Source organism: Cibotium barometz, chromosome 37 (genome assembly GCF_041138505.1).
Source record: "Cibotium barometz isolate CiBa-2024 chromosome 37, ASM4113850v1, whole genome shotgun sequence".
In the NCBI taxonomy this organism is placed as follows: Eukaryota; Viridiplantae; Streptophyta; class Polypodiopsida; order Cyatheales; family Cibotiaceae; genus Cibotium; species Cibotium barometz.
Genome location: NC_141082.1, coordinates 43,949,950 through 44,010,897, shown reverse-complemented (window position 1 = coordinate 44,010,897; position 60,948 = coordinate 43,949,950). Strand labels below are relative to the sequence as shown.

General features: G+C 43.1%; 1 protein-coding gene across 2 annotated transcripts; it reads right to left on the bottom strand.

Annotated features, from left to right (window-relative positions):
- Nucleotides 1–19,187: 19,187 nt before the first annotated feature.
- On the bottom strand, nt 19,188–31,736 carry LOC147617300 (zinc finger CCCH domain-containing protein 6-like). Of its 2 annotated transcripts, none has more exons than XM_086776947.1 (5): nt 31,208–31,736; nt 21,291–21,509; nt 20,986–21,110; nt 20,775–20,887; nt 19,188–20,626 (listed from the first exon to the last, which is right to left on the bottom strand). In XM_086776947.1, exons 1-5 carry the CDS (start codon nt 31,292–31,294, stop codon nt 19,467–19,469), a joined length of 1,704 nt encoding a protein of 567 aa, XP_086633073.1. In that variant the 5' UTR covers nt 31,295–31,736; the 3' UTR covers nt 19,188–19,466. The 2 variants fall into 2 exon arrangements, with proteins under 2 accessions (XP_086633073.1, XP_086633072.1); XM_086776946.1 differs by having other exon boundaries at nt 19,188–20,629; nt 31,208–31,703.
- Between the last annotated feature and the right edge of the window lie 29,212 nt (nt 31,737–60,948).

Sequence of the window (60,948 nt, the reverse complement as noted above, 5' to 3'; positions counted from 1 at the left end):
CAAGAGAGCATGTGAGCTCAACAAAAAGGGTTTTATTTTCCTGTGGAGTTATATAAATATACATACATAAAGGGTTTTCAACTTAAAATCTATAAATAAATATATTTAAATTAAAAGAAATTCCATAAGGGACAACAAACACCGACGAAGGGTTCGAGCAACAGCACGATGAGGGAAAGGTAGGTTAGGCAGCGGAGAAGAGAAGCGGTTAGGGGAGGGACTGCTGCATGTTCCAGACTCGGAACCTTAGTCGAATGCTGTCACTAGTAATCAGTGGTAACTCTATGGAACTTAGAGAGACAAGATGATAATTCGGGACATATACAAGTAAATGTCAATCGTTCAATCTATTTCAACTTAGGATCACAACTTAGTATCAACTCATTGTTGACTAAAATCGTTCTATATCGTTGGCCAAAAGGTGACCAACTATGATTGACAAAAGACCATTGATCACACTGCTGAAAAATGTAGAATCACAAAGCAAAATTTTAGCTGGAAACTACTCTGTTGTAAAAGATGCAGTTCTTTTACTTAGGGATGACCAAACATTCCTTGTATGAACTACTTTGAGTTTGAAGAACCCATGTCACTCACAACCTCAGAAGGTCAATGAGACTCTATGGTGAAGGACTCCTGTTTCTGGAGTGGAACACTTTAGGGTTTTGACACATGTCAATTTGGCATGCTGGACAGCTACTCCAAGGCTGGTCAACTTCTTCCACGGCTATTTTAAGGCTGATCGCTTGCTTCCACAATTGCTACAAACAAAAGCGATTCTTCTCCTTCTCTCTCTTGAAGCAGGTGTCAGCTTCTGGCTCATCTCCAGGGCTGGTCGATTGCTGTACAGCAGATTTCAGGCCTGAACTCTAATGCTCCAAAGGCTCTGGGTTCAAGGCAAACAACAAGGCATCCATCTCATCTCTTGGGGTGACCGGTACAGCATGTTTGGGGTGACCGGTACAGCATGTTTGTGGGCTGAAAACAGTGTTGTTCAGTCCAATTCAGCAAGGTTCTTTGCGACAAATTCAAAGGCAAACAGTATCTAAACCTGCGTGAAGCCTGTGGCTCTAAGGGTGGAACCTTCGGGTAGCCAAAGCTAGGGTTTTCATGGCTGGTTATTCGAGAAAGCACTACTGCTAGTCAGGTAAGTGCCAGCCAACAAGAGAAAATTATGACGCAAGTTAACGACTTGCTTGAGAAAGGGCTAGTACACCCTAGCTCCTCTCCCTATTGGTCGCCAATTTTATTGGTACAGGAGGATGGTTCGTATCACATGTGTGTGGATTATCGTGCCTTGAATAAAATCACGATTAAGAACAGGTTTCCTATTCCATGCATAGATGATATTTTGGATAAACTGGGAGGAACTGCTTGTTTTAGCCGCATTGATCTTAAAAGTGGCTATCATCATATCAAAGTGGCACCTCAAGATGTCCATAAGACAGCTTTTCGAACTGCTTTTGGGCTTTATGAGTTTTTGGTGGTGCCTTTTGGCCTTACTAATGCTCCCGCCACTTTTAATCAAATGATGGATTGCATATTCAAGAAACATTGGAAATTTACCGGCACATTCTTTGATGATATCATTGTCTTCTCTATGGTTTATTGTCTTGTGGATGACTACCATGAGGTTATAAATTGCACTTTCTTATAAGGTGAATTTGGGTATGTTCCTGGATATGTTCCTGGATTCATCCAGGTATATATATATATATATATATATATATATATATATATATATATATATATATATATATATATATATAACACCGTGATACGCCCTGATGGATTCCTCTCGGCGGACCTCTTGTTACTACTGGTCAACCTTCTTAGTGCTTTTTCTTTCCAGTAACCTCTCATGGATTCTTTGGTTTCTTCCCTTCACTCAAAGCATCCATGACATCGGAAAAAGGTGGTACCATGGGATGGGTACACCCCAATGTCAATGTCATCAATCATATATACGATGATTGATCGCTTCGCGCATGGGATATACCATATAGCTGATGTTACCCATGAGTGGGCAATGGGCTGGCGTGGTTAAGTGGGCCTTCGGCCCATGGTTGGTTTTTCCCCTTACTTCTAATCAACTATATAGGTGCTGTGATCCCGTATGAAAGCTAGGCACACTGCATCATGTTCGTGCATGTGGCCACTATTCCATACAATCTAAGGTGTTGCCTGTTCGTAGCTTAGCATAAACTAAACAAGAGCGAATTTCAACAGAATTCTGCAGAGCCAAACAGATAGTGCCATCCTGTCCCTTTGCATGCATAACAATACGGCATGGTGGAAAGGGTAGCTCTCATCCTCTCTCTTTCCAATCATATATATACATATATATACATATATACATATATATATACATATATACATATATATATACATATATACATATATATATACATATATACATATATATATATATACATATATACACACACATATATATATATATATATATATTCAAATCATCTAGGATTAATTAATATGCTGAAAACTCTCTCGATCAATAATTAATGTTGGCACCTAGTGAAAAAATTAGGCAACCTACACAAAGTGTTTAAGACCTGGTAAGAAGCAACAGGACAAGTGCGTCATTCATGCTGCTCGAAATTGTAACACCAAAGAATATCTTTCAAACACCCATTGCACAGCTCGAAATTGTAACACCAAAAAATATCTTTCAAACACCCATTGCACAGAGCCTGAAGTTGTATAATACTAAATACATGAATGATATCTAGCTATTGATTTCACTATATCACAACAGCGTCCATGGGTCCTAAACCAATGATAGATTTCCATTTCTCCAAAGACTTCTCAACCCTCAAAATTTCAATGCAACGAGGACCTGCTTTCATGATAGATTGCAACCATATAGCACATAAGTCCCTCCAGCTTTCTGTGATATTCTCATTTTCTATCTCTTCTCCTACATCAAACATCTTCTAAATTTCTTCTACTATTCTTGTATGGTGGGCCGTGGCTTAGTAAGATATGCAACTGTTTCTTTCAACCATGCTCTTTGGGAATCCATCCACCTTTCACATGGATAGGTTATCAAGATTATCGGCAAATGATATGCCAAGAATTCCAAAAACATCTTTCCAAAAATTGAATTCTTTGTATTGAATTCCAAAAATTGAATTCTTTGTATTGCAAGCCAATGTATTGCCTTGTTTGAACCTCCGCAATGTAGAAAATACAAAAGATATCCGGAAAAGATTCTTGGCATATCATTTGTCGACAATCTTGACAACTTATCCATGTGAAAGGTAGACAGAATCCCAAAGAGCATGGTTGAAAGAAACAGTTGCATATCTTGCTAAGCCACCACAGAGGAATAGTAGAAGAAATTTAGAAACAATGTTTGATGCAAGAGAAGAGGTAGAAAATGAGAATATCTCAACAAGCTGTTGGGACTTATGTGCTATATGGCTGCAATCTATTGAAATTTTGAGCACTAAGAAGTCTTTGGAGAAATGAAAATCTATCATTGGATTAGGACCCATGGACACTGGTGTGATGTAGTGAAATCAACAGCTACATATCATTCATGTATTTAGTAATATACAACTTGAGGCTCTTAGCAAATGGTTGTTTGAAAGATATTCTTTGGTGTTACAATTTTGAGCAACATGAATGAAGCACTTGTCATGTTGGTTCTTACCACGTCTTAAACACTCTGTGTAGACTACCTAATTTTTTCACTCTGTACCAACTTCAACTGTTGATTGAGAGAGTTTTGAGCTTATCAATTAATCCGAGATGATTTCAATTAGTGCTTAAGAAAACAGAGCTACATATATATGATGATTTTGATGATGTGTTCTTCCTGTTAAGGTGTGAGAATGTCTCTTAGATCACCTAAATTGCTGCAAGTCATGTATCCTTGTGGTATAGAAGGAGCCTTAGAGCATGGCTGTCATATGTGGTCACTTCAAGACTTGGAAGTAACAATCTCACTTCCTTGGATGAGGCCATGTGCATACATGCATAGATCATAGATGCATCAACAAGGGACTTCTTATTGAAAACATTGTATACACATGCATAAAGCATGTGCAACATATCCATTTCAACACGTGGGCAGGTGTTTAATGACAACCAAGCTTAAAAGCATATGCATGTCTAGGATATGGCATGATGACTCTCCATGTGGTCTCCTCCTCTCACACCATATATGCTTTACATCACCATCTTCCAAAACCCTCTCTCCCCCCCCCCCCCCCCACCCCCCCCCCCCCCAAAAAGGAAGAAGAAAGAACCCACCACACCTCTCTTCCATGATCTCATGCCCCCACCTTACCCCCCCCCCCCCCCCCCCCACACAGCCATATCACCTTCAACCACATTCATTCTCATCATGACATTAACATTTATTTGGGAAGATCTTGTGTCACATCTAAGCCTTGGACTTCTCTCTCTATCTCCACCATCATTGCAGACTGACCTTTATATGGGACTCCACCACATGCTTCTAAAGAAGGTTGTCAACGTATACCCGGACCGAAATTAGGTATTTCAGCCTAGTAAAATAGAGAGCGGGTTGATGAGCATTGCCTTTTAACATGTCCCCTCTCTCTCTTATGCTATATTGGAGTCCTTCACCATAGAGCTTCTGAGGTGATGAGTGACATGGGTTCTTCAAACTCAAAGCGAGGCTTAGTTCATATAAGGAAGGTTTGGTCAGGCCTAAATAAAAGAATTGCATCTTTTCCAGCAAAAAAGTTTTCAGCTAAAATTTGCTATGTGATTCTACATTTTTGAGGCTTACCCCGGTCTCATTGCGGTTCCTTGCTCTTCCTCCATCTTATTGGAAGCTTTTAGCTTCCATAGGTACATCTTTTGGCTAGGTTTTAGAGGTACCGTCCCTTTCGGGCTCTCCCGCCTCAACTTCCACTGTTATCACCGCCGCTTTTGATGGTGTACCCCGGGTTTTTGGGCTTGTTCCTGATGCATTGATTACTGACGATCATATCATGCTTCAAAGGCCTGGCAGCTCTCATTTCCGTCAATGGATGGAGATTGCAGGCAAACCTGACAGTGTCGGATTTGTCGTCGACAAGGCAACATTGCTAGAGATTGTCCCAAATCAAGAGGCTACAGTAGGAGGCGGCGTGGTCTTACCCAACGCGGATGCCTCTTGTAGCTGCCCAAACTCCAATTGCCCCTATGCCACAGCAGACCACACAACGTTGGGTTGTAGTTAGAGATGGCAGGCACCCTTGGACCCCCGTACCTGCTCCCTTACCCCCACCCTTCGAGGAGCACCCCAACCCTTTTGCAGCTCTTGCTTCATAGGATGTGGATCCTTCTTTGGAGGATGAGGCTCTACAAGCACAAGATTTGGATCCCTCAACAGGAGGATGTAGCATTACAAATACACAGGGTGATTACACCTTTGAGAATGACGTTGCATAGTCGCATTATCATGGTACCTCTCCAGTTTTGAGGACTTTTCCCCAGAGTGGGAACGAGAGGTAAGGTTTTCATTGTCAAATTTTTTCTCCCTTAGCTTTGCGAGCCGTACCTCCATCTCTAAAGAGGGACCTCGTCGACCACGAGATCTGGTCGTTCCTACTCAGAGTTGTCCTTGTGAGGATTATCTCATGGAACATTCAACGTCTTGGGGGTTTTTTTATGCGTCGACGGAAACAGATCGTCAAGACTCAGCTTCACAGTGCAGTTATAGGTGGACCTATGTATGTATTGCTCTTACAAGAGCATAAATTGGATGCTAGCCAATGTGGGAGATCATGCAAGCTTCTCTAAAGACACACCTTTTGGTCGCCAGCCATTCTTATCACAGGTGGTGTTTGTATTTCTGTTTCAGTTGTGGTTTTGCCTTGCATCATTGGACATGGTGTCATTTTACCTACAAGAGCATAGTGGATCCTTCTTATGCAGGGTGTTATACGCATTGATATTCTTAACCTCTATGCTCCTAACCATAGAGATGAGAGGACTCCTTTTTAAAATCTCTCACTACATTGATGCCTTAGGCTGACCATTGGATTATTGGTGGGGATTTGAACATGGTTGAGATGCCAATGGATAAAATAGGTGGGCATGAGGGCTTGGTGCATCCTCTTGAGAGAGCGTCTTCGAAGAGGTTTATACTTTCCATTCATGGCAGAGATTGTTGGCATGAGGATGAAATTCCGAGGAGACCATCCACTCTTCTTTATTCATGGTCTAACAGGAGAAGGGATGAAGGATGTATTTATGCGCGGTTAGACCAGTTTTATGTGGATAATTGGGTGCTTGACAGAGGGGGCCATACTTTTATTGCAACAAGCACTTCAAAATCAGATCATTGTCCAATGGTTTTATGCATAAGAGATTCACGTCGATGTGGATCAACGCCTCATGTACGCATCCCTAATCATTTGTTCTCAGATGCAGAGCTATCACGTCAAATGCTTGATATTTGCAGATCCCATGATTTCTCACGGGTCGCAAAAAGTTTGGCCTCTGCTCTCCGTGATGTTAGCAACTTTTATCACGTGTGCGCCCTTTCTAAGAGGTAGGAGGCCTTAGAAAGGGCTATTAGACGTAGACTAGCTGCCTTACAGAGAGAGCATGAGAATGTATTGTTAGGGTAGAGCTTCACCATTCTCTTGAGCAACATGGTGAGTACTGCTACCACGCCAAAAATCCTTTTGGACCCACATGTGTGGCATATGCAACAAACACTTCTTTGCTACTCACGGCCCATCTCATGCCAAAGATAGTGTCAGGCAGCTGCAAGATTCACATGGCACTCTTCATTCAGATTTCTTATGGTTAGACAAATTGCCATTGATTTCTATCGCCAGCTTCTTAGCACTGAGCCTCATTCTGATTTGAGAAATAGTGCACAGAGGAAGGTTTGAAATGCATTGCCACATTTGATTACCGAGGAGATGTATAAGAGTGGGGATAACACCATGATTGGACAATGGAGACCTATCACCTTACTTGGGACTGCATATAAGTTGACCCCAACCCACTATGTGGGATAATAGACTGCCACATGGCAACATGAGAAGCGAAGGGAAAGAATCAGAGATTAGGACAGAGATCACATTGGCTCTCCAAGAGATGTGGGACACAGGTTCTATGCCTTCTTCTCTCGCTGAGGGGCTTATCTTCCTTATCCCTAAGAGTGGGGATAACACCATGATTGGACAATGGAGACCTATCACCTTACTTGGGACTACATATAAGATACTTTCTAAGCCAGTGAACATTAGATTGTAGCCAATTTTGTAAGATGTCATTTATGATACTCAGAACAGATTCTTACAAGGGAGGAGCAACATCTCTGATAACATTTTCTCGTTTTGAGAAGCCGTGGAATGGCCAAAGCAAGTAATAGCCTCTAGCCATTCTACTTTTGGATTTTGGGAAGGCTTATGATAGAGTGGGTTGGGACTTCCTTGAGGATACTCTTAGCCATATGGATTTCTCTCGAAGATGGATCAAGGGAGTTTCATGCAAGTATTGTGATGCCCACAGTAGTGTGCTCATTTGCGGTGATAGAGGTGAGCGGTTTCAGATCTCTCATTGAGTGTAGTACTAGGTAGGGATGTCCTTTAGCCCCATTATTATATATCATAGTCGCACAGGCCATGAGCATCTTCCTCTGCTCCACTGTCGGTATTTTTGGATTGAGATTGCCTCTTCCTAGTCAGGAAGAGCTCATTGACTCTTAAGTTAGCTAATGACAGCCATATTTTTGGAGGCCTCACACGTATGTTTATGTTCCTTTCGGGTGGCACTTGAAGCGTTTTGTTTGGCAACATGGACCCTCATTAATTGGCACAAATCTGTCGGTTTTTGGATTAGTGACTCGCCGAGAGTTGCTTGGGGTGCAGAGCTTGATTTTACTTGGATCAGCAGAGAATGCACTACAAGATACTTGGGATGCCAGGTTGGGGTTGATATTTCTCCTACACAGCAGTTTGCTTCAGTACTTATGAGTATTCAGAAGAAGCTTCTTTGGAGCTCCAAGAGATTGGATTTAGCCTCCAGAGCATCGATGGCTGATCAAGTGTTGCTTGCCTCAACTTGGTTTATTGCCTCTTGTTGGTGCTTCTCTCGTGCGTGCATTGGTCAATTGCAAAGGTTGATCTGCAATTTTCTTTGGTCGGGTTTGGATGGCACCACAGACACACGTGTCAGGGTAGCTTGGCTTACAATTATTCAACCCAGATGAGGGGGAGGGCTGAATATTATTGATCTGGATGGATGTTCAATGCAAGGCTTTCCTTTGCAAACTTGTGATTAGAGGTTTCCTACCATGCACCGAGCCTTGGAAGGATTTTTTCTTATCTCAAATTTCCAGATGTACACCCTGTGTTGGGAGAGATTGACAACCCAGCACACGTTTTTTGTTCATGGAGGCAGATATCACGCCACCATCTTCCCCTCTTATTGTAGCCATTGTCAGAGCATGAAGAAGCATGAGACCTTCCTTGCGACAAAGGCTTCCTAAGTCTTTAGATGAGGCTAAACGACAACCTGTCATGACCCTGTGAAAATGGACAGCACAAGTGTGGGCATGGTGGTTGCTGAGCAAAAATATTAAATGATTCACATTTGGGGTGCCCGGACAAAAAGAATGATGTGTGGACATCTCCACGTGTGAAGGGGCACCAATAACATTAATATTTTTAATGTTTTATTCATGGGTGGCCCCTAGGCCTTAGTGGCCCCTAGGGAACTTTAATAAATATTAAAGTTGGGACCCTAGGTAATTTTGGAGAGAGGCCACTCCACTTTTGGAGTTACACGCCTCTCTCATCTCTCTCTCTCTAGCTTTTTGGGAGTCGTGCAAGTTCTCATGCGTGGAGAAGAGGAGAAGGCTGGTTGACTACATATGGTTGCTGCTGCTGGTTTTTGACAGCTGTTTTCCATACAGAAGTGCCCGTACAGCTGCAGGTCCAGTCCACGTGGCTGCCCGTACACGGTACGACTGCTACAGGTACAGGCAACGCTGACAGAAGCTGAAGGCGGGTACAGTACGTTGTCGTGACGTGTGCGGTCTAGCCGGGAACACACTGGGTGTCTGGCTGTGAGAGTTACGTTGATTTGCATTCACTTGATTTGATTATTCAGAGAAAATAAATCCCGCCAAACCTCCTCCCTCCTCTCTCAGAGACGCATGTACAAGGGGGAAAAGGTATCTCTCTTGGCTAAACACCAAACCATCATGATCATCAAGTCTTCAATTAAAGCAAGAACATGGCCCAAACACCGTCAGCACCCATTACACACAGCTTCATGAGCAATAAGACACCAAAATCTCAACAACAACACGATCATATAATGATAATACCTCAGACATACCAGCAGCATGCCCACACTGTTAACAAGGCTGCACTGTAAGGCTATCGCCATCAACTCCAGCAACAAGAATCATCAAGGAGTTTGCCACCTCCACAAGCTTAAGTTTCCAGCGCTGAGATCACCAGTCTCTCTCTCTCTCTAGCGCCTCCGCCCTCTGCTCATCAACCCCCCCCTCGGTGCTGGCTCTCTACATAAACTTGTTGAAAGCGGCGCTCTAGTGCTGGATCCTTCTCTATGTATTTTCTGTACTCATCAAGAGTTGTTGCTCCAATACATCTCAGCTTCCCTCGACCAAGCATAGGCTTCAACAGATTTTCTGCATCTCTCAACGGCCAAAGGCTCCCTCCATAGAGAACACAGCCACCCCACCCTTCTCTGTATACACTTGCAGCTGCAGTCACCAGCCCGTAAGCCCTTTGACACTAGCCACAGCTGCGCCCTCTCTACTCACACCAGAGCACCTTCTTTCATAAGCCTGCAGCTGCGCTCCAGAACCTGCAGCCCTTTAATATACTTTCTTTATTCTTCACCAGCCCGTCACAGCTCCAGCTCATGAGGCGGCAACTTCCCTTTTTCTGCTGAACCCTGGCTCTCCTCTTCTTAGCGGCCAACTCCAACAAGGCTACCCTTCCGAATGGCCAGGGCCTTGCGCCTCTGGTTGTCAACCCTCTACTTGCTCCACCCAGCACTATCTTGTCCAGATGCGGCCCTCTTGTGTATATCTGCAGCTGTGCAGAGAGTCTTCCCTCCAACTACTACGTCAGAGAGCTCTTCCTGCAGCTTTACCCGGGAGTTCCCCTCTTGCAGCTTCAGCGGCCGTCTCTCTTTTTCACACACGAACCCCCCTTCCCCAGTATTACCAGACGATCCTCCCCCTACACACACTCTTGGCTGCCCCCCCCCGAAACTGTACATCTTTTCTTCGACGCAATCCCCACTGGCTTCTCTCTACCGCCCTCCGAAACGGCCACACCTTCAACGTATCCGCCAGCTTCTGGAGGGAACCCGTTGGCAGCTACCAAGGCTTCCACGTGGTCCCTTATCCCTTTTGCCACCTTGTATTATATTATTATTTTTATTTTTATTTTTAAAGCTCAATAATGATCACCACATTACTACAATGGCCTCTCCTTCTCCTTGTGTTCTTCCTGGACACAGACGGCGCCCACGACCTTTCCAGAAACCAGAGTTGCCCACAAGCTGAGAATCATCAGCATCATACTTCTCACCAAAATACGATCATTACCCCATGCTCCAAAGCTTCTCAATTGCAACTTTCCAATGCCACTCATACTTGGACGCGCACACAAATTCAGGCTACCAACAAGTAGCTGATCTCACCTCCAGTGAACCTTACTCCAGACAGGCTTGTAACAAGCTCAACACCAAACCATTTCACCTGTACACCTGGCGACGCCCTCAAAAGCAAAACCCTCCACACGCCATACATCCCATATGTACACAGGCACTTAATCCCATGCATCTGGATTTGCATTTAATAGCCTCACATGCATGGTTTCACACCATAGACGTGCTGTGGCACGACATCCACCCCCTCTAAACCTGCACATCCTCTGGTATGTGCCACACAGGTCCTGTATCTTAGCAATCACATCTGAATGATTCTGCTTTCCCACCTGGATCAAATACCAATCGCTTTTGGCATATGTGCCATATCCTTTGCTCATATGAAGCCCTATCCTCACTTAGATTCTCTGCATATGCATAATTATCCTCATCATTCAAAGTGGGATGCTCTTCAAAATGATTTGCTTCAAAATTTTCCTCAGGCCATGTTTGAAGCCTTTGCACCACATATTGTATGGCCACACCAAGTAACAACTGCATTAACAGCATGGAACACACACTTGGTAACATCCCATCCAAATCTACCTTGCCCGGATCCAGCTCACCCGCTGACAAACATTCATTCTTCTCATCCAAAGACGGAAAAGCATCAACACATACAAAGTCCAACAAGGCATCATCGAGAATAGCCTCCAGATCTGAATCAATCTCATCACAATCATTTGGCTTACATAACACCTGCACATCCTCACTTGCAACCAACAGTTGACTAGCATCAAGCATAGAAGAGCCCAAAGCTGATGGGGATCTATTATATACTATGAAATCATCCAATGCATCATCTAGGATAGCATCCAATCCAGGATCAATCACATTGAAGCCATTATCATCTTGCAATCCCACATGTTGATTATCATGAACATTCATACCCCCATAGCTATATCCATTTGGTTGCTCATATGCAGCCTCTTGAGGCTCTGTGACCACACTTTGCATATCCTGCATGTTATCTCCCAGTATTTCTTGATACCTGTCTGCAGATGGGCTTAGAATTATGGGTCCCTCACCCAAGTACCCTTGAATCTGTATGTCATTGAACCCTGCATGATCCAAAAAGACAGATTCAATTTCCCTCTCCAAATCATCATCATAAACATGCTTCCAAGCTCGAGATTGTTGCTCACAAATGTGGTTGCAAGGTAACCCTGACACTGATGACATAGCATCACCCTGTTTATTGTTGGAACACCCTGTTAGCATTCCAAGATAACCCAAATCCAAAGAACCTTAGCAACCCAGCCTCAGAAGCAACATCACTGTTGGAATCACCCATATCACTCACCCCCTCTAAATCAATCACACATACTTGTGGCCCGTCTGCATATTCATGTACATCATCCTGCTTATAAGCATCATAACCAGATAAGAATGCAGTAATGATAGCATCTTCTTCTTGTCTTAGATCTTCAAACTCTGCAATCATTGCTTCACAGCCCAAGAGGAAGCTATTTGCGATGTCCTCTTCCTCGTGTACTGGGTCTTGAGCACCTGTCTTGAAGCTCTCTGAATCAAGTGTCTCCTCAAGCATAGGCATACATACATCATGTGGTATGATTATAGGACCCTGTATGTCTGCACCCAAGGAAAACAGATTATACTTGCACAGTTCACCCATTGCATCTTTTTGAGGTTGTAGCAAAGCATCGCTTTTGGCACTGTGAAGGCCTTGTTGCTCACTAATGGCTTTTTGCAGTCCCAATTTAGCATAAACAGCCTCCACAATCTCTGTATCAGCCTTGAATAGCAATTGATTATCCTCCATAAGACATGCATCTACAACCGCTTCTAAATTGGCTCGGATTGTTGCTGGAACACTATCACAGCTCACATTATACCTGGAACTCGCATAAATAAGTGCATCTGCAAAATCACTCCATCGTTTGGAGTGATACTCTGCTAGTTCCAGCACTTCATCTTTTAAATCAGGACTTACAAGGTATGCAAAAGATGCAATCATCATGTTTTCTGGAACCCCTTGATTCTTCATCTCTGTCTCGTAACACCTTAGATAGCTTTCTGGATCGTAACCATCAAATATATCGACCCTGTCATATACCAATTGCACCGCAATTTCCACCGCTTCTTCCTGAATTTGCTTTTCTTCTTCAATCTTCTTGAACCGCTCTTCAAGCTCTTTCATCTCTGCATATAAATGCTCCATTTTGCTAGCCATCTCTACGTACTCTCACCCCAGCGGTTTCACGTCGGGTTCACCAAAGCTGTCGTGACGTGTGCGGTCTAGCCGGGAACACACTGGGTGTCTGGCTGTGAGAGTTACGTTGATTTGCATTCACTTGATTTGATTATTCAGAGAAAATAAATCCCGCCAAACCTCCTCCCTCCTCTCTTAGAGACGCATGTACAAGGGGGAAAAGGTATCTCTCTTGGCTAAACACCAAACCATCATGATCATCAAGTCTTCAATTAAAGCAAGAACATGGCCCAAACACCGTCAGCACCCATTACACATAGCTTCATGAGCAATAAGACACCAAAATCTCAACAACAACACGATCATATAATGATAATACCTCAGACATACCAGCAGCATGCCCACACTGTTAACAAGGCTGCACTGTAAGGCTATCGCCATCAACTCCAGCAACAAGAATCATCAAGGAGTTTGCCACCTCCACAAGCTTAAGTTTCCAGCGCTGAGATCACCAGTCTCTCTCTCTCTCTAGCGCCTCCGCCCTCTGCTCATCAACCCCCCCCTCGATGCTGGCTCTCTACATAAACTTGTTGAAAGCGGCGCTCTAGTGCTGGATCCTTCTCTATGTATTTTCTGTACTCATCAAGAGTTGTTGCTCCAATACATCTCAGCTTCCCTCGACCAAGCATAGGCTTCAGCAGATTTTCTACATCTCTCAACGGCCAAAGGCTCCCTCCATAGAGAACACAGCCACCCCACCCTTCTCTGTATACACTTGCAGCTGCAGTCACCAGCCCGTAAGCCCTTTGACACTAGCCACAGCTGCGCCCTCTCTACTCACACCAGAGCACCTTCTTTCATAAGCCTGCAGCTGCGCTCCAGAACCTGCAGCCCTTTAATATACTTTCTTTATTCTTCACCAGCCCGTCACAGCTCCAGCTCATGAGGCGGCAACTTCCCTTTTTCTGCTGAACCCTGGCTCTCCTCTTCTTAGCGGCCAACTCCAACAAGGCTACCCTTCCGAATGGCCAGGGCCTTGCGCCTCTGGTTGTCAACCCTCTACTTGCTCCACCCAGCACTATCTTGTCCAGATGCGGCCCTCTTGTGTATATCTGCAGCTGTGCAGAGAGTCTTCCCTCCAACTACTACGTCAGAGAGCTCTTCCTGCAGCTTTACCCGGGAGTTCCCCTCTTGCAGCTTCAGCGGCCGTCTCTCTTTTTCACACACGAACCCCCCTTCCCCAGTATTACCAGACGATCCTCCCCCTACACACACTCTTGGCTGCCCCCCCCCGAAACTGTACATCTTTTCTTCGACGCAATCCCCACTGGCTTCTCTCTACCGCCCTCCGAAACGGCCACACCTTCAACGTATCCGCCAGCTTCTGGAGGGAACCCGTTGGCAGCTACCAAGGCTTCCACGTGGTCCCTTATCCCTTTTGCCACCTTGTATTATATTATTATTTTTATTTTTATTTTTAAAGCTCAATAATGATCACCACATTACTACAATGGCCTCTCCTTCTCCTTGTGTTCTTCCTGGACACAGACGGCGCCCACGACCTTTCCAGAAACCAGAGTTGCCCACAAGCTGAGAATCATCAGCATCATACTTCTCACCAAAATACGATCATTACCCCATGCTCCAAAGCTTCTCAATTGCAACTTTCCAATGCCACTCATACTTGGACGCGCACACAAATTCAGGCTACCAACAAGCAGCTGATCTCACCTCCAGTGAACCTTACTCCAGACAGGCTTGTAACAAGCTCAACACCAAACCATTTCACCTGTACACCTGGCGACGCCCTCAAAAGCAAAACCCTCCACACGCCATACATCCCATATGTACACAGGCACTTAATCCCATGCATCTGGATTTGCATTTAATAGCCTCACATGCATGGTTTCACACCATAGACGTGCTGTGGCACGACAACGTGTTGCGGGCTGTGCTGCAGGTACAGTCGTACGGACAGCAGGTACATGCGGCTGTACGACTGCTGACACATGCGACTGATTGCAGGCGCAAAACTATATAGCTGGTACAATCGGGTACAGCAAGCGGATTCAGGCAACTGCAGTACAATCCATACAGCTCTGTACGAACAAGTACAATCAGACTCTGCTGTGCTGTACGGACAGGTACAGGCCGGTGTTGACCTGTCAGTTCTGGACAGTAAGGCGGCGCATCTCCAGCCGCACATGGGATTCTATCAGAGTTTATTTGGTGCAACAGTCAGGTGGTTGCAAGGGAAAGAGTACAGACAGTCGTTGTCAAGTACAGACTGGTACGAACTGTCCCACGAGTGCAAAACCACGTGCTGATTTGGTAAGCTCTGAACTTGTTCATCTTTCTTTCTTTCCATTGGCTTATGTCTGCTGCTGCAGAGCTGTGTTATTTGGCCCCTTGTGAGAGGAGGGGTATGGCATATTGAAAGGATGGAAACAGGGATTGGACAGCGGATGTATGTTTGTGCTGAGTTGTGGAACCATGTACTTGGGATATGCCAGATGTGTGCTCAAGGTTGCCCTGCTGAATGTTCTTGGCTGATCAGAGGGAAACACAGAGTGTTGCTTTTGTGGGACACAGATCTGTGTGAGAATCCTCTGTGCTAAGAGGTATTGTGGGCTGCCAGATTGGACATACAGGTGTAATCCCCTGGCTCGTTTTGTTGTACTCACCTTTACATCTTTTTGAATTTGAATAAAGAAATACCGAAAGGGGCGCCAAGCTTTGGGGCCAACAGGTGTCGTTGTCATTTCAGATTTGGGGCTCTCTAGCTCCAATTAAATTTGTTTTTATATCTCGGCTACAAGTGGAAGGGTGACTGCTAGTCTACCGGACTTTGGTTTCTACCAGAGGCCGGTTTCAAGGTTTCATCGCCGGGACCTATCATCAACTTTCTTAAGGGAGTGAGCTCGTGGTTGAGACTCGAGGAAAGTCACTGCTGAAAAATTCAGCAACATGTCTGATACAGAAGACAAATATTTTTATCATGAAGAGGAAGAGCAAGAGACCTCTCCTGAGAGAAATGAATCTAAGGATATTCTTGCAGGAGAACACGCTGCAGATGATGAGCATTATGAGGATGTAACACAGCCAGAAGATATGCCTAGTAAAGAGGAAGATGATGCTCAGTTTAAAACTCGTTTGGCCGGTGTTATAGATGTGTTTATGCAGCTCACACAAAGTGAGAAGTTTGCTGAATTTATGAGATCCCATACAGAGCCTAAAAAAAAGAAGAAGAAGGTGCGTTCTAAGAACCTTCCTCAGGGTCATAGTGCTGCCTTCCCACAGGATCCATCTTTTGGACAGTTTCCGAACATGCAGCATGCTTATGGTGCTAACTCTCAAAGTTCCTTCTTTGGACAGCCATCTATTCCTCAGCAGACTATGCATCCAAGTTATTTTGGTGGTGGCTCGGTGTTCCAATCTATGACTGGGGGTTATCCTCAGGGAACATTAATATTTTTAATGTTTTATTCATGGGTGGCCCCTAGGCCTTAGTGGCCCCTAGGGAACTTTAATAAATATTAAAGTTGTGGCCCTAGGATAATTTTGGAGAGAGGCCACTCCACTTTTGGAGTTACACGCCTCTCTCATCTCTCTCTCTCTAGCTTTTTGGGAGTCGTGCAAGTTCTCATGCGTGGAGAAGAGGAGAAGGCTGGTCGACTGCATATGGTTGCTGCTGCTGGTTTTTGACTGTTGTTTTCCGTACAGAAGTGCCCGTACAGCTGCAGGTACAGTCCATGTGGCTGCCCGTACAGGGTACGGCTACTGCTGGTACAGTTGGCGCTGACAAAAGCTGAAGGCGGGTACAATACGTGTTGCAGGCTGTGCTGCAGGTACAGTCGTATGGGCAGCAGGTACAGGCGACTGTATGACTGCTGACACAGGCGGCTGATTGCGGGTACAATCGGGTACAGCAGGCGGATTCAGGCAACTGCAGTACAGTCCGTACAGCTATGTACGGACAGGTACAATCAGACTCTGCTATGCTGTACGAACAGGTACAGGCCGGTGTTGACCTGTCAGTTCTGGACAGCAAGGCGGTGCATCTCCAGCTGCACGTGGGATTCTATCAGAGTTTATTTGGTGCAACAGTCAGGTGGTTGCAGGGGAAAGAGTACAGACAGTCGTTGTCAAGTACAGACTGGTACGAATTGTCCCACGAGTGCAAAACCATGTGCTGATTTGGTAAGCTCTGAACTTGTTCATCTTTCTTTCTTTCCATTGGCTTATGTCTGCTGCAGAGCTGTGTTATCTGGCCCCTTGTGAGAGGAGGGGTATGGCAGATTGAAAGGGTGGAAACAGGGATTGGACAGTGGATGTATGTTTGTGGAACCATGTACTTGGGATATGCCAGATGTGTGCTCAAGGTTGCCCTGTTGAATGGCCTTGGCTAATCAGAGGGAAACACAAAGTGTTGCTTTTGTGGGACACAGATCTGTGTGAGAATCCTCTGTGCTAAGAGGTATTGTGGGCTGCCAAATTGGACATACAGGTGTAATCCCCTGGCTGGTTTTGTTGTACTCAGCTTTACATCTTTTTGAATTTGAATAAAGAAATACCGAAAGAGACGCCAAGCTTTGGGGCCAACAGGTGTCGTTGTCATTTCAGATTTGGGGCACTCTAGCTCCAATTAAATTTGTTTTTATATCTCGGCTACAAGTGGAAGGGTGACTGCTAGTCTACCGCACTTTGGTTTCTACCAGAGGCCGGTTTCACAACCTATTATGTGGAACAAGTTCATTAGGAATGAGGCTGGTTGGCCACTTAGTGCATCTCGTTACATGCAGTGGTCAAGATGGTAGAGATGTACATATATAATTCTTGCATGGAAGACCTTCAAGAGTCCTCCGGTGGATCGGAGAGTTGCATCCATTCAACATCTTAGGGGTTCTTGCATACATATTGATCAGATTGATGCAGCTATACCGCATGGGTGGCTCTATGGGATCTTTCATGGGGATTATCATCCAAGATGGCGGGGAGTTTTTTCTAGAATAGATTGATCCTTGCACATCATTGCTCTCTCGGGCCAGAAGGCTACAAATTGCATCATGTATTCTATCATGCCTGGATGGAGATTGAGGAGATGTAGCATGGAGGGGATCATCCCAAACACTAGGCTTAGTCCAGTGAGGATTATTGGTCGTTCGGGGAAGCACTGGTTCATTGATCCTTCTCCTCAAATAGTGACACATGGCTCTGGTTGTATGGTAGCCATCCTATCAGATATCTTCAGTGGGATCCAAGTGAGTGGGAGTGGATTGATGCCTCTGATACATTGAAAAGCCATCCCTTTTTCAGTTTCACTATTTGAAATGCCAGGCTTCTCATCAGTCGACGGATGCATAGGATCCCTACTTTCAAGCCTCACTGGTAGAGTAATGACATCACTCTGGTGATACAACACAGATATTGACATAGGCTTTGGCATTTATACAGAAGGAACCAAATCTCTCATTTCTTTTGGTTGTTTTTACATGGTGGTCTCCCCACCAATTAGTGGAGATTGGTTTTCGATGTAGCACCTACCTGCGTGAGATGTGCAGCAAATTCTGAGACTGTACAGCATTGTTTATGGGGTTGCAGCACTGCACAACATATTTGGGGTTCTATAGCCCAACTTATGGGTAAATTCAATGGTGGCGTAATGTATGTTACTTGGGGTACAGTTGCTTGACTTTCCCAGTTTGGTCCGCAGCTTTTCTACGAGGGCAGTGATATAGGCATTGCTATTTTCATTCGTAGAGGTATTGCCCAATATGGTTTGTTGCAAGATGTCCCCCACTCACATTATACCACCCCCAGACAGAGGATTGACACTTGTTGGTGGGAGATTGTTGCCAATATTACAGCACGGCAGATCTGGAGAGCTAGATGCACGGAGGCAATTGAGGGTGTCCAGATTTTTAAGTCTCAATGCATTACTACTATATGGGGTGATATCATCCATACTCTCATGGCTACATGGGCTCATATTCAAGGGTCCTCTCGTTCTACGCAGGCAAAGCGCATTGTAATTATGCGGGAGTGGGACCATGGCATTTTCTTTTCCTCTAGTCCCACAGGTCTTTCATGGCATCATGATCTTCTCAACGGTTGAGATCACCTTACATATTGGGGTGATTCTATTCCAGCTTATAGCCGTTATTGTTGTATGCTTTTCTCAAACTTCATAGAAGTCTCTTCTTTGGAAAATGAAAAAAAAAAAAACAGGTGATCCCCAGCTATAGCATTGAGTATGCAAATGTAGCTATAACCTTGGATGTGAGTATGTGCATAAGCCAGTGTCGCCACATAAGACACCCTGAGCTTCAGTCTGACAGCAGCCAGCTTAACCAATTAAAAGAAGAAACAAATTCACCTAGGAAATGGACAAAGCAGGAGAACAAAACCGCCGAACCCTCAAATGTCCACTCTATAAATAAGTGGCTATGAAGCTTACCTGGTAGATCCTGATTTCAAGTCCAGAAGCTCTGCTACAACCTGTCTTCCAAACCACCCCACCAAAAACCAAGAAAATCCGGACAGAAAAAGAAGTACACAATTTTACGGGATCAATCCCATTGCTTTGAAACCTTACATAGACATTTCAATCTGCATCTGGAACCCCAAATTTTGTCTTTTTCGCCTGATGAAACTGAGAAACGTCCATTCTTGCCCGCTCAAAATAAGGCTTCTGAGGAGCAGCATCGTGCAAGTAAAAGCAATTAATTCCACGACGGCAGCCTTTCGATGTGTTGAAATAGATGCACGGCTTATTGAACCTTGGACATGGAATTTCCCCACCAAGCCTGTCATGTAAAGCAACATCATTCCTTGCATGATACAATGAAGCTTTTTTTTTACTTCCCACCCAAGACTGTGACCATGATCCCAGACCAGTAGCTTGATGCCTTTCCACATCAGAAACTGGCTTGCCATTATCAACAAGCTCCATGGTTGTCACACTCCTCGATGCAGGTTCATTCTTGCTCTTCTCTGCACCATGTTGTTGTATTAATTCTTTCAGAATATCCTGGCGATTAGGAAGAAGTTGAGTTGGGGGAACACCCATCCCCGAAGTCCCCTTAGATTGCCATGGCATTTCTTTGTATCCATTCGACTGCTCTTGAGCCCCAGGGGATAGAAAAGGTCTATTCCCACCATCACTAATCATATCCCAAGCCTGATTACTTGCAGTTCCTTGTACCCCCCGGATATCCTTTGCTTCAAAAGCCAAATCAATTGTCTGGCTTCCTTGCAGGACAGGTAAGATGGTCAAATTGGAGCCCTGGCTACCTACAGAATCATTTGAAATCCTGCCTAGAAGTTCAATATTACCACTATGGCTGCATCCCTTACCTGCCTCTTTGTTTAGAAGGGTTCTTAAATGATCTCCAGGTTGGTTTTTGAACTTTTGATTGGACGCCAACAAAGTTTTAATCAGAATAGGGTTGGTCAAAATTTTGATAAGTAGGTCATGATCTAACAATGCACCTCTCTCTTTTGCTTTCAGTACTGCATATGCTGCGGCAGCTGCAGCTGCAACATTTGGATCTGCATCTTTTAAACAAGAAGCACTTGGTCCAGGGTCAGGCTGGCCTGCCTTGCACATTATGGAAGAAGCAGAAGAAGAACTGAACAAGCCACCTGATTCCCCCCACCGCTCACTTTTCTGAGAAGTCTCATTGAGGGTTTGATCTGGTGAGACACCAACCCCAAGTTTCAGATCCATAGAAAATGGATAAGAAGTTTTGAGGGGCACAGTACCTGCTGCATACGACAAACCTTAGGACAGATTACATGCAGTACAAGACTTCACTTGCCACACAACAAAAGCCTTAAGCATCTTTGAGGCACACAATGCTTGCAACCATGAAAGAAGCAGTATAGGCTCCCATCTATAGTATCAGTCTACCTGACAGAAAGCCTTCCTCCATTTCTTCATCTTCATCCTCAACAGAGAATAGAGGTATTTGAGGAACCAGGGCATCCTGAAGGTCTGCAAATGTTTCCTGTGGCTCAACAGGACTGCCAAGTACAAAAACTTCTTAAATGACTACTTAAAAATGGCTTAAATTCTGTTATTGGAAACCATAAGATGGACTGACATTGACAAAGCAATTCACCTAGAAGGAATTGCAAAAGGACGAGGATAGACAGCCTCCAGCACCCTGGCTTCTCGCTTGCGCTCTGCAGAAGCTTCAGTGCTTCCACCTCCCACAGCAACTTGCCACATTGAGTTATATACAAACTGCAAATCAAATCAACAAAATAGTTGCTGGCCTCCACACATTTAAATCCTCAAGATGAACAAAACATAGACCTTAAGCAAAGCATCAAACTTCTTCAACTTAAATCATAATGTGTTCTCAAAAGGTAAATCCTGAGGCTTAAAGCTTCACATATCCATATCCTGATGATCCAAAGTCACCTTTTTAGGACACCGCCAATGTATCTGTGCATCCATTGCTGCAACAGATTCTGCACCAAGTCTGGTGCCCTCGACAGCAAAACTTAAAAATCCAGGCGGCAAATCCTTTTCAGAGACAGGAATCACCGTATGCAAGAACCTAGTCTTTTTGGCCTGAAAAAGCTCTTGGAGAGCTGTTCCTGACAAAGCTGGAGCATCTTCCGCTGCAAATAGTCGAACCTGAAACAAATCTCCATAATGAGAAAAATGGATCAGACTCGGTCATAATTTAAATTGACAGAAAATACACAACCACCATCTGGAATTGCCACTCGAAAAAAAAAAGGACCAAAACCTGATAAATTAGTATTGTCAAAGCACCAAGTTTCCAACAGGGTGCATGTGGCCATACTCAGCTAGGGCTCATTAAACAGAAATCATTATGCCCTAATGTGAGCCCTGCAAAGTGAGAAAGATGATCATAAAGGGCAAGAAACAAGATTCTCAACAAGCAGGAGCAGCCAAGGACACCCAAGCACGGGGGAGAGAACCCCCTGAGGGGTGGGTGGCAGAAGACTTTTTTTTTTGGGGGGGGGGGGGGGGGTGGCAGCGACGGTCTGAAAGAAACCAAAGAAAGCAGCTCAAAATTCCCAAATTATTGTATTGGGGGATCCACCTGGCCCATACATACAAACAGGCCCGCCCTAATTGTAATTTTGGAGCAGCCTGAGGTTCTGCTTGGCTGTAACCAGCAGAAGATTCCATATTCTTCATCAGAATAATTTTCCTCACAATTCTTGGCCAGCAGTCTAGTTGTGCAGCCTTGTTAGCAGTATTGTGCACATTTACATCAGTATATCCCATAAACAGCAGGTTCAGCACTTACGAGGCTTTAGCCTCTAGCCCCAAAAGCGAGGAACAGCAGCAGCCAGCCAGTTCTTTTGCACCTGCCAGGAGAGCAAATTATCCACAGGCCAAAGGGAGAGAGAAGGGGTTCAAGAAAATGATCATTTGGACTTGAATATCAGAAGGTATATCAGGTGCCAGCCATCATGAGTAGGCCATCCTTAAAAGGTGAGTAGTGAAAGCGCGCACAGGTTTCCAGCAAACACAATTGGCACCAAGTCTTTGTTCTGCATGTGTTTGTCCAATCATTCAGCAGTTTAAGCGATCATCTGCCTCTTTTGGACCTTCGTGCATAGTCCAGTTGCAGTCCAGATAACAATTAACATGGATACCCCAGCCAGAACAAACTACAGTTTTGGTGAGGATACCACCGAATCCACCTGGTCATACAGCAGACCCAGCCCCTTCTTCTTGAAACCTACTTTCTTCGTCTCTCCACACATGCATGCCATGCAACAGAATAAGACTGGCTGTTTGGTAGTAGATAAGAGAGGACACTACACTCTCCCAGAGGCCAAGAAGCCCGTAGTCTGCCGTGGAGATTTCAAAAAGCAGCATGTCATTAAGCAACCCATGATGTGATGTGCCACAATAAGCCAGGGAGTGGTTGGAGATAGTCAGCAGCTGAGGAAGAATGTAGTATCTTTTCAGTTCCTGGCCTTGATGTGAACAAAGTTACAAATAGGGCAGCAACCATTGGTGGTGCCACCACATTAGATACCAAAATGACTAAGAATGACAGCATTCAAAAATAAGAGTTTCATATTCTTACTTGATCAACCAACTTGAGTTGTACTTCAAACTTGTAAAGATAGAACACAAGGCTGTCAAGCCTCTATCAACCTGCCCGGCAAAGCAATCATCTCATGGAAACATTTTCCATGGCAATATGATGCTGTTGAAGCAGTGTCAAATGCGCCCACTGCGCTTGGGTGGCCGTGGCAGGCACAGGGTCATGTTTGTACTAGAAAGAACAAATTTTGAGTTAGTGATGTTCACTGAGCCCAAGGCATTTTGTAAGCCCAAGGCCATGGACCAGTCACCACCTGCAATCAGGGTAGCCCAAGGTAAGTCCTGGCAATCAATCGCGCGCAAACCCTGCACAGTTTTGCAACCCACTAAAAGTTGACATTTGTGCAGATATCCAGCCCACTTATTAGGCCATGTGCCACAGGGGGCAGACATGCAAATAGTTGGTCAGCAGAAAGATGCCCCGGTCAGGCCTGGCAGCCCACCCGGGCAGATCTTATCTTAACAGTTTTTGAAAGGGCAGGCACATGGGGCACCTGGTCCGACAGCAGCAGGTCAGGTGGCAGGTCATACAGCAGGCCAACCAGCAGAAGGGAGCAGAACTTGCCCTTTAAATAGACCGATCCTCCTCCCATTCCAATCATCTGATCTCAAGACTCACACTCGTATCAGGTCAAGCAGAATATCAATCAAGGCATCCAACAGAGCATCAGTCCAAGGCAAGTTAGCAATTTTCTTCAGAAGATGAGCAGAGGCATCGGTAGTTTTCTGCAAGACTTGCAAAACAAGGCATCCTACGATCCCCGCTCAGAAGATAGTCTGTCCCGGCACACACCCCATTCAGATTAGCAAGTTCCCATGATTTATTCAGCCTGATACAAGGACAAAGCTAAGGTAAACAAGGAAGGAGATATCTTTAAGTCAAGGATTAAGATGTAACGGTGCAGAGCGTGTTACTTGGAACCAAAAGAAAACTTCACAACTTGCCTCTGTAGTAGAAAACGCAGCCAAGAACGCTGGCCAACAGCAAATAGACGGCTGGCTGGACCAGAAAATGCAGCAAAATGGTGAAACACAGCCACTGTTTTCACTGATCAGCAGCCGGGAGAAGCTATGGAAGAAAACGCGAGGCATAGTTGAAGACGGCAAGCAATTTGCAAAAGGATGGAGCAGCCTGAACCTAAGCGAATGATACCATGTTGGAGAATGCACAGGCGAAGGAAATAACTGAACAAGAGAGAGAGTAGAGAGAGCTTGTGGACAAGATCACCTTTTCTAATAGCAAGAAGCTTTACAATGGCAATTAGCCAACGAGAGTGTGTTGAACTTGTGCAAGGGAATGAACTGTTAAAGTGAGATATGGGAGGCCTCCTTATATAGTGCATATGTGACCTAGCCGACTGCTCCTAGAGCACGCTGACTGGTCCACGACCTACTACACAAGAAGAATTACATAAAATACCCAAAAATAGGGTTTGCTCAAATACATTGAGATGCACCAAATTCTAACAAAAAGCCTATGATGAAGTTCATCGAGATCTGTTCCCACAGTTCATTTAGTATAGACAATGGCATCAATAAATGTTATATATGCCTAGATCATGGTTGTTAAAGGCGTCAAAGGCGTTTGGTACGAGGCGGGTATGGTACGCACCTAGAAAGACTCGTATTTTTTAGAGACGTTAGAGGCGTGTTAGAGGCGTCTTATATATATATATATACACACACACACACACACACACACACACACACACTCTAGTCTCTCTCTCTCTCTCTCTCTCTCTCTCTCAACTTTCACACTCTAGTCTCTCTCTCTCTCTCTCTCTCTCTCTCTCTCTCTCTCTCTCTCTCAACTTTCACTATATATATAGTGTGAAAGTTGAGAGAGAGAGAGAGAGAGAGAGAGAGAGACTAGAGTGTGTATGTATGAGCCTAGAGGGAGGGAGAGAGAGGGTGTGTATGAGAGAGGGAGAGAGAGTGTGTGTGTGTGTGTGAAAGAAAGAAAGCTGTATTAAACGTCTACAAAAGGCCAAAATGACCTATGAGACCAAAATAGTCCATCCTCATCATCAAGATTCAAGGGTACAAAGTAAAATGAAATGAACTGAAATGAACCAGTAGAGTATAGAGATAGCTCCAACAGTGGGTATAAAAAACATCATCATCCTAGTGTGTTTGAAGTTTGAACTTTGAACATTGGGTCTTGAGAAAGGCTTAAGGGAGAGAGCTAGAGAATGTATGAGAGAGGGAGAAAGAAAGAAAGAAAGAAAGATTTTATTGTCTTCCAAAAGACCGAACTCGGCCTATGAGACAAATCAGTGTACCTGTGTGGGGTATCCTCTGTCATCCCAACAAAATGAAAAAGTACTGAACTAAAAAGCTGAATCTGGGTGTGCAATAAGTACAATGAGTGGGGGGGAGGGGATGGAGCTCTACTACTAGGAGAATGCAAAGCTATATGCATGGAGTATACAATCATGATATGCAACCTAGCTAGCTCCATCTTGTACCATATTGGGGGTATAAAATGGTATACATCAATGAAGGGGGTGTCCACAGCTCCCTAAATAACATGCCTGGGTCTGCTTTGAAGCGAGCCAGTCGCTCCGCACCCTGTTTATGAAACTGAGCTCTGATCTCTCTGGTATAGGCATGGTGTCGGAAAGCCAGGTGTCCTCTGTCTCCTGTGGGCTCTGAGTGTCTCTGCTCTCTGGAGAGTAATTCCCTGCTGTGTAGGGACTGGGAGTGGGATGGATCTCTGAAAAAATGTAGTAATCTGTGTCTGTCGTCCCCCCTCTGGAGCTGTCTGAGCCTACATGATGTCTCTCTGTGATGTTGATGCTGTATGTCTAGAATGAATCTCCCCAGTATGCGCTGGTCTACTGCCTCAAAGATCTGGCGTAGGGAATGTGGCTCTCTGAATAAAATGGGATCTCTCTCTCTGATGGCTATATATGCTCTGCATCTGCATACATAATGCTCCTCACTCTCCACCTCCTCTTTGCACAATCTGCATACCCTCTCCTCTCGGGGGATCCGTGCTGCTCTGCCAGTCTCGATCTCCAATCGATGTGATGAAACTCTAAGCTGACCAATAGCCACTCGGGAGCCGTGTGGTAAAAAGCCCTCCATGTATCTAGGCCTCTATAAATCCATCATCAGTGATACTCATGAAGTGATCTCTGTAGTATAGCATCTTCGGTGAAAGAGGCTGTGTAGGCGATATCCATGTCTCTCGTGTATAGAGCTGCCATAGGTCCTGTCTCAATACTCTGTTCCTCTCACTATGAGAGAGACGGATATGTGGTGCATCCCTGTCATACTGGAATGGTGGTAGATGATCCATGTCTAGGCCATGCTGTGAGAACCAATGTGTGACCTGTGCATACCATGATCCTCTGTCTCTTGCCTCAGCCAGCTATCTATATGCCTCAAAAGCTCTATATGACAATCTGTCCTGTGGCATCTCTCTGAATCTGTCTAGCAAGCATATAGTCTGGAATATGGCCTCTACCATCATAGGAGGCACAGCAAACTCTGCTCGAATAATGTCATGAGGTACTGACGGTTTGCTGCGTATCATGCGTGCCATCATGAGGACCTGTGGTCTCTCTATCTGTGTCCACCAATGGGTAGCAAGGCTTGACGCCCATACCGCTGCTCCATACATCATTGCCAGTGTGACTAATGTGTCAAATAGCCACCCCTTCGTCCGGGGCTCTTGAAAATGCGCCTGGTGGCACTGTCTCTCTAGCATAGCCAATGCTGCATATCCCCGTGTCAATCTAGCTCTGGCTACTGAACCCATGGTGAAGCACGTGGCTGCTGCAGAGAAGGTAACCCCTAGGTACACGTATGATGTCACCACCTCCACCTGGCGTCCTGCGAGAGTGAATGTCAACTGACTCCATCCTGTCTCGATGTATGAAAGACCGTAACCTTGGTTTTCCCAAGGTTCCCAGTAAGACCCCTCTGTGTGCAGAAATCATCGAGTGCATGTAGATGCTGCTGTAGACCTCCTGGAGACTCAGACACTAATACAATATCATCAGCATAAAGCATAATATGTATTGAGGTACCTGCTAGATCGACTCCATCTCCGCCTCCCCGTGTAATGAAGTCAGCCACCTCATCGATGTATAACCCAAATAGCGTGGGGAAAAGTGGGCATCCTTGCTTCACACCAATGGTGCTAGCAATAGTCTCGAACATACCTCCTGGGCATCTGACTCGCCCAAAAACCTGCTCAAATAATGCATAGATGCCCCATGTCATATCTGCTGGTATGCCAAGAGACTGCAGGCGCTGAAAGAGCCTCTCTTGTGGTACTGTGTCAAATGCCTTGCGGAAATCCACAAAGCAGCAATAGAGCTTTCTCTTCCTCACTCTGGCCTGATCAATCATACATCTCAAAGTGAATACATGGTCAGTGGTAGAGAAAGCTCTCCTGAAGCCTGCCTACCCTGATGAGCGTAAACCTGCTCGCTGAGCATATAAGCTAAGCTCTTGCTCCAACACTGCACCATAGAGTTTGGTTATGGTTGGCCAACACATGGCCAACCATAATCGTCCTGTAGTTGCTCAGATCGAGCATATCCCCTGTTTTGTGGATTGGCACGATGGTGTGCATCGTCCACTCCGCAAGCAAACCCTCTGCTAGTGCCCTGTTCAACAGATGTGCAAGAAAAGGAGCCAAAGAATCTACTGATTATATGAGATGCTCACCCTGTAGGCCCATATGGTCGGCAGCCCGTCCATGCTGTAGGCGACGGATAGCTTCCTTTACCATCGAGTGGGTAAAGAAGCTAGCAGTGGTAGGTCGAGGCTCCTGTGGGCTGAGGTATAGATGGTTGCTGTGGGGCGTGGTATAGGCCCTCTGCATATGTGTGCCATGTCTGTGGGTCTGCAATGGGTATCGGTGTCCGGGGCTCTCTGAAGTGCCGCCATGAGATAGGGCTATCTCTACTCATGAAGAAATGGAAGATCTCTAGCTCCTGTATCTCTGCGAAGGCCCGCCTTTTGCCGCGAGTAAGTCTCCTCATCTCTCTCCTCGACTCGCTCTGTGATGGCTCCCAAGGCTCTCTGTATGCGGAGCCGTGAGTATAGGACTCTGCACTCGTCATCATACCATCTGTTCTAGGGCATAGTCCCAGATCTCGCAGGCTCTCCTGAGTGGACACGACGTGGGAAGCTCTGTAATGCAGCCGTGTGTAGGAGTAATGCCAGCTAGGCTGTAATAGTATCCATAGGTGCCAAGGGATCCATGAGTAGGAGCCCATCCTCTACTTTGCCAGTGTATATGTCTGCCATGTCATGTGTGAAGTAGATGGTAGTGTGTGGCGTCGGTATGTGGGGAGCTAGTGATACCGGTGATCCGGCTAGTGAAAATGCCAAGTATGTATGATCTGCCCCAATAGGACGAGGTGGGATGGAGAATGAGATGACAAGCTGTGATGCCTCCAAAGACCCCATAATGTAATCCTTTCTTTGTCTCTTCATAATAATCGCTTCATCCCCAAGCCACTAAGGCTTAAATAGCCTTGAGAAAAGCTATTGATAGCTTTAGAAAGCAAAGCTTTTAATAGCTTACAAAAGGTCTTAAAAAAAACTGTTGAAGTCTCTTTCCCACTTAAGCTTTACAGAAAACCCCCAATGCTTTAATAAGCTTGATCCCACAAATTACAAGAGCCTAGTCCCACAAAAAGGAATGCCAGCAATAAGCCTACAAAAAACAATGGCAACAATGTGAAGACCTAAGAAAAAAAATCGCTCCATGGAAGCCCACCCTTATACCCGCATCGTCGCCATAGACGACACATACAAATAGATGACAACACGACCGATGCCAATACTTCATGGCACGCAGATCAGTCCCTAACAGTAGCTGTGTTTCACTACTTTGTTGCATTTTTTGGTCCAGCCAGCCCTCTGTTTCTGCTCCGGCATCGGTTGTTAGTGAGTTCTCTTGCATATGGTGTTGCCAAACAAGTGGAACTATTTTTTTCTTCTCCTCCACGAGTCCCTGCCCTTCTGGTAGGAGGTTCCCGATGGTTCTTGGATTGTTTTGCTGCTGTCCAGCCTATTTTTCTCTCAGGTTTGAGAGGGGACTGATTGGTTTTGGAGCCTCGCCTTCGTTGGAAAGCACTTGAGAGGGGTTTTGGAGAGCTGAGATTTGTGTTCTTTGTTGCTGTGGATATGGCTCCCCCCTCTACGAACGAGGATGACAAGTTGAAAGCCCATTGGAAGCTTCAAATGCGGATCTGGTTCATCCACAAGGGTTTGTGGGGTATTGTTCAGGACACTGAGAAGAAGCCCGAGTGTCCTCTGAACTCTAGAAGGTGGACTCAGGATAATTTGTTGCGGAATTACAAGACTAGGAGAATCGAGATTTGAAGGCACATTCAGTGCTTGTGCGGACCATCGCAGAGGAAGTCTCACCAACAGTGCAATCTCTCAACAGTGCTCATCAGGTATGGTCTAAATTGGAGGATCACTTTGCTCGAGATTCGTCAATGAGGGTGGTTATCTTGCAAGGGCAACTCTATAGTTTGTTATTCCCTGCAGGCAGTTCCATGCAATCGTTCCTCATAAAGGCCAAGGTTATCCATGACCAGATACTGGCTATGGGTGCTGCTTTGTCCTCTACTCAGCTGACTGCACTTATCCTCACCAAGATTCCCCCCATATACACACAACCCAAAAACCCCTCTCTCTTCTCTTAATACTTCACTCTATAAAACCTCCAAACTTTGACAAACCTCTTCTCCCTACACCCTTTCAAAGATCAATTTCCTATACCTTACATAGACACATCGCAAAAATATTCCCTCCCCAAGTCAAATAATAACCTAAATCTCTCCATTTCACGATGTCCTCAATTTTCCGTGATAATGAGCATACCTATACTTAAAATACCATGTAACATTTCAAATAAACAAAGTCCTTGCCAAATTAATGAGCACCCATGTTGTCAGCAACAAACTTGACTTTTAGAAGTTGAAGCGCTCATGTAAGAAAAGGGTAGACCGTGATCAATGCAAAACCACATCTTTCTAAGTTATAAGGCTATGGTTCAAGCAAGTAGATATAAAGCCAATATGTTGGAGGATATGAGAAAACAATGCATGAGGTCAAAATCATAAGACACCCACATGAACACTTGATTACTCTCATTTTCGTCCATGAATTAACATGTCAAGTTATCATACCTGCTTGAAAAATCAGCCACATTGCCTCTCAGCTTATAACTCAGATGCTTAGAATACAAGAGAAGGAAATCCAGTGCTTGAACAAAAGGTGAGGAAATCGGCATATTTGCTTATAGCAGGTTCCCATCCAAGCAGTATTTTGCATATCAACTCGATAGGAATAATTACCTAAATACCAGCTTGACTGTGTCAAACTACATGGGCGCATGCTGCATAAGATCATGTCACTAGATGTGGAATAAGCCATGGATTGGCATGAGCAAGCTTGTCAGCTCAAGATGCATGAGGTCATGTCAATCTCAAGTGGAACATCCATGAAATGTAGCTAGATTACATCAGTTGGATCATTAACCTTCACATAGTGATGCATCTAAACAAACCAGTCTAACTCTTTCAAGTCTTTGAACTAACTACAAGTCTATTCAACTGAAGCTCCAAAGTTTAGCACAAAGTTAATCAACAGCTTGATAACAATAAACCTTAAATACCAGCTCTCAACTATCAAACTACTTTGGCGCAAGGTGCATAAGTTCATGTCCACTTCATGTGGATTAAGCCATGAATTGGCATGGGCTCAAGGTGCATGAAGTCATGTCAATCTCATGTGACATGCCATGAACTTGAATCATTACCCTACACTTGACATATTATAAATCAAATCAAATTTGTATAGCTCTTTTAAGTCTTCAATATAGCCAAGAATCTGTTCATCTGAAGCTCCTAACCTAAACCCTCAATTAATTAACACGTTATTAAAGCATAGACACTTACTAGTTGGCTAAAAGCTTTAAAGTGAGTACTTAAAGGGGATGTAAGAAGACTTCAATGAAACCCTCAATCAATTAACACGTTATTAAAGCATAGACACTTACTAGTTGGCTAAAAGCTTTAAAGTGAGTACTTAAAGGGGATGAAAGAAGACTTCAATGAAACCCTAAAAGGCTTTGCAATGAAGGTGGTCATGTTAAACTACTACATTGTTTAGGGTTTCATGCACATGCATCAGTGCCATACAGTTTTTCAGAAACACATGGTTGCAGAAACGCAGAGGCACAGAAAAGTGTTATGTCCAACCTGGCATAGCTTGTCTGGGGTTTTCCAAGATACACTCTTTGATGATGTCGGCCTGCTTTCTGAGCTTTTCTGAACAAAAGGTCTCATTTTACCAGCTACAGAGCCCCCCTTTTGTTGGCCGTATTGCAAAGAAGCCTCTTTCTCAGCCAGAGCATGCTTTATCAAGACTGTGGCTGGATTTGAGTGCTTAGCTTACACAGTTTTGCAAAAGAGGCTACTCGTATTTAGAGCTCAGTGTTTTGCTGACTCTCGTAATCCCCCCCATTTGATGTTGATCTTGATGCGGCGATGGTTCGTAACCATTAAGATTAGCTGTGATGTGATGAATTAGTGCATGCTATGCACTAATTCATCAGATTTCACCAGGATTTCAGAAGAAATTGAGGCTAAGATGTGCCTGGTAGCAGGAAAGGGTTACTCCGAAATGCGTTTTATGATCGGCAGAGGTTTCATGGAGGGGTGAGGGAGCACCTGCAGAGGGTAGGATTAAGCGATCAAATCAGAAGGAGATAGGCAAGCTGCTCTTTATAGGAGTAGGTGTGCAAGTGGCTTTTCTTTGTAGGGGCGGGAGAATTCTCTTTCCCATTTGTACAACTGGTCGCGCTGCACATTTGTCCGCCCATGAAATGCGTACTGCCATTTAATTTAATAGTCGTGCTTCTTCATTAAGACATTCAAAGGTTTAGCTTAATAAGGTTACGTTGTACGTATAAAGCCCTCGCTTTCGGCTCCTTAGTCCTAGTAACTACTTTCCCTTTGATAAATCATGAGGGTACCAAAATAAATACCTCTCAAATTCAATTCTCTATTTTGGAAAATCCCTAAGTGTGCACTTGAAGCATCCCCACTACCAGCACACATGCATACCAACATCCATATGGCAATTGTCAACCCAAAGCACCCCCAAGCTAGACCGACACCTGCGACCATACTCTACATCCTAACCCTAGCATCCCACACCACCACACCCCACACGTCCAACTGTCTAGCCAAGGCCTTGATCCCTTAGCGAGTCCTTCCTTGTGGTTTGTGCACTTATGAGCTAATATGTCGCTTATATATGCTTGCACTAATAATAAAGCATGAAAGTACACTTATCAGTAAATATAGCTAATAATAGCTTTTCACATCAACCCTTGCCAATAAGTGCCATTCCCTATGCATCCCATCCTAGGCCACCCTAAATATAAGCTAAGACATAAAATACATGCCAGCCCCCCACGACATGACCTTTCGGATCATAATAGCCCTTCCACTAATAAAGTTAAAAATATAGTCAAAATTTTGCCCTTCAAATAAAATATTGGACCACCCTTTCTATGGTTTTTGGTTTCATCAATTTTTAATTTTCATGATCCTCATCCTTTCTTTTTGAGATGGAAGGATACTTCATTACAAAAAAGGCATATTTACCTCGAATCTCTTGTGTTTTACATACTTTCAAGAGTGTTGTCTATTGACTACTCTTACTTTTTGACATGGCATTTATATTATTTCCAACTCCCAAAGTACATGCATCCATCCACAAAATAGCAAATAGTTAGAATGCAGGTCTTGTGTGGAATTGCAGGTCTTGCCACTCGTCAATCCTACCTACTTATCATTAATGTATGTAATCTCGAGACATGATGGGGCAACCTCCTCCATTTTTTTAAACACTAAATTTCCCAACATATCGTTAATATAGTACTCCACTATAGGTGTAGTAAATGCAATAGAGTACTTAGTACTGATGTTATTGCGTAATGGTGCAATTCGTGGATTATAGGAGCCGTAGACAAGCCATCCTTGGTTCATAGTTTATCCAATTGCATACTAACCATTTGGCATAGCCTTGAAGTGGCACAATTATATTTAGTGATACAAACAATCCAATGGCTTAGCCTAATGTCAAGTAAGATGAAATTCAGGTTTAATTTTGTGTGTGGGTAAAGCTTGATTGCCCAAATGTTATTGTTGGTAACATTGAAAAAGGTGAAAGGCTAAAATCATTCTAAAAGAATCATGTGACTGAGATAACCAAGGAAGGAGATATTCAAGGAGCTGGTTATAAATCTAGATGCTCCTTCATTGGCCTATACTTTAATGTAACTCCTAGCTCATTTGTGAGTGGAATTTACAATGAGATTATATGCTTTTTTACATTGATTATTGTATCAATTAGGTGTAATTAGAATGCTATTATCCTTGTGTAAATATGGTGTTAATAATTTATTATGAGCCTCCTTGGATCCTTAACTTTTACTAGTATACCATGGAGAGTAATGTTATCATGTCTCAACCAGCACTACTTGCTCTCGTAATATATTACACACTTATGTTGCATGTAACTATATTTATAATTAATCGACCATAAGTTGGGATTCTCAAATAGACAAAGGTTACACAGCCCTACACCCTCATGCATTACTTTATCAAGAGTACATGAACCATGTCACCTAGGTGTCCTGTATTGTTTAGCAAGATAAGACACAAAGCATCTATTAATTTGCCTCATTGTTCAAGTCAAGAGCTTACCTTATCCTTTGTTGCCAAATCAAGTGTTGTTTGGGTAGCTAGTTCATCCATCACGTTATGTTGTTAGGCATGAATACTCCCTTTGCAAAGGGGCCGAAGGTTTAATCACCTTGATGGACGTGAAGAGAAGGTTTCCTACACTTTAGATGAATCACACAAGAGGTGGATAAAGAGGAGAAGCTCATTCAATAGAGATCCTACGATAAAATCTATCTAAGTAAGCATCCAAACAAGACCCAATAGAACACAAGCAAGCAAGAGTAGAGAAGAAGGAGAGCTCATAAGTATTCTATTACAAAGGGAATGAATATATATTTCTTAATGTCAAACTCGTGCTTATATTTTCTTAATCAAGCTTGTAAAGGGAATGAATGTGTACTTAATGTTAAACTTATACTTATGTTTTCTTAATCAAAAATTTGAGGACAACTTGTTCATTGGCCCTTGTACTTATAAGGCCTTCTTACATTGTTTTAGGGCCCAACACTTATGTACATGCTTAGAGTTATTGACACCCATCTTACCTTACAAACAAAGAGCAAAACTTGACCTTTTTGCGGGGGCAAATCAACTCAAGGTGGGGTGACAACTCTTTCTTCCATCATTCAAGTGAAAGATAAGCCATTTCTTTGCTTTATTTCTCTTTCTATATAAAAAATAATTCTATTCATTTTTTCCTTAAATTTTCTCTATCACAACTTCTATTTATCCTCAAGAGCAACTTAACACTTTGCACAATCAAATAGCTAACTGACAGGGAGTTGAGGAGGAAGCTAGAAGGTGTATTATCCCGAAGAAAGAGGACTAGAGACACATCCAATCACAACTTCTATATATTATGAAGAGCGACTTAACACGTTGCACAATCAAATAGCTAACCAATAGGGAGTTGTGGAGGGACCTAGAAGGTGGATTATCCCAAAGAAAGAGGAATCTAGACTCATTAGCTTTGATACATGGGTCATAGAGGGGTATCCTCTACATTACATGTGGCTATAATTTTTACCGCGTGCATAACCAATCAAAAGCTCAAGGGCTACAAAGGAATGACTCAATGCCTATTGAAGGCATTACCCATTCTTAATGAACCATGGGAGTAGATATCATCCGACCTAATTACGGGCTTCCCTACTACAACGAGTCATAATGACATGATTTGGACTATAGTGAACTCCTTTAGTAAACAAGATTATTTTATTTCATGGAAAAAGACATTGACACCTCAACAAGCCGCACACTTACTTGTTTATCAAGTAAATCTTTGTGCATTATTGCTTATATCAGGTTATTGTGTCTGATCGTGATTCTAAGTTTTATAGACATTTTTTAACTACACTCTTTGATAACTTAGGCACTAAGTTGGATTTCATGACTATATTTCCTCCAAACTCTAATGGAAGTTACTAATAGTACGATTATGGACTTACTTAGATCCTATGTTTCATCCCAATGTAGACTTTGGTAAAAATGCATTACGGACTTACTAATAGTATGATTTTAGACTTACTTAGAGCTTATGTTTCATCCTGGCCTAGACTTTGGGACATATACATTCACCTTCTGTAGTATGATTACAATAATACACCTCATTTAGCTACAAGTCATGCACCATTTGAGATTGTTTATGCGAAGGCTTTATCGATTCCTACCTCTTACCTTTCTCATAAAGTAGAGGTTACTGATGAGTCCACTTGAGATTTTGAAAACAGTTTCAATAAGTACATCAAGCTATATGCAAATCTTAAGAAGCGTGCCCTAAACAACTTGCAAACAAGAAACATAAAGCCATATCTTTTAAAGAAGTTGATTATGTTCTCGTAAGAGTTGAAAAGAGATGTTTCAAAAGTGTTAAGAAGAATCTAGTAGTGAAATTAGCACCAGCATTGATGGACCATTTTTAGGTCACCACCAACAAGATTAATGAACTTGCATATCGATTAGATCTGCCATCACATTCACAATTCTTTCACATTAGTTTGTTGAAACCATTTATACGACCACTTTCTTTATATTCTACCACTTCCTTCACATCCTACTTTTGTTGAAACAATTTAAAAGACCACTTTCTTCACATCCTACTTTTCACATTAGTTTGTTGAAACCATTTAGAGGACCGCTTCCTTCACATCCTACTTATTAAGATCCACCACTAATTATTAATCAATAGGAAATGCTTGAGCCTACCAGAATCATTAATCACACTACCACATGCATGGGAAACATATACACCAAGTATTGACCTTCAAGAACCATTCTATATAGAAGATGTTCGGTGGATACCTCAACAATATTTTGCACTTGTCTAAACCTCATCCACTCACTTAATCAAACACACATTTAAGGATAACTGCCAACTCAAGTAAGAGGGATGTTAGCTAAATCCTTCTATGGTAGATTGGGGATGCTTGAAATACCATTGCACCATGATAGTAGTTAGTATCATGGGTGATCCATATTAAATACTAATGGGCTAATGTTATTGGTGTGGCACATTTGGGGCCATGCTAGTGTTATTGTTGGTATTGCATGTGTTGCGAGTAATTCCATGTTATATACTAAGCTAGTGTTATTGGTGTTTGTATTTATGCCTATCATATGTTGTCATGTTAGGATTTATTGTGAGGAGTCCAATTGTTTGTATGTAACTGACATGGTTGGCATTGTTGAGTAATAAGTGATGAGCACTACAACAGAGCCGACCGCTAGGGCATCGTATGGGTACAAGGTTGTGCATAGCACATGTTTATGGGCATAGAGGTATGCATAGCACATAGTTACCATTTATGATATCATGCAGAGTTACTTCAAATATTTGGACATGCGGATAATTTGTTGTTATATCCGCCACCCATTTTGTATAGTTGGGGCGTGTTATATTTTATGCCCAAATGAGTAATTATTTATGGTTGCAACCTTAGTTGTAAGAATAAGGGTATTTTTGCAAAGGACGAGGCCAAATTTGTAAATAAAGCTAATTATGGCTCCTCAGGGCATTTTTGGAAGAAATACTCGCATATGTGGAAAGTGGAGCCACTTATGTCAGGGGGAGGGGGGGGAGGGGGGAGATTGCACCCAATGTGTTGTCTTGTGTTATTTTTCTTCATGCTATTTTGGAAGAAATACTCATGTATGTGGAAAGTGGAGCCACTTACGTCAGGGAGGCGGTGGAGGGGGGAGATTGCACCCAATGTGTTGTCTTGTGTTATTTTTCTTCGTGCTATTTTGGAAGAAATACTCATGTATGTGGAAAGTGGAGCCACTTATGTCAGGGAGGCCATGGAGGGGGGAGATTGCACCCAATGCATTGTCTTGTGCTATTTTTCTTCATGCTTTTATATGGTTTTGCCACAATTGGTTTACTTGCATGATGGTAATTAAATTCTAGTTTGAAAGGTAACTGAGTTTGAGAGATTTCTCCTTCAATCGTGTCCTTGCGTCACCAAGCTCAGGTGGTGAAGATGTTGTTGGTTCTGGAGAGGTGTTAGTGATGAAGAGACCAATCCATGTGCTTTGAAGCCTATTAGAGATAGGGTTTGGTTGCCCGTTCGGTTAAGAAGAATGAAGTCAAGATTGCACGTGGTGTAATATGTGGGCAGATTAATGCTTGATGCAAGGCTCATCTTTGGGTTTGTGTGTTGGTTGGGTCCATATACAAGGAAAGAGGGCCAATGGCTTACTTCAAAATTCATGCACCAAGATCACATTCATTTGATTTATAAATGACCAATGGTGGTCTTGAATGATCGGTGGTGGTCTTGAATGGTTTGGCATGGCAAGGTATGATTCCCATATCTCATGGTGGTGAAGGTAGAGACCACATTTATTTGATTATTAATGACCGATGTGGTAGTCCTCAATGGTTTGGCACAACAAGGTATAATTCCCATATCTCATGGTGAAACTAAAGACTAGAATGCCTCATTGTTGCTAGTTTCCGAGGTTTTTGTTGTAATGGTGAAGATAGTCGAAGAAGAGGCAAAAGGTCTATTGTAGATCAGAAAGCGTTGTTTTCTTGAGGACCATTAGAGGTTCCTATAGACTTGAAGAGAAGCCAGCTTTAGGTCGTACCATAGGCCAATATTTTGCCCACCATGTCCCCCAGCCACCACAGATGTACTTAGAGGCTTGGTGCAGGTCCTAGCTATTGTGAGTACCTATGTATTGCAAGACATACTTATAAAGTGTAAAGACCTTATGAGTCATGCATGGGTTGAGGCCTAAAGGTGTTCCTGTGTTGTTCTCCTCCATGTGAAAATTTCAATAGTTTTACTTTCTTCGACTCTTAAAGTTGCTTTTTTCTGAACATTTTTTCACTTCGGTTGAGGAAATTTTCATATTGAGGTTTATTGTGTGGTTATTGACAAGACTTGGTTGTCCAAAAGAATAGTAGAATAACGACCTATGCATGCACTTTCAAAGGGAATCCTAGTGATGGGTTACAAAATGGACAAGGCTTTCATCCACACCACAATCCCCCCATCCTGAGATGTACCTGGATGGTCGTTGTTGATAAATGAGGGTACAACGCATGCACACTTTTTGTAGTACTTTGAGGTTAAGTGATGGGTGATCGTATTCTTTGGTTGGCCGCATGTTTTGGGGAATTTGTCAAGTACAATTGTGAGCTTTTTCTTAGAAGTGTGTTTAGCTGAGAGAGGTGGCTAGCATACCTTATTTGAGGTTGGGAGTGTGGTGGGGTCTTTGGAGTATTTCCTCAATGAGAGTGATTCTTCTTTGTGATCTATTTAGCATCTCCCTCAAGTTATCAATGTTATGGTAGGACTTGATGAAGTGTGGGGTAAGAGGGAGATGGGGTCCATGTGGTTGTTGAGGTTGACCCTATTATAGACAGCTATTTAGCATCTCCCTCAAGTTATCAATGTTATGGTAGGACTCGATGAAGTGTGGGGTAAGAGGGAGATGGGGTCCATGTGGTTGTTGAGGTTGACCCTATCATAGACAGCTACTTTAGGTAGTTGAAGGATGGCATGACATTGGATAGGCTACTTTGTGTGAGGGTGGTCTAGACTTATTTGTGAATAAGGGCTCCTTGGACCTTGCGGAGCATTTTTTTGTTCTAGGGAGCATGCATCTTCTTCAATTGTGACTCATGTATTGGCAAACGAATGAGGAAGATCCATGAGCTATTTTTTGGGTTCTTGATGGATTGGGGATGAGGTGGAGGTGGTGTTGTCGGCCTTGGTTCTTCCTCATGTTCTTTGTACAAGGATTAATCTCTTAATCTAGGTAAGTGCACATGTGATTTATGTGAAGTGCAATACAAGGAAGAGGGTTGGATGTAGCATAAAAAAGACATAATGCATAGGAGGGCGGCTATGTTGAGGAAGACCAGATTGCAAAGATGTGGAAAAAGAGTGGTACGGGCCATTTGTGTTCTGTATACTACGCATGCCTAGGAGTGGTTTCTGTAGATTGGAATCTACAATTAGGCGTATGTGGAAAAAGAGTGGTACGGGCCATTTGTGTTCGGTATACTACGTATGCCTAGAAGTGAGTGGTTTTTGTAGATTGGAATCTATAGTTAGGTGTATGGTCTTTGGTGTGGGTTTTGGGAATGAACTCGGTATACTATGCATGCCTGGGAGTGAGTGGTTTATGTGGATTGGAATATACGGTTGGGTGTATGGTCTTTGGTGTGGATTTTTTGGATTATATCCAGTTAGATACATTTCGAGTGTATGCATGTTGACGACCCAGCTACCTACTCTACCCACTCAAATGGGAAGCCAAATAAGTAATAAAAGGAGGGTTGAAAGGGTTAAATCGATGTTGCTTCAAGGTGTGCACGTTGGAAGGGGATCTGGTGTGGAGGTAGGTTTGTCCCTTTCCAATCGAATTGTTGGTTGGTCATGGGTTTCGACAACTCTGTTCATTGTTGACGGTGCTTTCATTGCTAAGGATGTGCACTAGAGTGTGCCCAATCTTTTACTTCCCTCCTTGTTCTTCTATTCTCTTTGTGTTTGTTTGCTTTCTCAATTCACTTCTCTTTGCTTCTTCATATTTCTTTGTTTACTCTACTCTTGATTTCTCTTTTCTCCTTCACCCCTTCTTCTTGTTGCCTTTCTTTACCTCTCTTTCCATCACTTCTCTTCTTTCTTCCTCTCTACTTTCACAGGGGGATTTTCTACCCTCCTTATCCTTGGCCTTATATTGCTTTCCTATCCTTCTCTTGCATCCTCACTCTACCTAACCAACGCTTCATCTTCCAAAAAAGAAAGCTTGGGGGAGTTGAAGATAAAAGGGGCCCCTTTGGACTATATATACCCTTTCATCTTCTGCACACTGCCTTTGCATGTGGGAACACTTGGCATCCCTTTTCCCATCTTGCAATCCCCACTACTTCCAACACCCCCCCTCTAATTAAGCATGGAGGGAAATGGCCTAGGGCTCTCTCATACCATCTTGGAAACTCTGTCAACCAAGATTTCCCACACCAGATTGGAAACTCTCGGAAACCAAGAGTTTTCACACCATCTTGGAAACTAAGAGTTGCCACACGTCCATGGTCTATCATGATACCAATGACATAGACAACTGGCCAACACGTGTCCAACGTGCCCCTTTCGTGAGGGCCGCTAGCACTCCTAGAGGCACACACATTTGCACGGGCCCCTACAGTGATGGCTCTGGCATGCTAAGGCATGCCCCCAGTCTAACTAACTAGCCAATGTATGTGCCTAGCATGCCCCTTTTGTGAGGGCCGCTAGCACCCTTGGAGGCATACAGATTTGCACGGGCTCCTACAACAAAGGCTATAGCATGCTAAGGTAGGACCCCACTCTACCTAACTATCCCTTTCGTCTTTCAAAAAAGATAAGCTTGGGGGGTTCAAGATAGGAGGGGTCCCTTTGAACTATATATACCCTTTCATCTTCTACACTACCTTTGTATGTGGGAATACTTGGAATCCCTTTTACCATCTTACAATCCCCACTACCCATGCGAGATTTACACCTCCAACAAGAGAGAGGGAGAGAGAGGTGAATTTTCACATCTTCTACTATGAATTTGCATAAGCAGTAGCAATAAATAGCATCTATACATGGAATAATTGACATTACTTTTACCATCTTGCAATCTCCACTACCAATGCAAGATTTTTAGCTCCAAGAGGAGAGAGGTAAATTTCTACATTCTTCTATAGCTCACTATGAATCTACAGTATAGTAGCAAATAGCCTGTAACAAGAATAGGCATTCATCCTCTATGAAAAGAGGAGATTTGAAGAATAGATCCCTGGTATTAGACAATAGATTTCTTACTAGTAGCACCAAAAGAAGGGCAACAACAGAGACATAGCTCAGTCTATAATTGCATCTTTGAGCACAACATAAAGAAGGTATACAATCAACACACTATGTAGAGACAATTAAGAGCAACATCATGGACAAAGAAGGTGTTACTTCCTCCCACACAACAAAGAAGGTGAAACCTCAAGTCATCATGGGCAATGCAACAAGTGTACAGTAGGAGAGAGAGAGAGAGAGAGAGAGAGAGAGAGAGAGAAGAGAGAGAGAGAGAGAGAGAGAGAGAGAGAGAGAGAGAGAGAGAGAGAGAGAGAGAGAGAGAGAGAGAGAGAGTGTGTGTGTGTGTCATGTGCTATGTTTGCAACATCAAGCTTCAATACTAGCTCACAACAATTGATCTGTGAGCAACACCATCACTAGTAGCATTTTGGCTACAGTATCTTGGATAGCCCAATAACCCTTTAGTTTGGCGATTTCTCTCTACTAAGAGAGGTTTCACCTCCACGAGTAGCTCACAACAACGACCAATTCTCCAACATAACACTCAAAGATTTCTCTAATCTTTTTTTCCACAAGCAGCATATGAAAGACGTTCCTATAGTTGACATCTTCATTTTTTAGTACAAATCATCGATAGTAAATTATAGTAGTTAGGTACAATGTGACATTGACAGCCTCGAGTAGAATATGTGGTGAAGATATTGAAAGATAAGGTTTCCTAACTGTTATAAAGAAAAATCCTAAGCCCTTAAAAAGTTGTGTAAATTAGCTTTATTAAGAGCTTGTTCACATGTTTGTCATACCAAGGGTAAAATTATGCATCTATTCTACCATGGTATTAATAATTTTCATGGCCTTTAAAATATATGGTACTTTATGGGTGTTAACCACTATGTTAATTAACATGGTTTTGCCCACCCGCCGACCTACCGTAAAGGTACTTTGCCACCTTACTCGCACGAACGGGTGCTTTCACATGAAGTAATTAGACCATGTCCGATGCCAAAATGCTTTAAACATTTGGTGTCTAGGTTTATCCCAAGCAGACCATGACCACCAAGTAGCCCAACAACCATAGTTCATGGAAAATGGGACGTCTCTTTTTTCATACCACCAAGGACAAGTGTTCCACAATACACCCAATAGCAATCACACAGTGCAAGAAGCATGAGTGCCTTTACCATGGAACCAAGTTCCATTTCTTCTCCATTTTGGATGAGGAATATGGAAGGAGAGGAAGCACACACAACACAAGAAGTAGGAGTTCCTTTACTATGAAACCAAGTTCTAGTTATTCTCCATTTTGGATGAGGAACAAGGAAGGCGGGGAAGGATAAAGAGCCAACGTCAGGGGCTACCTCATCAAAAAGGGATCCATAAGGGCATTCCTAGAACATGTTCTCAGCCAAGTTCTAGTTTTTCTACTTTTTGGACGAGGAATAGAGAACACGGGGAAGGGTGAAGAGCTAATGTTATGCAGTCTCAAGTGGCACCTGTCCTTCACTAGCTTGGCTTTGAGGCTCATTGTGCGGACATGTTTTATGAGTGCCCTTATGGATCCCTTTGTGATGAGGTGGGTCTCGCATAACCACCTCCTTATGTTTCACCACCATGTGAATATGCATAAAACATGCTTAGGATGGTGTTTAAAATGGGAAGGGGGGTTTCAACCAATATAACACTTAGAGGCTTAGAGTTGGGCAAAACCAAGCCAATCCATATCTTAAGGATGATGATAAAATTTGATGAAATTGGAGATCTCATTCAGTACCTAGAGAGGTTCGATCAAATTTGCAAGGCCATGGGATGGATTGATAATCCCACCAAGGTCTTCTCATTTAGACTTTGCCTTGAAGGCAAAGTAGGCCAGTGGTTTAGGTCATTAAACCCACTTAAAAAGGCCCGCTTTATAAGGTCTTAAGACACACTTTCATAGTGGGATTCTTGCCTAGTGGAGTGGAGCCAAATGGAGCCCTAATGCACATATATAACCTCAAGCAAGAGGAGGGAGAAACCATGTAGGATTACATTGCTAGAACCAAGTATTTCCACATGAGATACAGCATGTGAATGACTGGATGACTTATCGCTCATTGATTGACGTTAAGAGTAAGAGGCTTCATGACCATCTCTATAGGTCTAAGCACTACATGTTTGATGAGTGTTGCCTGCAAGGCAATAAACCTAGTAGATAACTTGCAAGACAAGGATGTAGAAGTTGTCCACAGATAGGGGATGCATTATCCAAAGCCTCGTTGTCGGCCAAGGTTATCCAATCAGCACTAGATAGTCCTAGTTAAGGACATAAACATGGATGAGTTGATAGAGAGAATTCGCTCAACCGTCTAGGTCAAAATGGTAAGGGCAGTCCCAAGAACAACCTCAAAGCCAACCTTAGCCAACACCTCAAGAAAGACACCCACATCTATTCCTATGGTTTAATGCATGATTTGTTGCAAAGAATCATAGAAGTACAGAGTGTCCATTGTTATGCTAAGGCCTAGATAATAATAATTTTGTGCTGTTGCTAATGCCATAGGAACAACAACATAGCACATTGTTGGTACTAAAAGGAAACTTGACAGAGTGAACTCTAGCACAATGCCAAAGGTACCTATGCCAAGGAAACCATTGGCCTTACCAGGCCCACTAGTCACTCCTCACAATAGACATAAGCTTCAGTGTGCCTACATATCAAAACTCTTTATCGCGAGGTATGTATAGACCACCCTAATTTCCATATCCACCTTTGATATTACCACCCTAGAGAGCTAGCCAGTTCCTCCAAGAATTGCACTAGTACCTCATTGTTTGATGACCCTACTTGTAGAAATAGAAACCCAAGAACAAGAGAGCTATGAGTCTTATGACCAACAAGACCCTAGAGAACCAATCGATTTCTCTAAGAATTGCACTAGTACTCAGTAACCCTACCTATAGAAATAAAAACTCAAGTCAACAAGATAATATGTATAGGCCATCAATGCAATGTTTCTGATGCAAAGGGGCTCAAACAAACCCGCATCCATTCTTAAGAGGTCATAAATAGAACCAATTCTAGAGCCTTTGCATCTAGAACCAATCCAACCAAGCAAGCCCCAAATTGCTAGATGCAGTGAGGGAGGAATTAGTGGGGGAGGTGAAAGTTGGCTTTCCATGGGTCACTATAGCCAACACAACATCTTTTATGAAGTGATCGCGATGACGATGACTTGATCTCCTCCATTCAGAGGCACAGCCTCCTAGGAAGGATCAATGCACATACCTTACACCTAGCCTACCTCAAAGTGAGTATACGAGCCCATGAGTGCGAATATCACTTTTTTGCAAGCAAGCTTCACAACCTTCTTGTCCTTGGAGCTCCAAGTTCTCTTTTACAAAGAAATTCAACTTTGGAGAGACTTATCAGAGTAGATGAATGGGATTTTAAGAGCCCACATAGTTGAACCTAAATCAAAGGAGGAAGAGGATGAACCATGCCCCATTGAGCACCCTTCCTCCATAGCCCAAACCCAAAGGTAGCCAAAAGTAACCATAAACAAGTTGGGACACTATTTTGAAAGCGATGAAATAAATGCAGTGTTACCTATCGTGTACAAGGGACTTATGATATCTACAATCTTGGATGGTGGTGCTAGTGTTAGCATAATCAACAAGGACTGCTAGGAGGACAAGGGAATCCTGCTACTTGTAGGCACACGTATCATAGTTAAGCTTGATGTGGGAGCATAACCAAAGCCATATCCATCCTATGAGATGCAAAAATTAAGACCTCTAGATTAAGTTTCAACTACACATTTGTGGTGATGGATTTTCAGAGAAGAGGGTAATACACAATGATCCTCAGAAGGCCTTACATTAGAGAAGAAAGTTTGGTTCATGATTGGTGTTGCATTTTTTTTCCGCCCTATCCTTAACGTCATACCCTCACTTGTGTTTCACGCGCACAACATTTTTTTTGCAAGAAGAAACCTTTGTCGAGGCACCATAATCAAGGATGTGTAGGTTGAAGGGGCTTGGCCCACTTTAAAATATTATAAACTTTGCTTAGCCCATTTTCATTTTTAAAGAGGCAATAAACCTTAATGGGCTTAGTCCCACTTTAAACCTTAGTGCCCGCTTTAATCTTTAAAGGTTTAAACCTTAATGCATGCAGCAACGAAACGCTGTGCAGCGCATTGAAGTGAAACGTCGCCTCGCCCCAGCCACCAAGCGCACGTTCGATTGAAGAGGGAGGAGATGCGACCATTCCCTCGGCCGGCCTATGTGCTGTGAGCAGAGAGATTCTGTGAAAAAGAACTAATTCCTTGGTGTTGTGAGCTTCGTGAGTCGTTATTGCCAGCCTGCGGAGGCTGTGAAGGACAAGGAAGCTTCGCCGGCCTATGTGCTGCGAGCAGAGATTGTGAAGAGGAAAGAAGGTGGACAGTTGCATTGAGATTGTAGAGAGAAGAGACACCATCATTATTGCCGCCGGCCTATGCGCTCGTATCGCCGCCTGGGCTGTGAAGAAGATAGCGCTGATTTGTGCCGCGTGGAGAAAAAAGAAAAGAAAGGAGAAGCAATCCATAACGCCTGGATCGCAGGAAACAGCAAGATCCCAGAGAAAACGCCATCTGGATCGCAGCGATCCAGAATGCCCTTTGTTGAAGAAAAAAAAAATATCTCCATATCATTCGTTGTTTTTTATTAAAAGCTTTCCTTAAAGAAAGAAAAATATCAAAAAAAAAAAAGAATGTTTCCCATTTCCATTTGATCAAGGGAAAAAGAGTTTAAAAAAAAAGAGTTAAAAGAAGAAAATATTTAAAAGCATAACCACATTCATTTCTTTTCATGTGAAGAGAAGAAGAGAAGAACGGAAAAGAAAGTGAAGACATTAGCAACAAAGAATCAAAAGCCATTTTCGGTGGAAAGCAAAATCCTAATTTCACATTCACACATTCATATAGTCACATATTAGCAAACCCTCGTAATTGTTTGTATTCTAAAATCTCAAAGCATTGTAATTCAACCCCTTGAGGGTCGTGAAGGAATTGTTCATCGTGGAGACATCATCGGCAAGCACACAAAGGTTTCATCAACACAACAAAGAAGAAGTGGCCAGATAAGATTTTCCTCGCTTTTTCTTTCTTCTCATCATAAAGAGCTTCATAAATTTGTCTTGTAAATCAAACACTTGCACACCAAATTCAATAAACAAAGCGTATTTCACACTACATTTTGCTTCCATTGTTATCATAGTATTCTCCCGATATTTTGTCATTTGTCAGAAGAGTTCATAGCACACGTTCGTATTTACTAGTGTCTTCTCCATTGAGGTATTAGGAGAGTGTAGTATTATTCCTTGTTGGGTATCTGGAGGAGTTGTTAGTTTTGTCCCCTTTGCTTCGCTTGTCCAGATATTTCCCAAACAGTGGCACGCCCGGTGGGACCTTGACTTAGTCTTGGTTCCGCGACACGAACCTACTTAGAAAGGGGGGCTTATGCAAAGTGCCAAAGATTGGCAAGAAAGCTTGAGGGAGAGTGACAGAGCTAAGAGATACAATAAAAGGGAAAAAGCCAAGCAACATAGTTCACCTCCTTCACCATTATCGACGGGGGGGAGTTCACCTAGAATAGTAATTTCTACACCAATTCCAATTATGGCTCAACCACCAATTCCTCCTCCATTCGCCATTCAATCACCTTTGGTTTTACCACCAAATTTGGCCCGTCCTGATGCACCCCTCATCCCATTCCCCACATTTTATGGGACGCCGTTGGAGGACCCCACCGCTCATTTAAACAATTTTAAAATTGCTTGTTTGACCTCACACATTGTCGAGGAAGGGCATGTGATGAACTACTTTAGCACCACACTCAAGGGAGAGGCCTCAAATTGGTTTGCCAAACAGCAACCAAACTCCATCCCGAACTTTGCTAATTTTGAGCAAAAATTCTTGGCTGAATTTCGCAAACCTCCAAACTTCTTTGCATTTTTTGAGCAATTACGCTCATTTAAGCAAAATCACCCGCATGAGACCGTGGAGCAAGCAGCCACGAGGTTTAGAAACTTTATTGATCATTACACTTCTGTTTTTAACATTGATCCACTCACCATCATGGACTCGTTTCTACGAGGCATACACCCTAGCATCCAAATTTTGGTTAGAGCTCAAGCCCCAAATGACTTGAATACGGCCATCACTTTTGCTATTAATGTGGAGAGCTCTTATCGATGTGTTTATGAGCCACAACAGGCCACGACTCCATCTCCCTCGTATTATCCATGGCTAGCACCACATACTCCAGTTTTACCCTCCCCACAACAACCTTGGCCAACCTCATCGTATGTGCCTCAACTTCAACCAACTCAACCATTCCAATTCCCACCTACTGTACCACCTCACCTTCAAGTGACCTCACCACCTCTTTTGCCTTTAGCACCCCCACCTTCTTCTAGCGTAGTGGCTCCCCTAACCTCTTCACAAAATCAGGTTCTTGCCCCTCATGCTCCATCGCCGTATGTGACTTATCCTGATTCTACTTCTACCACTCCAACTCCAGCAAATCACAAGGGAGGGGATGGGTATGAAAGCACCGCATCTAGTATTGGAGATTTGAAAAACATGATGACGAATTACATGAACCAACTTAATGAAAATGTGAAGGCAGTGACTCTTGATGTGAATTTTTTAAAGCGCCAACAAAACTTATTGTCTGCACGTCGCCCTGAGCCTAACCCCACCAACATGGTGTGTCGGGCTTGTCATGTGTCCGGCCATCTTTCCAAAGATTGCCCCTCTGTTATTTGCACTTATGAGAAATGTTTGGGTAGGGGGCACACAGAGGATATGTGTTACATGAAGATGCGCCATTTGATGAATAGGAGCACCACTTTGCCACCCCCCGGTCCCATTAATCATCGTATTGGTGCCGAGAAACCCCCGGGCCCTAGTTGGACACTTCTTCAGAGGGGGTCTCCTAGTTCTCCAGCAGTTGCTTCGTCTAGTGCACCACCTACCACTACTGAGAATCCTTCAATTAATATGATTGAGTTAGATTCATCACCCGTGCGAGCTATCACACGAAAGGGGAAAGAAAAGATTGTTGATGAGGAGAGAGATCCCGAACCTGTTGTTGCTACCCACCCACCCACCCATGTCGCTGTTCCTGTTGCTGACTCTTTACCTCGACCTCGCCACACTCGTCCACGCCCTACTCCAAGTAAGTTGTTTTCCCCAATTCTTTCTTTTGACCTTGTTTCTGCTCTTAATCGAGTAGAGCTCACCATGTCCCTTCCACAATACCTTCTCACTTCTCCTTCTAGCCGAGCCCTTTTGAGGAGGTACTGCAGAGCTTTGAGTTCTTCCCACGGGGCGGGTCCTAATCTTCCTGTTGTTCAGAAAGTGGATTCCCTTCTTGCTGAGCGTGAGTGTCCTCGAGTGGAGTGCATGATCCACCAACTAGTGATTCCACACGCTATTGTTGATGGAGGATCAGGCGTGAATGTTTTGAGTTATTCTACCTTTTCCAAGCTGGGATTATCTTTCAATGGAGTTCCTACTAGTAGTTTACGTATGGGTGATCATCGACCAGTGAGAGCTGAGGGTTTCATCCAGGGCTTGCCAGTCACTGTCGCTGGGCGTATGGTGGAGATTGATTGTTATGTTTTGCGGCTTAGTCCAGGACCTGGCCAGTACCAGCTTCTTTTAGGGCGACCTTGGATATGGAAGACTGATTGTGTTATTGACATTCCTAGAGGGCGGTTGCTTCTTGGTAGGGGATCTTCCCGAGTGGTTCTTCCAGCATACCCTTCTTCTATTGTGAGCCCTAGGGTTACTACTGATGTTGAGAGTGATGGGGACGATGACCGAAGTTCTACTTCTTCATGTACACCGAGCTCTTATTGCATTTACCCCGATTCTGTTGAGATTACCCTTGATGATGATGAGGAGACTCCACCTCTGGCCAGAGAGGAGGATACCTTGAGAGTTCCTATAAAGGGGGATCAAAAAGTTGTGCTTTTGGGAACTTCTTTAGATCCACCGTTGAGAGAGGAGATTATTGCTTTATGTCGGGAGTATCAGGACATCTTTGCATGGGATTACACCGAGTTGAGAGGTTTTCCACCCGAGCTTGTTGTGCACCGCATTCCTCTTAAACCCGACACTACACCTGTACGCCAACGTCAGCGTAGATTGCCTGAGCATTATAGACAGGGGGTTTACACGGAAATTAAAAAGCTTTTAGAAGCTGGTTTGATTTTTCCTGTCGATAACACTGAATGGGTGTCTCCTATTGTTGTAGTCCCTAAAAAGAATCAACAACTTCGCATATGTGTTGATTATAAGCAGCTTAACAAAGCTACCATTAAGGACTACTACCCTTTGCCTTTTATTGACCAAATCCTTGACTCTTTGGCGGGGAGGGAGATATATGCTTTCTTAGATTGCTTTTCTGGGTACAATCAAATGGCTATTGCTAATGAGGATAAGCTCAAAACTACTTTCACCACTATATTTGGCACATATGCATATCATGTCATGCCGTTTGGGCTTTGTAACGCGGGTGCTTCATATCAGCGCTATAAGCATGAATCCTTTCGTGATGATTTGACGGATTTCTTAAAGATCTTCATGGATGATTTGGGGATTGGGACCACGCATGATAAACTTGTTGCAGCCCTTAGGTATGTCTTTCACAAGTGCCGTGAAAAATCAATAGCTTTGAATGCAAAAAAGTGTGTGTTTGGGGTCACTTATGGCATTTTGTTGGGTCACCTCATTAGCAAGCATGGCATTTCTATGGATCCCCAAAAAGTTGAGGCTATTCTTGCATTTTTGCCACCCACTACTGTGCGTCAAGTACGGGGTTTTCTGGGAGCCGCTAAACACTATAGCCGCTTCATTAAAGATATGGCACAACTTATTTTACCGCTAAATACACTTCTACGAGTTGAGCACAAGTTCATTTGGGGGGAACCTCAACAAAATTCTTTCTCTTCTCTTAAAAGTGCATTCACCACCGCCCCTATTCTCAAACCACCTGATGCATCCAAGCCTTTTCATTTATTTTCTTCTTGTTCTCATTTGGTAATATCCGCTTGCATTGCACAGCTTTATGATAAAAAGATGCACCCCATTGCATATTATAGCCGCAAGCTTAAAGATGCTGAAACGCGCTACACATGGGTTGAGAGAGCTTGTCTAGCTATTGCTGAGAGTGCTAGGAAGTTTCGCACATATATGGCTACCCAACACACCATCATCTATGTCTCTAAAGATTCATTGCGCCTTTTATTGAATAAGTTAGAGCCCCCTGAGCGTATTATCCGCTGGATTGTTGAGTTGCAAGCCTTTGACTATGAGCTTAAATCTAAACCTCCTGCATTGCAAAAGTTAGTGGATTGCTTAGCTGATGTAATCCCATGCAAAGATGAGCCTATTGCACCTGCACCTGAGTTGTTTCGCATTGAGTATGCACGTGAGTGGTATGACCAAATTGCTCATTATTTGTCCACACTTGAGTTTCCTTCTGACATGAGCAAAGCCGCGAAGAAGAGATTAGTCACACATGCTCAAAAATTCACTATCATTGATGGGTCTTTGTATCACAAGGGGTTTGAGGGTATTTATCGCCGATGTGTTGCACGAGAGGAAATTCCACACATTTTGAAAGAGTGTCATGATAGTGCATGTGGAGGTCATTTCGCTGGGAAACTCACTGCATTCAAAATTTTGAGGGCTGGGTATTGGTGGCCATCTGTTTTTAAAGATTCATTTGAGTGGTGTAAAAGATGTGATGTTTGCCAGAGAGCCACCCGCCTTGAGAATCGTTTGCGCCCTAATAATCCTATTCTAGCTGCCCTTCCTTTTGAGAAGTGGGGGATTGACTATGTCGGCCCTATTACACCTACTTCCCGGCATGGGAAATCTTATATCATTGTTGCCACGGATTACTTAACCAAGTGGAGTGAGGCTAGAGCTGTGAGGAAAGATGATGCACGCACTACTGCTACGTTTTTGACTGAGCATATCATTTGTCGTTTTGGGGCACCTGCTGAGTTAGTTTCTGATAGAGGGACCCATTTTCTTAACGATGTCATTGAGGAACTTACTGCTTATTTCAATATCCGTCATGATAAAACCACCCCCTACAAACCTTCTACTAATGGGCAAGTTGAGAGCACAAACAAAACTTTAGTCACTATCCTTAGAAAAACTGTGGACACTCATAAAAGAGATTGGGATGAGAAGTTGCCAGCAGCTGTTTGGGCTTATAACACTACTTTCAAGGAAGCCACGGGGTTCACTCCTTTCTCTTTAGTTTATGGACAAGAATGTGTGTTACCTATTGAGCATGAGTTGTCAAGTTTGAGGTTTTTGCATGAGCACACACTACCTTTAGAGGAGAGTTTGCAAGAGAGATTGGGCACTTTGGAGCACCTAGATGAGTGGAGATTGAGAGCCTATTTACATCAAGAAGTTGCTAAGAAACATCAAACCAAGCAACGTGATAAGAAAGCTAAAACCTATTCTTTTGAGAAAGGGCAATTGGTTCTTCTTTATGATGCACGTCATGAGCTTTTCCCTGGGAAGTTGAGCCATTTATGGTCAGGTCCTTATCGCATTATTGAGGTTTTTCCTCGCAATAAAGTCCAGCTTGCAGAAATGGATGGGACATGGTTCTCTACCAAAACCAATTTTGATAAAATTAAGCCCTATTGGATGTGATGGCATTGACTTTTCCGTTATGAGTTGCAGATGCTGTTGAATCTTCCACGTCTTTTTGGAGTCTATACTTTGATGGAGCATGTAGGGGCAAGGACAAACTTGGTAGTTGCGGCATTGTCATATATCCACCTGAAGGGAATGCTATTCTTTTGGGAGTTCTTTTGGGAGATCATTTGAGCAACAACATTGCTGAATATCAGGCACTTTTGATTGGTTTGAGAGCACTACTTCTTTTGGGAGCATCTCATGTTCATATCTATGGCGATTCACAACTCGTGGTACACCAGTTTCATGGCCAAGCCTGCACCCTCCACCCTTTGATGCACTACTATAGCCTTTTAGCCCGTGACCTCTTCACACATTTCACCTCTTCTACCTTGACTTTTTTACCTCGACATGAAAATCGTGTTGCAGATTCCTTAGCTTTGCTGGCCCTTTCTGGTTCCTTTACCCAAAATTTTGATCGTGCCTTGGTGGATACCCGTTCCTTTGACATTGATCCTTGGGAAATAGTGCAAGACCTTAAGTGTTTGGGAGTTGAGGAGTTGGGTAGTTTGCTAAGAGTTTTCAAGTCATCCCATCCTTCCACTTTTGCTTCTCTTATTCTATCGATGACCCGTCGATTGATTCACTTGTCAGCTGTTACCTTTCTCACTATAGACCCCACCCATTTGCTCATGATCCTGTAGCCCAATGGAGAAGGCACTAGTCTAACCGGAAACTCTGGGTTCACACTAGCCAGCTAGCTTTCCCCGCAGGACGCCACTGTTGCATTTTTTTTCCGCCCTATCCTTAACGTCATACCCTCACTTGTGTTTCACGCGCACAACATTTTTTTTGCAAGAAGAAACCTTTGTCGAGGCACCATAATCAAGGATGTGTAGGTTGAAGGGGCTTGGCCCACTTTAAAATATTATAAACTTTGCTTAGCCCATTTTCATTTTTAAAGAGGCAATAAACCTTAATGGGCTTAGTCCCACTTTAAACCTTAGTGCCCGCTTTAATCTTTAAAGGTTTAAACCTTAATGCATGCAGCAACGAAACGCTGTGCAGCGCATTGAAGTGAAACGTCGCCTCGCCCCAGCCACCAAGCGCACGTTCGATTGAAGAGGGAGGAGATGCGACCATTCCCTCGGCCGGCCTATGTGCTGTGAGCAGAGAGATTCTGTGAAAAAGAACTAATTCCTTGGTGTTGTGAGCTTCGTGAGTCGTTATTGCCAGCCTGCGGAGGCTGTGAAGGACAAGGAAGCTTCGCCGGCCTATGTGCTGCGAGCAGAGATTGTGAAGAGGAAAGAAGGTGGACAGTTGCATTGAGATTGTAGAGAGAAGAGACACCATCATTATTGCCGCCGGCCTATGCGCTCGTATCGCCGCCTGGGCTATGAAGAAGATAGCGCTGATTTGTGCCGCGTGGAGAAAAAAGAAAAGAAAGGAGAAGCAATCCATAACGCCTGGATCGCAGGAAACAGCAAGATCCCAGAGAAAACGCCATCTGGATCGCAGCGATCCAGAATGCCCTTTGTTGAAGAAAAAAAAAATATCTCCATATCATTCGTTGTTTTTTATTAAAAGCTTTCCTTAAAGAAAGAAAAATATCAAAAAAAAAAGAATGTTTCCCATTTCCATTTGATCAAGGGAAAAAGAGTTTTAAAAAAAAGAGTTAAAAGAAGAAAATATTTAAAAGCATAACCACATTCATTTCTTTTCATGTGAAGAGAAGAAGAGAAGAACGGAAAAGAAAGTGAAGACATTAGCAACAAAGAATCAAAAGCCATTTTCGGTGGAAAGCAAAATCCTAATTTCACATTCACACATTCATATAGTCACATATTAGCAAACCCTCGTAATTGTTTGTATTCTAAAATCTCAAAGCATTGTAATTCAACCCCTTGAGGGTCGTGAAGGAATTGTTCATCGTGGAGACATCATCGGCAAGCACACAAAGGTTTCATCAACACAACAAAGAAGAAGTGGCCAGATAAGATTTTCCTCGCTTTTTCTTTCTTCTCATCATAAAGAGCTTCATAAATTTGTCTTGTAAATCAAACACTTGCACACCAAATTCAATAAACAAAGCGTATTTCACACTACATTTTGCTTCCATTGTTATCATAGTATTCTCCCGATATTTTGTCATTTGTCAGAAGAGTTCATAGCACACGTTCGTATTTACTAGTGTCTTCTCCATTGAGGTATTAGGAGAGTGTAGTATTATTCCTTGTTGGGTATCTGGAGGAGTTGTTAGTTTTGTCCCCTTTGCTTCGCTTGTCCAGATATTTCCCAAACAATTGGGAAACTAATCAAATCTAAATATGTAAATGTAACTAGTACTTAAAGATAAACTTAAAAGAAGGAAAGACTCATGCCATGGGCCGAGGCATTCTCACCACCAATGAGTCAGACACAACTACTAGCTAAACTACTTTGCAACAAGTTGTTGGTGGATAGTGAAGATATGAACCATGATTATGAACCTCTCCCAGAGCCTGACAACTCTCTGAGGATTGGATCCATGTCTTGGCAACAACCATGGACACTCTTCCACAAAAGCTTAGAACAAGGTTTGCAAATTGGACAGGATGGAAATCACCTCCTTGTTCATGCTCAGTGTGGCATCCCTCTCGGGAGCTAAATATAATTTCAAGCCTAGAGTAGCTAGTGATTTATCTGGTGAGGACATCTCCATAAAAGGACCAAATTTTGTGTTGCCCGTAGTCATTTGACTAAGAAAAAGGAAACCACATAGAAAGCCCAAGAAGTATCTTTTGGCTTCACTATCTCAAGGCCATGGGTTCACATGAAACCTATACCCGCTAGTGGGAAGTTGACTCAAACAAGGTCACTATTCAAACCAAGATGACATTATATAAAAAGTGAGAAGGAGCTCACGAGCTTTGAGTAAGCTAAGCTATCTCTATGGATTCACATGAAACCTTTACCTATTAGTGGAAAGTTAACTTAAACAAGGTCACTATTTAGACCAAGATAACAACATATAAAAGTGAGGAGGAGCCCATAAGCCTTAAGTAAGCTAAGCTATGTTGAGCTACCAAATGCAAGATTAACAAGGTTAAGGCTGAGGCACAGAAGGAAGCAAAACTCAAAGAGCTTGTCGAGCCTCAAGAGCAAGATCTGAGGCAAGAGCTCAAGTACTCAAGTTCTGCAACATCATGGATAGAGTGGTACATGGTGAGAAGGCTCAACAAAGCCCATACGGAGAGCTAGATATCATATATGATAGCTCCATTTCAGGATCAAGGAAGTAAGCCTTGCCTGCCAATATTTATTTTGTTAAGGGCCTTGTCCTTGAGCAAGAAGGAGAATTGATTGCCTTGCTCCAAGAATTTCAAGATGTGTTTTCCAAGAAGTACACTGACATGAAGGGAATTCCTTTGAAAGTGGTGAAACACATCATACCTCTACATGAAGGTGCGAACCCATCCAAATAGAGAGCATACCATATGAATCCTATGTATGGCCAAATAATGGTCAAAGATGAGCTAGAGAAGCTCATTGACATGGGATTTATGTATGAGATCGAGCACACTAAGAGTGGGTGGGTGTCATCGATATAGTGATGATTCCTTAAAGGAATGTAAAGCTTCACATGTACATTAATCTTAAAAAGGTTAATGCCACCACAATTTGTAATCACTATTCCTTGCCCTACATAGACCATGGAAAGAGTCGCAAGAGCATAAGCTTGCAGGTTCTTAAATGGATTCTCAGACTACAACCAAGTGATGATTGACCTAGTTGACTAATACAAGATGACATTTTCTATGGAATGGGGAACCTACACATATCACGCAATGCCATTAGGCCTGACCAATGCCCTTGCCACCTTCCAATGCTTAGATGGATTCTTAGGCTATGATTGACCTGGTTGACCAATACAAGATGACATTTACTATGGAATGGGGAACCTACACTATTGTGTCATGCCATTCATCTTGACCAATGCCCTCCCACATTCCAATGCTTCATGTGTATAACCTTCAAGAATATCCTAGTGGAGATATTCATTGATGACCTATGCATGCACTACTCCAAGTGGAAGGATCACCTTGCTTATCTTTAGCTAGTCTTCAAGAGGTGCAAACTCTACCACATCTTGTTAAACCCACTCAAATATCAATTTTGGGTTAAACACGGTGTTATCCTTGGACATATCATCTCCAAGAATGGCATCTCCATGGATAAAAATAAGATTCATGTGACCTTGGAGTTGCCACCACCTATCAACTTACAAAGGGGTGCAAAGATTCATGGGACATGTACGGTATTGCAGAAGATTTATCTTATTATATTCCATGTATGCTAGATTGCTATATAAGTTGTTTTGATTATCTTCAAATGGATAGACAAATGCCAATGGGCATACGGGAAACATTAGCAAGTGCACTCACCTTGAGATCCTCCAATTGGGAGATCTAATATTCCATGTGCATATTGATGCTTCAGCCTTTGCTATTGGATGGATGCTAGCATAGCAAGGGAGCACAACATGGACTTCCTTGTGACCTTTACTAGAGCCAATAACTTAATGAAGCTGAGTGAAACTACACCATTGAAAGAGAGGGATTATCCCTGGTTTATGCTGTGAAGAATTACATGCACCGAAACCATAAAGCATAGTTGTTTTTGGTGAACAAGCCTTACACCATAGGGTGCATCACCAACAGTAGAAGGTTGCTTATTCTTTTGGAGCTCGATTTCACTATCATGGTGCGAAAGGGGTTTGTGCATGTCCATGCCTGACCACCTTTCTAGAATTCCAAATTGAGAACATCCTTAAGGGGTGGAATATGATCTTTATAACACTTCACTTTTCCACATTGACCACATACCTGACCACGTACCAGATGGAGTGAAGACATCCAACCATCGATGGATTTCCCATTGGATAAAGCCAAATGCCTCATTAGGAAGGCATACCCTTATTAATTGATAGCTGGAATACTCTACAAGAAGGGTCAAGACAACATTATGAGAGGAATTGCATCCATGAAGGTAACTTTATCATTGTTCTTGAACAAGCCCATTCTGGCATAGGCGGAGAATACTTTGCTAGGGACATGATTGCCTACAAAGTTTTGTAGGCCAGACATTGGTTGCCTACACTCTTTGGAGATGCAGCTCAATTTGTTAAGCACTTTAAAGGTTCACCATAGTCCATGATAAGGACCAATGTCCTTGACCCAATAGTTTTGGACAAACCCTTTGAAAAATGGGGTCTAGATTTTGTTGGTCCGATAAGCCCTGCTACTAAGGGAACACATTATTTTGGTTGCCTACATTTTTTATAAACGTGGTTGAGTTTGTCAAATGCTGTGAAGGTTCACCATAGTTTACAAGAAGGTTGGGGGATATCTACTTTTTGTGACTTTTATTGTGATGACTACTCCAGGCACACCTGTATCCATTAAAGGTAAAGTTAGAGGTTTTTACATGCTTTAAACCCTTTGCTTCATGGTTGAAAATGTGTCATGTAAAGTTGGCACCCTTCATACAAATCGAGGGGGGGTATATGTCAAAGGAGTTTCATGTATATGGTTGAAAGAGGCATAGAACATAGTACCTTATACACCTCAGCAAAATGGGATGGGATGCTGAGAAAAAGAACAAATCTATCATGGAGATGGCACGTTGCATGGTTAAAGGCGAGGGTTTGTCTCATGTTTTTGGTTAGAGGTAGTTTATGTGTGTCACTTATGTTCTAAATAGATACCCCACCAAGGCCTTGCCAGAAAATTATCCCTTATGAAGCTTAAAATGGTAGGAAGTTGCTCTTTATCTTGCTTATGCTGTTGTGCCTAAAGCAACAATGCAATAAGCTGTATAATAAGGCGGTAAAATGTATTTTGTGGGATACAACTCAAAAAGCAAAATATAGACTCTACCATCCGGCCACCACAAAGTGCATTTTGGTGAGTAGAGATGTTGTCTTTGTTGAGAACTCAGTTTAGCCCATGCTTTTATGTAAAAAATAGCAAAATGTATGCTCATAACACATCTTTGACTCTTCCACCTATGTACAATGTCGAGCAACCATATGTGGTGCAAATGAAGGCTTAAAAAGGTGCTGCAAATCAGTCCATACTAAGTGAAAGTGAGCTTGCATTTCAGCCCACAAATAATCCTAATGATGAGGCAATTGTGGATGATGTAGTAGGTGGATGACAAAGGGGCAGCCATACAAGCATCCAAGAGTATGCCAAAATGGTTGGTGCAGACATTGCAATATAGCAAATTAGCTACTCCTTTAGCTAGCAAGACACGTGTAGGTTCTTATCATACATCTTATTCTTTTATGGATCATGCTCTCAATGTCAGTATATGCAATGAGGAAGAACTTATTTCCTTTGAGGAAGCATAGGAAAATGATCATTGGATGCAAGGCCATGTAGCACAAGTATGACTTAATCCTAAAAAATGACACTTTAGTATTTAATAGATTTGCCTCATGGTAAAAAAGCCACGATAAAAAAATCATCCCTCTTCAAGAGAACCAAAAAAACAAATGTAGCAAAGGTATTTAGTCACAAAACAATGGGTTCCAAAAGCCCAGCTTCAAGCCCAAGGACACTATGATACAAACAAAACCTCAAGGGTATCAAGACAGGGAATCCATACTACATGCAAGAAACACAAGAATCAAACCCAGGAGAGAAAGCAATATTCCAAGCAAGCCTGCACACAACTCAACATTCAACAGCGGTGGGTCTGAAAAGACTTACTAGTAGTACAAGGCTACTATCAAGGAAATGAAATAGTATGGGTACCAAAAACCAATCCAAGACCCAATTCCACATGTACCTCCAGAAGAACGTAAGAGAGCCATAAGCACAGACATGACCAAGTCCCAGCTAAATCAAGTGCTAAGGAAGCACCAAAATTGGTATGGAGAAAGAAACCTATTCAACCAAGTAAACAAGAGAGTGCGACACCACCAATGTCATCCACCAAGGAGGAAAAGATGAACCAAGCTACGGACCAGGGTAAAGAAAACATGCACTCACATGCATAGGAAGCAAAACAGGTTCACCAGGATTCGGTGGATATACTCCTCCATTGGTGGATGGAAGAAAAAATCAAAATTTCTCACTTAGAACATAAGCGGTTGCAACAACACATACCCATAGGTTCCAAAGTACAACATTGATTCCTGTGGCAATAAAAGGAAGAAGGATGACGAGGGGTACCTAGCTCTAAGAAACTAGGTACAAGGTAAAGGGGTATTCTTTTCATGCCGTGAAACATGTTCATTCATTTCACGTGTACACTTCTACTCCTCTGAATGCATAACATGTGGCCTTGGAGTGTGCAAGCATATAGGAAACCATAGGGTATCAATATTTGCATGCATAAGGGTATAAACTGTTTCACGTTGTGAACCGGTTCGGGCTAGTTCACATTGTGAAATGCTCAGGGCTATTTCATGTCGTGAAACACTTCAACCTAGTGCATTCAACCTAGTGCATGACGTGAACCGACTCATGCCAGTTCATGTTGTGAAACGGTCAAAAAACTTGCATGAATCATAGGTGGAGGACACGTGGCATACCTAATTAAGATGGCCTCCGATGCCAACATCTAGATCATAAATACTTCTTTTTTCCTTTTTTGTGCATTTTTTGTTGGCTTCCTTCACAAGCTTCTCCACAGTCATCGTCTTCTTGCAATTCACCATTATTGGCATGCCTTCCACCCTAATCTTCTCTAGCATCAATTGCTTATGTGTGACCATTTGTTCTCAGGTAGGAGCTCAACGCACACTTTTGCTTGTTTCAATCTTTAATCATAAAACCATTGTTGAAGCTCTCTTTGGTGAAGCATTAGAACAGATCTCTGCATTTGTGCAAACTAAATCGATTGCATACATGCTTTTTCTTGTTTTCATCTTGCCATCATCACTCCACCTGCATTTTTCAAAGTGACATCTCCAACCAAATCCCCTCACAAAGCTATTAGGAAATTAATCCGTGAAATAGCAATCTGCTATTTCACAGAGTCCAAACTAAAATCTTAGTTTGGACAATAATGCACCGATAGCTAAAGTTTGTTTGCTCACACCAAGCGCAAACCACTAACACTCGTTCCACACTGTTAATCATGACACCATAACCTGCTATTTCGTGAACTAACGGACTGCTAGTTCATGGGTTAACCCTTCACGCTTTAACCCTTCATGGGTTAAGCTTTCACAATTTAACATTTAACATTTTAACCCTTCACGTACTAACACTTCATGCTTTAAGCCTTCACGGGTTAAGCTTTCATGCTTTAACCCTTCATGGGTTAAGCTCTCACAAGTTAATATCTCATGCACTACTACTTCATGGGTTAACACTTCACGGAATAAGAGTAATTCTTTACAGCAAACACTAATTCACACACATCCCTTCTTGATTCATTGCTCACCATACTAACACTCTTCCCACCATACATCCATGCATACACACACAAAAAAAGAGAGAAAAAAAGAAAAGGGGTAGCGAGCTCCTACCAATCACAATGACTGATGTTCTTTTAAAATGTTACAGATGGCCTCCTTCGCTACTTCCAAACCAGAGGTTAAGGGGAACCCGGCTGTAACTCAGGCCAGTGCCATAGGGTCACCAGTAGAAAAGAGGAAAAGAGCACCACGCGGTACCAAGCTCACTTACCTTAGTTCGTGTGCACAGGAACTGCAAGGGACAATGATCCACTCCGACGTTCAGACACCTCAAGGGAAGACCATGTTCCAATATCATAGCCCGGAATATCTGAAGATCTTGGAAGATATCAATGTCAAGTAGTATAAGCTAGAGAAGGTGGGACTTGGCAGAATGGCAGAGGTCCTCCCCTTTGCACCATCAACCCAAACTTATGTGCAGAATTTCTAAAGTCTTACAACAGAAATACCAAGCGAGGTACATTCACAAAGTCTAATGGATCGACTGAGAAATTCCTCATCATGGAGGAAATGATATAGGAAGCTCTACAGCTGTCCCCCCCATACCGACACATGTCCATATAATCGATCAGTTGCCCATGGAGGACATGTTGAAGAGGGTTTCCTATAGATCGAATGGGGCAGAGTATGAGAATATAAGGGATGAAGCAGATGAGAGAGCTTGTAGAGCAATGTCAATGCTCATGCAAGTAAAGCCAGTGGACAGATATAACAGGATCCCTCTCAATCGCATAGCAAAGGTACATGAGGAGAAACAGGAGGATTGGGCTTGGTACATACATAGGG

What these genes read in the sequence shown, in the direction of transcription:
- LOC147617300 (XM_086776946.1), bottom strand. Translation starts at nt 31,294, where the DNA reads ATGAGACCTTTTGTTCAGAAAAGCTCAGAAAGCAGGCCGACATCATCA. An exon ending in CCCCAGACAAGCTATGCCAG is followed by an intron (nt 21,510 to 31,207) that starts GTTGGACATAAC and finishes GATTTGTTTCAG; the next exon opens with GTTCGACTATTTGCAGCGGA. An exon ending in ATTGGCGGTGTCCTAAAAAG is followed by an intron (nt 21,111 to 21,290) that starts GTGACTTTGGAT and finishes TTTGATTTGCAG; the next exon opens with TTTGTATATAACTCAATGTG.